This window comes from Euphorbia lathyris, chromosome 1 (genome assembly GCF_963576675.1).
Source record: "Euphorbia lathyris chromosome 1, ddEupLath1.1, whole genome shotgun sequence".
Taxonomy (NCBI): domain Eukaryota; kingdom Viridiplantae; phylum Streptophyta; class Magnoliopsida; order Malpighiales; family Euphorbiaceae; genus Euphorbia; species Euphorbia lathyris.
This window is the reverse complement of record NC_088910.1, coordinates 85646277-85718365: the sequence shown is the minus strand read 5'-3', so window position 1 is coordinate 85718365 and position 72089 is coordinate 85646277.

Here is a 72089-nt window from a genome sequence, read left to right as displayed (position 1 = left end):
AAAAATATATACTAAAATAATTAGTAAATTTTTTTTATGTATAAACAAATAAAGGCATGTAATCATGGACGGATACAGGGGTTCGGCCGCTGGAACCACCATGATCATGAGTAGTTTCGGTCCTCCTGTCTTCAAAAAATTTAGATCGGGTGTTGAATTAGTACCCTCAAAATTGGCTCTGGTTTTGTTAGGCGATCTCTAAATCCAAAATTCTAAATTTTTTGACATGTTAGATCATCTCTAAATCCAAAATTCTAATTTTGTTGGCCTGTTAGCCCTCCTTAAATCTAAATTTCTAATTTTTGTTGGCATATTAGGTCTTTCTTCCTAAATCTGAATTTTTCTATTAGATACAATTTTTTTACATGATAAGAATCTTAAACACAATGTAGCTTAATTTTGAGAAATTTTACATTAGTACTCAAAAACTGGTTCTTGACCTCTCAGATTATAACACGTATATATATAAAAAAAATTGAATAAATTCGATTTAGCATTTTTTTTACGCACGACGTATAAAATCGCCTCCCCAACCAAACAATTATGTATTCGTCATTGCATGTAACAACAACAAAAAAAAAACTAATAAAGACGCTATGTACATAAAAAAATATATTTTTTTTTGAAGAAAAAAAAAATAAAAAAATTTCATAATTCAAAATCTATCTTTTTATATATTTATTTGACTATAATAAGATTGTAAAAATTGTATTCTTAACTTAAAAAAACATATATAATTTCTCATAACTGGTGATGAACTTTCGACCGGATTCCTTCCCTACGGAGGGCGTCGTTGGGTTCGACGGGGGGAAGCTCCGATGCCAAAGTCAGTATAGGTATAGTGAATAAACTGTATTGACAAAGTAGGGTTTAGAGCGAGAATGTGTGTACCTCAATAGCTTGGGATGCAAGCTATTTATAGTCATGTAGTTGTAACTCCTAGGAACTAGAGAGTCCCCATTAATGCCTCATTAATGGCGGTTACTGATCTCATTCAAGTATGACCGTTAGCTTATTAATGGGTTATTAGTTGCCTTTATTGGGAATCGGCTATAACCGTTCGATGGGCGGATCGAGGCATGATGGCGGATCTCCCGTAGGTTTGACTACGGATGGCGTGTGGTGGAATCTAGGTGATTCGCCACTTGGATGGATTGCTCGATACGCCATTGCTTCCCGGATTGTCTGAATACGCAGTCGTTTTGGTAAATATCCTCTTTGATCTCGTAGGAAATATCTTGGTGTTATCAGAAGCCCCCCCAAAGTTCTGTTAAAGTCCTTTAGGGCTTTTGCAATTCCTGGCGCGCCGTCATGATGAGTCGCATTAATTACCGCTCTGTTCGAGGCCATTCACCGTGCGACAGGTGTCCTAGACGCACAGCTCGAGGTAAGTGATGGTACCTTCTTCAACCTCTCTCTTTCTCTTTCTACCTCACTTGCTAATTTCCTCTCCATTTCGCTCGAGTTTTTTCAGAGCTTTTCCAACATCAAGAATTTTCAAAGCTTCCGATTTCCATGTAAGTGAACCTTCTCGTCCTGTTCTTGTTGTCATCTGGGTTTTTATGGGTTCTTCTTCTGGCTCTACCATTGAACTCTTTGATTTGACCACTTCTTCTGAGCCTTTGTTTAGTTGGACCTCTTTTGAGAGTTCTAATTCCTCTGAAAGTACGCCTAGTTGCGATTCATCTGAGTTGCGCAATTTGGTGAGGGAGAATAGGAATCGTTGCCCTCGTTTAACTAGAATCCAGAACCATTCCGCCGCTGTAGCTCATATTGCTCCGACGATAGATCCTAGGACTTTTTCGGGGATAGAAGCTTCCCCTTCAACTCCGATTACGAAAAAGAAGCCTCGTGCAGAGATTACTTCATCACGCATGAGCGCCGCGGATCTTACGGATTTGGCGGATCGCTATCCGTGGATCAAAAATTATGAGACTGAGTTGGCGGCTGCCCATCAGCGATCCGTCTGTCCCCCTAAGGGATTCCTGTCCGTGTATAGCAGTCATGTGGAGAGGGGATTCCGCCTTCCTCTTCGCCGGATGATGGCGAATATTTTGGAGTTCTTTGGGATCACAGTCTGCCAGCTGCATCCAAATGGCTGGTTGGACATAGCTCTAGATTGTTATTTAGCTTCGAATCTGGGGGTAGTCTGCCAGCTGCATTCAAGAATTATTTGCCTTTTTGCGACAAGAAGTCAAACGTCCATCTCTGGGACGAAAAAATTTTCTTTGTTAAGGTGAAAGAGGGCGAACCTTTGGGATTCCCATTGAATTGGAATGCTAATCCTCAACACATGGCTGGGGACTTGCGTATACTGATAGACAGTGATGAGAAAGTGGCAGATCTCCTGAAGAGCATCAAGACGGATGCTTGGACGTACGCCGATGCTCTAGAATTCATGATGAATGACATTCCTTTGGTCCACCGCTTGGGGGATGTGATTACTTATGCAAAGTTTACACAACTTGACGAAGGTAACTTTGTTTCTTCCTTGAACCTTGATTATTATCTTTTGTTCCCTTGTCAGGGGTTTGTCTGAGGCCAGTCGTGCCCTTGTAGAGAAGCGTAAAAAGAGAAGGAGTTGGAGGCCCAGAAAGATGCGCAGGTGGTGGATCCCAGTAGGAGCTCCGGGAAACATCCTGCGGAGGGTGCCACGGATCCGCTTCTTAAGAAGAAGAGATCAACCGCTGCCGGTGGAGAGAAATTACTGGTGGATGCCATGAAGGCTGGGAGGCCTAGGACGGATCTGGTGCAGGTATGTTTACTTTACCATCTTTCTCCCTTCTTCTCTGGATCCTGATTTTGGCCTTTCTTTTCCTTGCGTAGGTGGTTAAGCCCGACTTGGGAGGATATTGGCTCGCCAAATATGGTGATAAAGGGTCACTAGAGAACGAGTCGGTTTTTAATGACCTTGACGAAGCCCTTGGTCAACTCGGTGAAGTACAGGAGAGTCAAAACAAATTCTCCGGATCAGCCCATGTCGAGATGGGTAAAAGGGAGCTTCTTTCGGTAAGCTTTATTTTCATTGTCTTACATTTTTGGATGAAAAAGTGATCTCCTTTGGGGAAATCTTATTTTTTAAATCGTCCTTTGCTTTTCTAGGCGTATACGCACATGCGTGCTATGGAGGCGAATCTACTTCAAGGGGTGGTGGATAAAGCCACCATAAAAAGGCTGGAGAAAGAAGTTGCCGCTGCTAGTGCAAATGCTGCTTCCGCCATTGCCTTTAATGAAAGCAAGGACGCATAGATCCACGACCTGAAGGAGAAGATAGAGGAGGATGCTAAGAACCACAAAGCTGCCCTGTCGAACTTAGAGATTATGGCGAGTAACCGTGCTTATTACTACGGCGAGTGGATCATGGCCTATGTTAGGCTTACCTACCCCGAGATTGATTTTGTGGATCCGGAATACGTCGTTCCTGAGGTTGAGGATTGCATTAGGTATGACAAGATATCGAACGTTAAGGATTTCATCCGTGATCAAATTCGAAAGGAGATGAATGGGTCGGGTGAGGAGAGCAAGCCTGTAGTTGACCTTGAATTGGATGATCATGGCGAAGCCTCCAAAGAGGCGAGTGACAGGGCTAATGATTCGGTGATTGATTGTACGGCTCCTCATGCGGGAACTATTATTATGGAGAATGAGGTTCCTCCAGAGAGTGCATCCTTAGAGAAAGACACTAAGGAGGATACCACTGTGAACGTTTAGTTTCTTTGTGTAACTAAGTACAATTGTTATTTTTGATTTAATCTTTTTTCAACCGTTGTCTTTACTTTATGCTTTATATCTTTCAGCAAGTAAATTTCTAGGTTTTAGGACTTATTTTGTTGGTTCAAGGAAGGTGGTCAGCCATACCTTGAGAGCCTTTTTGAAGGCTTTGAAGCTTTTGTTCCTTTTGAGGAAGTTAAGTTGCCTTAGGCGATCGATTTGCTTCCTATCTTTGAGATGAATCGATCCGCCGCCAGGTCTTGAGACTCTTCTCTGGGAAGAGTATTTGAGAGTGTAAAGTTCTCACGTCTGAGAAATGTTTTAACTCTGTCTCTGACGGTGATCAATTAATTTCCTATCTTTGAGGTAAATTGATCCGCCGCTGAGATTATTGTTCTCATATCTTTGAGGAGAAGGTAGTTATGCCATGATGGCATTATTCTACCGTGGGAATGCATTTGTTGCCTCCCCCTTTTGAATCTGGAATATTTATATTGCTGCAAGAAAATACTTAAGAAAGAATTTGCAAGATAAAAAATTTCTCTTTATTAAATGGTGATTCGCCTTATTACAGCAAATTGGTCTTATGTGTGAGCCTCATTAAAACCTTTAATAAGAAAAACCACATGGGATAAAACCTTACTAAACGAAAAAGAGTACTCAAGACCTTGGTTACATTTTATTCTCTGGCGAAATATTTGCGGAGGTTCTGAATATTTTTACATCCGTGGCATGTGTTCCCCTCCATGTCTTGGATCTTGAAGGTGGCGGGTCCAATTTTAGTGATTATCTTGTATGGCCCCATCCAGGTGATCCCCAACTTTCCTTTGCCCTCCGTGGATTGAATCTTGTCCGCTTTCCGGAGCACTAGATCTCCTGGGTTTAGATCCACGAGCTTGGCGTGTCTATCATGATATGTCGCGATCCTCTGTTTGTAGGCGGCCATTCGTACATACGCTCTCTCTCTTTTTGCTTCTAGTTGGTCGAGGCTTTCCCTCAACCTTTGGTCATTCTTATCTTCTCAATAAAATAAGACTCTGTCGCTAGGGACCTGAATCTCAATGGGGATCACAACTTCTATGCCATAGGAAAGGGCGAATGGTGATTCGCCTGTTGCTGTCCGAGGAGTGGTTCTGTATGCCCATAGGACATTCATTAGCTGATTCACCCACTTTTTGTTATGCTCCCCCAGTCTCTTTTTATGCCCTTGACGATCGTTCGATTTGTAACTTCAGTCATCCCGTTGGATTGGGGGTAGTAAACAGAGGCGAACTTGTTCTGAATGCCTTGACTTTCACAGAATGTTCTGAACTCTCCACAATTGAACTGCGTCCCATTCTCAGTGATAATTGTGTGGGGGACCCCAAATCTTCCAACGATATTGTCCCTGACAAACTCGACCATCCGTTATGTATTTATGGAGGAGACAACTTCGGCCTCTACCCACTTCGTAAAGTGGTCCACAGCTACTACCACATATTTCCTTTGTCTCTTGGTAGGGGGAAAAGGACCAACAATGTCGATCCCCCAGATGGCAAAAGGTCATCCTTCGATAATGGACTTTTGCAGGCGCTTAGCCGTGTGGGACTCGTTTGCATGGACTTGGCAATTATGACACGTCTCTATCAGCTTATGTGCATCGAGTTCCGACGTAGGCCAATAAAATCCAGATAGCCTGGACTTTTTCAGAATGGAGGCGGATGCTTCATGGGCTCCGCAAGCACCTTCATGTAATTCTTTAAGGATCTATTGTCCTTCTTCTGTCGTAACGCACTTCAACCAAGGCTGTCCAAAAGATTTTCTCTACAGACAATCATTTATTATGGAGAAGTATGCTGCCTTTCTTACCGTCTGTCGGGCTTCTTCTTTGTCTTGAGGCAAAGTCCCATTTGTGAGATACTACTGGATTGGCGATCTCTAATCTCCCTCGGCGGGCGTAAGAAGAGCTATGGCCTCGGGGGCGAATGCCGGTCTGGCCTTTACCTCGAATAGGCACTTCACGTCCACCCACTGATCTTTGCTTGAAGCCAGCTTAGCCAAGTGATCCGCTTCTATGTTTGATCCTCGTAACTTGTGAACTAGCTCCCATTTGGTTTCTTTGATCTCCAGATTGTTTAATAGCTTTTTGACCTCCTCTACATACTTGACCAGAGTTTCATCTTTTACATCAAAGTTTTTGATCACCTGATTGACCATTAGCTTAGAGTCGCTATAGATCACAACTCGCTCTGGCGTGATCTCCTTCAACAGGCGTAGCCCCAATACCAAGGCTTCATATTCTGCGGCATTATTCGTTGCAGGGAACTCTAACTTCGCGTCATAATGTAGCTTGATGTAGTGTGGTCCCTTGATTACTACGCCTATTCCTGCACATTCCGCTGAGGAAGCGCCATCCGTGTACATCGTCCATTCCTCTACTTTTGGTTTGGGAAGGTTTATGCCCTCTTCGGTGAATTCTTTTACAAAGTCTGCCAAGACTTGGCTTTTTAAGGCGGATCTACCTTCATAACGAACATCAAACTTGCCTAGGCGGATCGCCCACTCCATCAGCCTCCCTGAAGTTTCTGGCTTCCGTAATACCTTCCTTATAGGTATGTTGGTACGAACGATGACTGCGTGTGCTTGAAAATAAGGTCTCAGGCAGATTGAAGTGGTGACCACAACCAAAGCCATCTTGTCCAATCTTGAATATCGGGTTTCGGCATCTTTTAAGACTTTGCTTACGTAGTAGATCGGATATTGTTGGCCATCTTCTTCCCTTATCATGACTGTGCAAACTGCTTTATTAGTAACAGAAACATACATGTACAGATTCTCACCTTCCAAAGGTCTGCTCATTAGAGGCGGTTCTGAGAGGAAGCGTTTGATCCCTTCGAAGGCCTGCTTGCAATCTTCATTCCACTCGAAGCCTTTCTGCTTTTTGATCACTTCATAAAAAGGTTGGCATCTACGAGCAGAGCATGAGATGAATCGACCAAGTGCTATGATCCGCCCATTAAGACGTTGCACTTCTCTGACATTTTGTGGCGCCTTCATGTCCAGTACCGCTTTGATTTTATCTGGATTGGGACCTACTCCCTTCTAGCTGATCATGTATCCCATGAATTTTCCATAAGTTGCCCCAAAAGTACACTTCTCAGGATTTAGCTTGATGTTGTGATGGCAAAAGACTCCTAAGACTTCCCTTATGTCCTTTGCATGTCTCTCCATGGTGGTGCTTTTGATGATCATGTCATCCACATAAACTGAGAAGTTGTCACCTTTTCTTCCTTCGAATATTTTGTTCATCATCCTCTGGTAGGTAGCTCCAGCGTTCTTAAGCCCAAAAGGCATGACTTTGAAGCAATAAGTCGCCTGGTGAGTTATGAAGGAAGTCTTGATCCTATCTGATGGCTCCATGAGGATCTGGTGATAACTCGACTTCACATCTGTGAAGGAATATACTGCATGTCCTGCGGTTCCGTCAACTAGAATATCAATGCAAGGCAAAGGGTAGTTGTCTTTGGGACAAGCCTTATTAAGGTCCGTGAAATTGATACACATGCGGTATGATCCGCCTTCCTTTTTAACCAGGACTACATTTGCCAGCCATTGCGTGTAGATAACTTCCTCTATGGCGTCCGCCTTTTTCAGTTTAGATATCTCTTCCTCTATCACTTTCTGTCTCTCTAGCCCATGATTCCTTCTCTTCTGAGCCACCGGGACTGCATCTTCGGTGATATTGAGCTTGTGAGTGATCACATCTGGACTGACCCCTGTGAGGATCTCATCCTTCCATGCGAACACGTCTTCCGACTCGCGAAGAACTTTCGTAACATCTTCCTTAATCTTAACTTTTAACTCTTTGGCGATCCGCACCTGTTTACCGTCTGCAATGAGGAACATTTCTGTATCTCCCAGGGCCATCGTGACAAGTTCATCTTCTTCGTCATCTTTGGACTGGGGGCGAATTGATAAGGATGCAGAGTATGTCTCCTGAGCAACCTTCTGGTTCCCCTTGATCATCACGCCTCCCTTGGTAGTAGGGATGTACATCGTCAAATGGCGTATCGATATGAGAGCCGCCACTTCTGAGATGAAAGGCCACCCTAAGATGATGTTGTATGCCAATTGACCGTCCATGATGGAGAACTCCAGATCTCCCATCCATACCTGGTCTTCATCTGCTAACTCGCATTCCAGTGTTACTTGGCCCTTTGTCTGGATTATGTGACCCGTCACTCCCAGAATATCTACGATGGTGGTCTCAATTTGAATAGGGTCAACCTTGAGTTTGGCGAATGCTCACCTAGTGATGACATTACAAGAACTGCCAGTGTCTATCATCACTCTCTTCATTTCCCATCCTTCCATCATCATAGTGATGACGAGAGCGTCTACCTGTGGGGGGATAGCCGGACCAACGTCTGCAAAGGGACGGTTGAGTGATGCTCTATCTAGAGCAATGGTTTTTGCTTTCTTTACCGTAGGCTGATACCCTGGTCCGCCAGCGATAACATTAATGACCCCTTTAGCCTTTTTCTTCGGCTCATCTCTGGGCTTATCGCCATCTCCCTTCTTGTCATTCTGGACGAACCTGTCCAGCTTTCCTCTCTCGATAAGCCTCTCAATCTCCCTAGCCAACTCCCAGCACGCATTTGTTTCATGACCGTTCCTCCTATGGTATTTGTAATAATTCTTGGGGTTTCTCCCCGTGTTGGTGTACTCTCCCCCTTTTGGTTCGGGGTATGAAATGCTCCGCTTGTGCTAGCTGTTCTCTATCCACATTAGCACTTCGCTTTTGGAGGCGTTTAACGGCGTAAACGATGGCGTATATGCTGATTTGTTCCTAGAGCTTCTTCTCCTATTTCGAGAGGATGAGTCAGTGAGCTTTTCTTTTTCCTTATCCCGCCTTCGGGATTCGCCTTTTCCTCTCTTGGGTGGAGATGCCAACTCTCTTCGAATATCATCAACCTCCATGAAATCTTTGCACCTTTCTATCAGCTCCGCCATATTTTTTGTTTTGTTTCTGATTAGATCCTCCTGTAAGCTCTTGCATGTTGTATTTTTTACTAGTGCTTCCACTGCCATAGAGAGATCCACATCAACAATGCAGATACATAACTTATTAAAGTTGTCGATATATTCCCGGAGAGATTCATTTTCTTTTTGCTTCAGCTCGAAGAGCTTTCACGATTTAACCACTGGCGGAATGCTTCCTACGAATTTTGAGCAGAATTCCCTACTTAACTGATCCCAGCTGTTTATCGATCCCGGGCGAAGAGATTAGAACCAGTCGTAGGCTAAATCTTTTAGCGTGGTGATAAACATTCGACATTGCACTGCCTTGCTTGCACGGTTAAGTCCGAGCAACATGTGATACTTCCTTGCATGAGCTTCGGGATTATCCTTGCCTGAGTAGGCTGGTATATTTGGAATCTTAAAATGCATATCTGTTTCCTCGGCTTCAATCCATGTAGTGAAGGGCGATTCTCGATTGGCGAACGAATTGTGCCTGGCATTCTCTTCGTTCTGTCTACGTATCTCTGCCCTGATTTGATCCGCTATGGAACCTTAATCCCTCCTTGGACATCTCCTACTGTATGACCTACTTCGCTGTGAGGAAGAGGAGCTGGATCTTGACGAAGGTTCTGATGGTGACCTTCTTCCGCCGCCGCCACGCCCCCTTGGTGGAGATCGTCCCCCGTTACCTCGATTTGGTGGCAGATGTTGTATGACCTGGCGAGGTGACCCAACTTGGCGTTCATTCTCCCTTCGCTCAGGTGGTGGAGGCGATCTTCCACGCCGGGGGGATCCAGTTCTACGTCTGTGATGAGAACGGGATCTGGATCATCTTTTCCTATGTGATCGGGTTCATCTTTTATGCCTGCGACCATCACGTCTGCCTTCTGGTGGATCCATCACTATCTCATCTTGACCCACCAATGTTCCTGTTGTAGGAGATCGAGATCCGCCAATAGTGATCCTTGGATTTTTCGTGTTCCTCAGGGGAGATTGATCGTTCCTACGACTTCCCTCCGGTATATCATGAAATAGCCTTCGATTTAACGGCAGGCTACTAGCGAGCTCCGGATTAAGAACTGTTGAATCCACAGGTTGAGAGAGAAAAAATGATGAGTCACGGCGGGCATTGGGTCCCACATATGCGTTTTTCCATTGTGATAGGGTCGGTCTTGGCGGTTGACGATGATTTAGTGGGGGAACGGTTCCTGTTGTGGGTCCACCTACATCTTGGTTCACTAGATAGGCTCTTAATCGATCTTCCATAATGGGTCCATGCTCTCTCCCTATGGTACCTGCGTAAATATCCCAAAAGGATTCTAGTGACATGTTCCTTTCATCATGGATGGTGGGTGCATTGGGATCAACGCGACCATCGTTTGTAGTTGGATTAATTGATGGTGGTATGGGCGGTATTGTAGTTCTTGTTGAGGGGTTAGACCCCCCACTTGCCATGTTTGAATCGTGTACTAAAGTCCTTTTTTTATTAGGATTCCACCTTCACCGCACCAATTGATAACTGGTGATGAACTTTCAATCGGATTCCTTCTCTGCGGGGGGGCGTCGTTGGGTTCGACGGGGGGAAGCTCTGATGCCAAAGTCAGTATAGGTATAGTGAATAAACTGTATTGACAAAGTAGGGTTTAGAGCGAGAATGTGTGTACCTCAATAGCTTGGGATGCAAGCTATTTATAGTCATGTAGTTGTAACTCCTAGGAACTAGAGAGTCCCCATTAATGCCTCATTAATGGCGGTTACTGATCTGATTCAAGTATGACCGTTAGCTCATTAATGGGTTATTAGTTTCCTTTATTGGGAATCGGCTATAACCGTTCGACGGGCGGATCGAGGTATGATGGCGGGTCTCCCGTAGGTTTGACTACGGATGGCGTGTGGTGGAATCTAGGTGATTCGCCACTTGGATGGATTGCTCGATACGCCATTGCTTCCCGGATTGTCTGAATACGCGGTCGTTTTGGTAAATATCCTCTTTGATCCCGTAGGAAATATCTTGGTGTTATCAATTTCCAACTTTTTTTATTAAAATTTGATATTTATAATTATTATTTTTACTAATAGATAATTCAATAAATACAATTAAAATTAATTAAAATTTCAACATATATATAATTATAAACAAAAATCTAAAATGTTATTCTTAGAAAAAAGGAAAGAAAGAAAAAACAATACTACTACTACATATTAAAAAAAAAAAAAACCAGTGTCTGTATCCGTATCTCTGGTGCGTTGGGTCAGGCAGTGGCAGCCTCCCAAGGAAAATGGAATAGAACCCATTTCAATTTAAACTAGTCGAAAACCTGTGCGATGCACGGGATATGAAACTTTTATATCAGTCACGCTCGCAGATATGACTTATTTGACTTCATTAATATTTTTTTTAATAATTATATATTCTTGAAATCGTAAACAAGAAAAACAAACAAAAGAATAGAAAACAAAAATGAAGGGACAAAAAAGATAATTAGGAGAGAACTATCTTCCTCTCGTTTTTTTTTCGAAAATAAGAGAGAATGTCAAGATATAAACATATACATAGGATAGTGAAAATACTTTTTGTACATTAATTAAATTTTTTTACTTTTTTCTTAATGAAGTATTAAGTCTATAAATTAATTTTAGTTAAATAGAATTAAATCGCAATTGTAACAACTCAGTACAAAAAAAAAACGTTTTCTAATTAATATGTGAAATTAATTCTATAAATTGGAATCATTATTCTCAACATTTGAGAATTTGAAGAGATTCAAATAATAATATTTTTTAATTAATATTTTCTAACAACTTGTCCTATGATCATGTTTCATTTTCATCTGTTAAAAACTATATAAGCCAAATGTTGTAAAAACAATGATCTCAATATCTCATAATTAATGTACATTTTTAGAATTTTGAGCATCAAAATTTATTTTTATTTACCTTCATTTTGAATTCGTATCTAGCATAATCCAAATTCTTCAAGAATAAACATCTAATCAAGTGTATTAGACGCTTACAATCTCTTTGTCTAGAGAACTGAGAAAAAAATACATTCTTGATAATAATAATAATAATAATAATAATAATATAACATAATTTATAATTGAAATAAACTTTATTGTAACTATAACATTTCAATTCCTCTTTAATATTTTCTTCAATATGTCTCTAACTTCAATAAACAACTATTGTGTGAAACTTTATATCTATTTGCACCAAAAATGCATAAAAATAAAAAATACAATCCATATCAGTTAGATAAACTCAAACTAAAAAATAAGTGGATTTCAACGGGTTCCGAATTAAAAAAATTAATCTAACTTCAATTAAAGCTAACAATTGAGTTCATATAAAGCCGAAAATCTAAATTTTAGTTAGAGTTAACAATCGAAACGATAACACCTAGCAACATATACTAAAAAAGAATACAAATATATAAAATCTTTATTTTAGTCATTTTGAAAAAAAAAGACAAATAAAAAAGAAAAATGGATAAGGTAGCGAGAGGTATGGAACCTAGATAACGGGAGAAATGGAATTTCATCTCTGAAAAATGAAACTATAACATCTATTATTTAATAAAAATAAAACAACACAATTGACAACAAAAATAACTACAACATATGAAAAAATTGAATAATTACATTGAAAAACATAATAATTTCTTGTAATTTTTGACATCTTTGTGTTTCCCGATTTTAGTTGTCCATGCATCTTATATTTCTATCGGATTTCTTCAATTGGAGATATCGGTTTGGAAAAAAAAAGACAAATAAAAAAGAAAACATGGATAAGGCAGTGAGAGATATAGAACTTGGGTAACGACAGAAATGGATCTAAAAGATGAAACTATAACAACTATTGTTTAATAAAAAAATAAAACAACAACACAATTGAGAACAAAATAACTACATATGAAAAAAATCGAATAATTACCTTCAGAAATATAATACTGTCTATAATGGCCAATGAATATAATGGTGGAATACTGTCTATCATACTTTATATAGAAGTTTATTTGTGACTTTTGGATTTCATTTACTTTGTATTTTTTCATCTTCCTGTAACTCTTACTGTCTTTTATTATTTTAATTAATAAGGTAATAATTGTTTAATATTTAATATATTATAAATATAAATTTGTTATTTTTAATTAATTAAATCTTTTTTATTTTGATTTCATACTAAGTTGACAACTCATCAAAAAGGCTTCTAAAACATTTCTCCTCATATCTCTATGCTTCCGTTATTATATATAGTATAGATTCCATCCTTTCTTCTTTTGTTACAACTGGAATCACCGTCACCGTTACTCTAATCAAAATCCTTCCTATTCCTATCTTTTCTAAAGATTGCATCTTTCTACTTCTACTTGTACAATTAAATAACAACATTGTTTCTCTCTATCAGTCTAAAACATCCTGTTTAACCAATCTCAGCTACTTTCCAGCATTTTTTCATAAGCTCAATATGTTTTAATTATTTTATAAATTATATATGTAATAACATTCTAAGAAACATGCAATATATTTTCCGCATTTAACTTACGATTGAGTGATTAATTGATTACATTTTATCCAAGTTCAATGGGCTAACTGAACATTTTATGCAAGTTCAAGAGGTTATCGGGAGACTTTGAAAGTTCAGGGTGTTGAACCACCTTTCCACATGATTTTGATTTGACAAAATTATTTAAGCAATTGATAAAAAAATATTCTAACACATTAAATTTAAATGCTTTGATTTATTTATACTAATGTGTTTGTTCAATGTTGAGTTTATTTATCTATAAGACATTAAGATATAAAGTCCAAAAGCCCATGAGTGGAAGTCAAGCCCAAGTCAACATAATCAAGACCTCACGGCCCAAGAAGACGAAACGAAGTCGTATCAAGCAAAACGACGACTCAGCATGAAGAAGGATCGAGAAGCCTTCTAGCAAAAGCTTCAAGAGGAAGCTGCTGAGTTAAGCGACAAGCAGTCAGGACAGCGGCAGACAAGAATCAACTTGTAGACAAAGTATTTCTACTTTGGGTAAAGTTCAGAAGGCGTAGGAAGCTGTCTGGAAGACTTTGCCAAAAATGTCGAAACATTCTGTTTGCCAGACGAAAAGCTGCCGAGCACTGCCGTGGACAGAAGATGCATGAATCTCATTGGCCAACGACACTGAGCGCGTACTGAGTGACAATGACAGGAAGCCGTTTCCCTCCAACGGTTATTTCGAAATTCGAAATGACCGGTGCCTCAAGTGTCACTATAAATAGGCCTCTCATTTGCTTCATTCGATGCAGATCTTCAATTAACCGAAATGCTGTCCAAATTTATACTTGAAGTTCTATGAGAAAAGCAAAGCAAAATCCTTACACCAATTTCCATATTATTGTGTAAAAGTCTAAAGTGATTTTCAATAATCTAAAGTGTCTTAGCAATTGTTGTTTAGGACAAACACTTTATCATTTCTAGAAGAATAGAAAGGAGAGGTTGAGTACTCGGTTATAGTACCCAGTGGTAGATATAGGAGTGAGTAGAGGTAGAGAGGAAGGTACTCTTGTATACTCAGCTTCTATTGTAAAAGGTTTCGTGCTTTACCTTTAAAGAGCTCAGTAGAGAATTCAAAAAGCTCGGAACGAGTTCCGGGGACTGGACGTAGGCAGAGAGGCCGAACCAGGATAAGTCTGCTGAGTAATATCTTTCTAACCCTTAAACTCCTTTATATATTGCTTGCTATAAAACTGACTAAGTAACGAACTCACGCTGAGTTAAGTATACTAAGAAGCTGAGTTCAGGAATAGACTCTAAGTGCTATTTCCTGACTCAAGGAAAGAAACAGACTTAGTCACAAGTTGACTAAGCTTGTGTCTTCAAACTGCTTAGTCACGCTGTGTAAACCTTTTCATAAGAAAAGAAGTCAGCGTTAACGGACAAAATTTTAAATAGTTCCTATCCCCCCCCCCTTGGAACTAACTTGTCACGTTATAAGGGACCAACAAGTGGCATCAGAGCTTAAAAGCTCACTGTGCAAGGTTTAACTACCTTGAGCTGATCCCCACTATGGCTGAGAACAGCACTCGGTTCCTCCTAGGAAATCAGACAACTCAGATTTTACCTGAGGGGCTGTCCATTACTCGGCCTCCTCTATTCTTCGGGTCTAACTATACCTTTTGGAAGAATAGAATGAAAAATTTCATTCAGGCAACAAATATGAGTGCATGGCTATCTATAGTCCAAGGCCCATTTATTCGTGTTGACTATTGACAGCCAAACGGTTGTCAAAGCTGAGACTAGACGGACAGAAGATGATCTCAAGAAGCTACAAAATCATGCTTCGGCTATAAACATGCTTCACTGTGCGTTAGATGCTGCAGAGTACAATAAAATTTCAGGTTGTGAGTCAGCGCAGGAGATCTGGAAGAAGCTGGAGGTTACCTATGAAGGAACCAACAAGGTGAAGGAATCCAAGGTCAACCAGCATACGAGGTTGTACGAGCTGTTTGAAATGAATGATGATGAAGGAATCTCTGACATGAACTCAAGGTTCACAAACATAATCAACGAGCTCAAGAGACTTGGAAAGATCTTCACTGAGGAAGAGCAAGTCAAGAAGATTCTTAGGATTCTTCCTAAAAGCTGGCAAGCAAAGAAAACTGCTGCTGAGGAAGCTCAAGAATTAACCACCTATAAGTATGATGAACTCATTGGCTTGCTGCTGACCCACGAGATATCAATGAAGAACTTCGAGGTAAAGGAGAAGTCTGAAGACAAGAAGCAAAAGTCTCTTGTCATGAAAGCTGACTCCACTGATGGGAGCTCAACAGACGATGAAGAAATGACTATGTTCACTAGAAAGATGAAAAGGCTGTTCAGAAAGAATGACAAGTATTCTAAGAAGCATTACAAGAAGTTTGATAAGTACAAAGCTGACTCCAGCGACAGCAAGTACAAGAAGGACAACTCAAAGCCCATTACATGCTTTGAATGTCATCAAACTGGCCATATCAAGTCAAGCTGTCCCACGCTGAGGAAAGAAAAGAAGAACGGCAAGAAGGCAATGGTGGCAACCTGGAGTGATAGTGATGAGTGTTCATCATCAGAAGCTGATGCCACTGAGTCAGCAAAGATTTGTTTCATGGCTGACGAACTTATTGAGCCATGTGTTTCTGAGCATGCTGACCCCTCCATCGCATCTGACGATGAGATACACTCAACTGAGGTAATATCACTACCCTTGCTCAGAAATGAAATGGTAAATGCCCTGAGTGACCTCTACACACTTATCAAAAAGTGGAACAAGAAGGTTAGAGCACTCAGCAAGCGATGTGACGAGATTGAGGAGGTCAAGCTGAGTGACCTTCGATATCTTCTCCAGGACAACTCAACTCTGCATAGTAATGTAGAAATTATGCAAAAGTTTGTCTCTGAGGTTCAATCAGATTCTAAGAAACTGAAAAAGGATGTCACATCTATTCAGAACCAACTTAAGGTTCCGAATAAAAGAAATATTCCTCTAAACACTCAGTACCGAAGTACTAGTCAGCAGAGATGGAATCCTCAGCGGAATATCTAGTGTGACTTCTGTGGGAAGAAAGGACACACCACAAAGGTGTGCTGGCACGCTCAGCACTGGGGTGCTGACCAGTCAGTGAGATATCCTAAACGGAAGGTCAGTTGTGACTTCTGGGAAAAATGGACACACTGTCCAAGTGTGTCGTCATAAAATGAAATATGATGCTTTACCTGTTGAACCTAAAAAACAAGGACCCAAAAAGAATTGGGTACCTAAAAGCAACTAGCTATATTGCAGGTAAGCCTGAGGTGTGCTGAGAAGTCAAAGATGTGGTACATTGACAGTGCATGCTCGAGGCATATGACTGGTGATGAAACTCAGTTCATCACATTTGTGCGTAAACGAGGTGGAAGTGTAAGTTTTGGAGACAACAAAAAGGGTAAGATAGTAGGGTCAGGAACCGTTGGTGGTAATCCTACTATTGAGTCAGTCTCCCTAGTCAGCGGACTCAAATATAACTTACTCAGCGTAGCTCAGCTATGTGACAATGGGAGAAAAGTTATATTTGATGACACTGGATGTAAAATATACGAGGGTAAAACAAATGAGTTGATTTTAACTGCCCCTCGTATTGATAATGTCTTTATGCTAAACTTAGAAAAGAAGTTTTCAAAAACTGTATGCTTAGTGTCAAAGGAAGAAAATTCCTGGCTATGGCACAGGAGACTTGGTCATGTAAGCATGGACCTCCTAGCCAAATTAGCAAGAAAGCAATTAGTTGAGGGACTGCCAGAACTTAAGTTTGAAAAAGATCAACTATGCCACGCTTGTCAAGCTGGAAAACAAACCAAACAATCTTTTCATAGTAAAAACATTGTCTCAACTAAGCGTTCATTAGAGTTACTACACTTGGATCTCTTCGGTCCAGTCCAGCCGCTGAGCTTGGGTAGTAGAAGATTTTCATTTGTCATTGTAGATGACTTTTCTCGGTACACTTGGATCATCTTGTTGAGTAGCAAGGATGAAACCTTTGAGACATTTTCAACTTTAGTAAGAAAACTTGAAAATGATAAAGACCTTAAGTTAGCTCACATCCGAAGTGATAATGGTGGAGAATTCAAGAACCAACAGTTTGTTGAATTCAGTGAAGCCAACGGCATTGACCATAATTTTTCTGCTCCTAGAACGCCTCAACAAAATGGGGTTGTTGAAAGGAAGAACAGAACCTTGGTTGAAATAGCCAGAACAATGTTGAGTGAGCATAGGCTTCCAAAGTACTTTTGGGGAGAAGCTGTCAACACATCGTGCTACATACTTAATAGGGCTCTAGTTAGACCCATATTAAAGAATACCCCCTACGAACTTTGGAAAGGACAAAAGCCCAACATTGGATACTTTCGTGCCTTTGGTTGTAAATGTTTTATCTTAAATACCAAAGAAAGCCTAACTAAGTTTGACTCAAAAGCTGATGAAGCTATCTTTTTAGGCTACTCAACAAACAGCAAAGCATACAGAGTTTTAAATAAACGAACTCAGGTCTTAGAAGAGTCAGTACACGTTGAGTTCGATGAAACTAACCTTGCAGGAAGAGACATGCAGCTGACTGAGGATGATCCCCACTCCGCTCCCGCTGACCAAGAAACAGCAGCTGAGTCATTGCCTCAAGGGCTGACCAAAGGTAAAAGCGAAACTCAAATTGTTTTCACTGACCAATCTACACCTGCAGAGATTGTTGAAACACAACCAGCACAAGACATCAATCTACCAAAAGAGATCAGAATACCAAGAGGACACTCAGAGAGTGCCATTCTTGATGCCGCTGAGAACACCCTAATGATAAGGAATCAACTCAGGAGATACCTCAGCAACGTAGCATTCGTCTCAATCCAGGAACCAAAGAATTTCGCTGAAGCTAAGTATGATGAATTCTGGATGAATACAATGCAAGAAGAACTTGATCAGTTCAGAAGAAATGAAGTATGGGACTTAGTGCCAAAACCAAGAAGCCAGAAGACCATAGGAACAAGATGGGTCTTCCGCAACAAGTTAGATGAACAAGGGAACGTGGTCAGAAACAAAGCAAGACTTGTAGCTCAGGGCTACAGTCAGCAAGAAGGTATTGACTACGGTGAGACCTTTGCCCCAGTGGCAAGGCTAGAGGCTATTAGAATTTTGTGTGCATATGCAAGTTATATGAACTTTAAATTGTTTCAAATGGATGTTAAGAGTGCATTCCTTAATGGAGTTATAAACGAGGAAGTTTATGTTAATCAGCCTCCAGGGTTTGAGGATCCTAAATTCCCAAACCACGTTTATAAGCTCAAAAAGGCTCTGTATGGTCTCAAGCAAGCACCACGTGCTTGGTATGAGAGGCTGACCAGTTTCCTGCTGACTAGAAATTATGTGAGAGGTAAAGCTGATACAACCTTATTCATTAAGAGGAAGGGTAAAGATGGCTCAAATATATGTTGATGACATTATTTTTGGTGCCACTAACGAGTCAATGTGCAAGGAATTTAGTAAGCAGATGCAGACTGAGTTTGAAATGTCAATGATGGGAGAACTCAATTTCTTCCTTGGACTTCAAATCAAACAAGGGAAAAATGGCATCTTCATCAGTCAAACTAAGTATGCTAAGGAGATATTGAAGAAGTATGAACTTGAGAATTGCAAGTCAATATCTACCCCAATGGGCACTGACAATGTCCTCTGCGCTGACGAAAGTGGTAAGTCAGTAGACAGTAGATTGTACCGAGGTATGATTGGTTCTCTACTTTACTTGACTGCTAGTAGGCCAGACATTTAGTTCTCAGTATGTTATTGTGCTAGATATCAATCTAACCCTAAGGAATCTCATTACATAGCTGTAAAAAGAATCCTTAGATATTTGCAAGGCTCAGTGAATGCAGGTTTGTGGTATCCCAACACTCATGATTTCACACTCATTGGATACATTGACGCTGACTACGGACGAGACAAGCTTGAACGAAAAAGCACCTCAGGAGGATGCCACTTCCTTCGGAGCTATCTTGTGCCCTGGTTCAGCAAGAAGCAGGCGTCAGTAGCCCTGTCAACCACTGAAGCTGAGTACATTGCTGCTGGAAGCTGTGTTGCTCAAGTCCTATGGATTAAGCAACAGTTTGAAGATTATGGCGTTCGGACTAAAAAAATTGAAGTCAAATGTGACAACAAGAGTGCCATTGACTTATCAAAGAACCCAATCCAGCACAGCAGAATGAAGCATATCAGCATAAGACATCACTTCATCAGAGATCATGTACTCAAGGGAGAGATCAAGCTGACCTATGTCCCAACGGATGAGCAGCTTGCTGATATCTTCACAAAGCCACTGGCTCGTGAGTAATTCAACATACTTAGAGAAGCCATTGGTATGTTTAATCCTCTTCAATAAATTCTAAGTATAGAATGTATGCATGCTGAGTGAATTACCATGCTGAATGATTTATGTGTTGGAAATTAGGTTAAGGTATAGCAGCGGAAATATAAAAATTTTAACCTATTTCCATTTAACCACAAGATTCGTTAACCGTTATTTTATATAAAGAAGGATAAGAAGAAATACCTTTTAGAAGTTCTATCTACCGTTGCAAACGAAGTGCCCACAACTTCAAAAGAGATAGAAACTGTCTACCAATCTGCCCCTATCCGAAACAGACCTTCCAGACCACCGAACGACAATCCCTTCACTGAAAACGTGGAAGAATATGTCTAGAAGCTCCTGTCCAAAAATTGCGACGATCCGACGGTTCAATCTCCGGGAATCCGTAAAATCGTGAACTGACCTGATGTAGGAGTAGTAAAACGAATTTCTCCCTTTTGTTTGTTTTTCTTCTTTGAGTTCCCAAACACGAAATAAAACACGGGAAGATTAATTTAGAATCAACCGTTGAATAGCAACCAAAGTAGATTGCCTCTAATTAATCAACACAAGATCAAGGATAAAAGAAATAGATGAAAATCAATTGATCAAACGAAGCCGTAGAGAAATCTCGTCCTCGAACTAGGGGTATCGAATTTTCTCTCTCTTGGACTAGGTGAATTTCGAAAATCACAAGTAGGGTATGGCTTGCTTGGATTTCGAAAATCTCAAGGGAAGGGGTACTTATAATCTCTTGTATCTAATCCCTAGTTAGATAGAATTAGGTTACTGAATAGGAATTCCATTCGGAATAGAATTCCTAATTATTATCTCACTATATATCTAATATATTAAGGATAATAATAATAACCTTATTGAATAATAATAGGAGTATATTAATCTAATTAAAACTCCTAACTTAATCATCTCTTAATTAATTTAATTCATATTCCTAATCTAATTAGGATTAACAAAATCAAATTAATTATTCATGTATATCACTACATGAATTCCGACCCCCTTATGTCCATGGGCCTTATTGGGCTCAATTGGGCTTCTATCAATTAATTAACATCTATCTCTCTTTTAGGTTTCAAGTCTTATGTGTGATCCATTAGGTTCTTATTGCTTCTAGCCGTATGCAACGTTATTAAATTAATTTTCAAAGAATTATATTTAATCTTTGCATAACGGAATGATGTACAGAGTATGTGATTAGCAAGTCCGTAATCATTCCCCCAGAGCTATAAGAAGACTGTTAAGCCCAAAATATATCTAAAATATCATTAATATTTATATCATTTTTATTACAAATTCGTGTTGTTTATATCTGTTTAGATTACTTTTACTCTCGAATATCTTTCTTTCTTGCAAGGTACTTGAATATTCGGTAAAATCCAAATAGGAACGAAAAAGGATCTAAAACAGAAGAAAAACCCTACAAAAGGAGTCAAAGACGACGTAAATCGAAAGCGCCAAGTCGAGGACACGAGCGAAAGCAAGAAGTAAGAAAACCTGCCGGGCCGCGACAGTGGATCCTCAATCTGCGACCGCGACACGCGTGGTATAACCTTTTCTCCCCTTCGTCCGTCGCTCAGCTCAGTGCTACGTCATTCACGGCCGCGGATTACTATCCTCGGTAAGTGCAGAAAATTCACCAAGAGCATTTAACACATGCTGAAAATCCAAGAAATGCGTTCGTTCAAGTGTATAAAGACGTCCTTTCACAACGGACACGACTCTTAACCAACAGATACATCACTTCAAACACAACCCTTCAACATCTATAAATAAAGAGTTGATGTGGAGAAAAAGTGTAATGAAATGCTATAATATAGATATAGAAATCAGAGCGTAGAACTTATGTCGAAGTTCTAAGTAAAAACATTTCGAGAGTTAGAAATTAGATTCTGTACAAAACAAGATGAGGTACACATATTGTTTATAGTTTAATTACAACTCAGTAGCGTTTAGACATTGTTCCAGTTTTAGTTTGCATCATGGTAGTGGCCGACCGAATCCCTATTACGAAGTTACAGCGAGAAGATTGAGTAAAGTGTTCGCCCCCGAGCCTGACAACCTCCTAGGAAACCCAAGGAAGCGGAACCGATCAAGCCCTTCACTTGCACGCCCTCGAAGAACTCGATGCTCCTTATTCTCTGTAAACTTGTATCAATTTATTTCTCATCTAATAAAGTTCGTTCTATTCGACAAATCGTTATGCAGCACTTATGGTAACCAATCCAATATAAGTGAGGCTGGTGTTTTCATTAATATGCACTTGAATTCAAAATCATTACAAGGAAACTTTGTTGAACACTTAGGCAAATTATCATCTCGAAAGAGTTTTAATTTGAGTAAGGGCAACTATCCCGAAAGGGTTTTGTCGCGTTCAAAGCCAATTAATTAGAGGTTCCGTCATTTATTTCATCATCATAATTGATACAAAGTTTAAGTTGTTTTCTTTGCTTAATGCAAATGAATAAATTCATTCGTTTTTCTAAAAAGTTCTAAATGTTCCTGTTTTGTAAAATTCATCCTTAAAATCAGAAGACCTTTCTAACAATCGATTTATTCTAAATATAAAATCTTATTCCAGCATTTTCAAATACTCAAAGTTCACAAATTCAATTAAACAAATTTCCTAAATTCAATTAAACCAATTTTCACTTTTCATTTACATTTAATAATAAATCTAACTAGTTCGAAATTAATAATTCAAAAATAAGTTTTTCGTTAAAAAACGTATCTCTGTGGGATCGATATTTTTATTACTACAAGCGAAACCGTGCACTTGCGGAAATCGCTCAACAAAGACAGGTTGATTCTGTCGTTAACCTTTCCGTATTAGTTACAGTATAATTCGATCCTTTATCAACTACATCCTTGAACTGAATCTTATGACTATGGGTGATGTCAAGTCACATATAGCGAGACGTTCGTTTTACTTGTACAGGCTGAGTCAACTCAAAAAGATAGGTTAAGTGAAATCTGTATTTCTTACTCTTAAGCTATCACCTTGCAAGGATTTAGAGTCGAGTCTTCCACAAGCGATCCATGGATGCATCTCCCATTTATCGGGAGTGATAAATGCTCAATCCAATATATAACGACTCCGCAATTACTTCCTGTGATACCCAACGTCAACTGTTCACACCCCAGAGTCATCTCTATTAAGGATCGTGTTACACCAGAGTCAAAGCATCACATTCCGTAATCCAGAATACCAATTAATATTCCTTTGAGTCCGAGGTTTAGTTATACCTATTAATACCAATGAGATGAATAGGTGACAAGGATGAATCTACCCATCCTGTTATCTCAAATCGGATCCCCAATCCTAATGAACAGCGTTTCATCGGATCTATGTAACTGTCCAGATATCTGTATATATGAAGCTTGTGAGATCAGCTTTCTGTCGGACAGAAGACATTGTTACATACAAGTCTCAACAGTGATATGTCAATCCCAAACATATCACCTGACTTGGGGTGGTTTTAAGTTTATCATTTTACTATAAAGTTTTGTCTCACTTCATGCTTGTATGAACACTTTATAATCATTTTAAATAAACTTACGGATTTCCTTTTATTAGACTTTATTTAGTGCTTAAAAAGGGATTGCCTTTATATAGTTATAAAACATATATCTCATTAAACAAATGATATAAAGAACAATTCATTTACATTAAGTTTGTATCCTAGAACAATTGTCTATAGGACACTAAACCCCAACATACTCCCACTTGGACTAAAGTCAATTGTTTCTAAAACTTATCCTAGTAGAAGTTAAATGACGATCATGTACTCTCTGGGTTAAAGGCTTTGTCAACGGATCTGCAACATTATCCTCTGTAGGTACTCTTTCTATTCTCACATCTCCTCTAGCCACAATCTCTCTAATGATGTGGTATCGCTTAAGGTAATGCTTGGATGCGTTATGAGACCGTGGTTCCTTTGCTTGCGTAATGGCTCCATTGTTATCACAGTACAGTGTAATAGGATTGACAATGTCAGGCACCACACCTAGTTCTGTAATGAACTTTCTAATCCAAACCGCTTCCTTTGCTGCTTCCGCAGCTGCGATATACTCTGACTCGGTCGTAGAGAAAGCTACGCTTCCCTGCTTGGAACTCTTCCAACTGACCGCGCCCCCATTCAAGATAAACAGGTATCCTGATTGGGATTTATAATCATTCTCATCTGTGAGATGACTTGCGTCTGAAAATCCTTCTATTTTCAGATCACCTTCTCCGTACACTAGGAACATATCTTTAGTTCTTCTCAAGTACTTAAGAATGTTCTTGACGGCAATCCAATGCTCGTCTCCCGGATTCCCTTGGTAATGACTCGTTACAGATAACGCGAACGCTACGTCAGGTCTAGTGCATAGCATAACATACATAATTGAACCGATTGCGCTGGCGTACGGGACTACAGCCATGCGTCGTTTATCATCATCGGTTTTAGGACATTAATGATTGTTTAACTTTACTCCATATAACATGGGTAAGTTACCTCGTTTCGATTCAAGCATGCTAAACCGATTTAGCACCTTTTCAATGTATGTAGCCTGTGAAAGACCAAGCAGTCTTCTTGATCTATCTTTATAGATCTTTATACCAAGTATATAAGCTGCTTCACCACGGTCTTTCATTGAGAAGTTACCAGATAACCATACTTTCACTGACTGTAAGAGATCAACGTCATTTCCCATTAATAATATATCGTCCACATATAGTATGAGAAATGCTATAGAGCTCCCACTTGCTTTCTTGTAAATGCAAGCTTCTTCGCAATTTTGTTCAAAACCAAATTGTTTTATGGTTTCGTCAAAACACTTATTCCAGCTTCTAGATGCTTGCTTGAGTCCATAAATGGATCTCTGAAGTTTGCAAACTTTATTTGCATCCTTCGATATGAAACCTTCAGGCTGCATCATATATACATCCTCAAGCAGGTTTCCGTTTAGGAAAGCTGTTTTCACATCCATTTGCCAAATCTCATAATCGTAGTGAGCGGCAATTGCAAGCATGATTCTGATTGATTTGGACATAGCCACAGGAGAGAAAGTTTCGTCATAATCAATTCCTTGCTTCTGACGATATCCTTTCGCTACTAACCTAGCTTTGTAGGTGCTAACCTTTCCATCCATGTCTGTCTTCTTTTTGAAGATCCACCTGCACCCAATGGGTATTATCCCTTCGGGTGGATCAACCAAAGTCCACACTTGGTTAGTATACATGGAATCCATTTCAGAATCCATGGCCTCAAGCCATGCTTTAGAATCTGGACTAGTAAGAGCCTCTTCGTAGTTTTCGGGTTCATCGTCTAACACGGGAACCTCATTATCATCTCCCACTAGAAAACCATATCTAACTGGGAGTTCACGAACTCTTTGTGATCTAAGAATAGGTGGCACTAGAGTCTCATCTAATAGGACTCCTTCAGGTACCTCAACCTCCTCTGTTGTTTCAGTCGGTGTTTCTTCTTCTTGAACTTCGTCAAGTTCAATCATGCTTCCCTTTTGTGTTTCTTCGAGAAACTCTTTGCAAGCTGACTTGAGCATATTTGCAAGCTCTTCAAGAGAGGTTTGCAAGTCATTCATCTGATAGTTCATAATGAACTGTGAATAAATTTCTGGGAGGGATTGAAGAATTAAGTCTATACTTAATTCGTTATCCATCGCAAATCCAATACTAGAAAGTTTGGTAATGTAGCCAATCATCTTGACACAATGTGTCATGACAGATGTGCCCTCTTGCATCCTACTACGATATAGCAACTTGGATATCTCGTAGCGTTTGCACCTGGTTTGTTTCCCAAACAATTCCTTTAGGTGCATGATGATGGAATAGGCATCCATTTCCTCATGTTGCCTTTGTAATTCCGGTGTCATCGATGCAAGTATGATGCATCCGGCATGATCATCATCAGCCTTATGCTTCTGGTAAGCATCAATTTCCTCAATGGGAGCATCATCAGTAGGGAGAGGGGGTATCGATGTATCAAGTACATACCCTATTTTATCGAACTTCAAAACAATTTTGAGGTTACGAAACCAGTCGGTGAAGTTTGAACCATTCAATTTGTTATCGGTAAGAATGTTTTGCAGATTGGTTTTAGTCATGATTATAAGAGTGGGTTTAATTAAACCTGAGAGTGAGAAAGAGTAAACGTATGTCATTCATTTGCTTAAAGTATATCAATCTAAAATTATAGGCCTTTTAGTTTATTTTAGATTGCTCCCACTATTTTGCCAAATTAATAGCCCTCCATATTAATTCGAAGAATTTCACAAATCCTTTAGTGAGCTAGGATCCTAACTCCTGAGATTTCGTCTTGAGTTTACTCAACAAGCTAGTCTCATTCATTAGGTAGATTCATGTAATCAATCACATCTTTAATGTGATTCCTAGGTTATTGGGTTACTAACCACATTAGTAACTAATATGCTATTCATATTAATCCCAACCGTCTTGCCCATTAGTGTATGACAACATGAGTTTAGTCATCCAATTATCATAATCTAATTTAAGTATTACCCCATATTCATGAAAAATGATTTTCGATAATTCAGGTGTTACCGAAAGGACCCCGAGCTTGAGTTTACTCAACAACCCAAAGGCCCTCAGCACTGCCGGCTGAATTATAATATTAGGGAGGGGCAACCGATTTTAATAACTTGTTTATTTACTTAACTTTTTAATGAGGGATTTTATTTTAGGTCTCATAATCTAACTTAGTCTTGATTTGCTTTAGCATACATCAGACACATACATTCACATACATTGGCGTTATGGACATATCATCTAAATTATTCCGTCGAGCCAGAGACGGAATAAAAGGCCAAAACCTAAGGAAATACTAACTATTACATATTTCTCTTTAGGTCCTCCGTCTTCTCCATGGCGCCTTGAAATTACATATTAATTTCTATACTACTAAAGAAAACTTCAATTGAATTGAAGGGAATTAGATGAGAGGAGAAATTACAATAGATAGTAGAAAGGCAGGACTCGCAGGCCCTATTTCAAAAATACCAAAAGACTAAAAGAGGGTCCCAATATGTCCATAACTCCAAACATGCATAGACTCAATTAAATAAATTTAATTGGTTGATTACATAACTATCTTATGTAATATTTATGTTAATCACATTAACTTATCAAATTAACTTTCATCCAATTTTACTTCTAATAGTTTCGTATCTTTTATATTAATCTTTAGATTAATATAACTATACAAAACTTTAATTATGCACGTCCCAATTATGTTGATTTTAATTCATTTAACATTTTGATTTACAAATTGGTAAAACAATTTTTTAAACAAATTTTCATTCGATAATCAAAACAGAAAACTATCAATTTCTGAAACATATATATTTAAATATAAAAACGATTTTAAATATATATATATCAGTTCTAAAACGGTTTTAAAACGATTTTCAGAAAATAGGAAAAACTACTATAGATTTTCGTTTTATCTTTAGAATTAATAAAACTGATTTTATCAATCTAACTATAAAACTAATAGATTTCGTTATCATGATTATCAACCAAAATAATTAGGAACATATGCATAATCTATTTTAATTAACAATTAATTAAAACTTATTTATCCTTAGAATTAATTAATCAAAACAATTTGTTAATTAATCCTAACTATAAATATTTATTCAATCCTATTGAAAAACTTCTAAATTTCATATATGAAATAACGGATTTAAAATTAGGCTAAGGTATAGCAGCGGAAATATAAAAAATTTAACCTATTTCCATTTAACCACAAGATCCGTTAACCGTTATTTCATATAAAGAAGGATAAGAAGAAATACCTTTTAGAAGTTCTATCTACCGTTGCAAACGAAGTGCCCACAACTTCAAAAGAGATAGAAACTATCTACCAATCTGCCCCTATCCGGAACAGACCTTCCAGACCTCCGAACGACAATCCCTTCAGTGGAAACGTGGAAGAATATGTCTAGAAGCTCCTGTCCAAAAATCGCGACGATCCGACGGTTCAATCTCCGGAAATCCGCGAAATCGTGAACTGACCTGATGTAGGAGTAGTAAAACGAATTTTTCCCTTTTGTTTGTTTTTCTTCTTTGAGTTTCCAAACACGAAATAAAATACGGGAAGATTAATTTAGAATCAACCGTTGAATAGAAACCAAATTAGATTGCCTCTAATTAATCAACACAAGATCAAGGATAAAAGAAATAGATGAAAATCAATTGATCAAACGAAGCCGTAGAGAAATCTCGTCCTCGAACTAGGGGTGTCGAATTTTCTCTCTCTTGGACTAGGTGAATTTCGAAAATCACAAGTAGGGTATGGCTTGCTTGGATTTCGAAAATCTCAAGGGAAGGGGTATTTATAATCTATTGTATCTAATCCCTAGTTAGATAGAATTAGGTTACTGAATAGGAATTCCATTCGGAATATAATTCCTAATTATTATCTCACTATATATCTAATATATTAAGGATAATAATAATAACCTTATTGGATAATAATAGGAGTATATTAATCTAATTAAAACTCCTAACTTAATTATCTCTTAATTAATTTAATTCATATTCCTAATCTAATTAGGATTAACAAAATCAAATTAATTATTCATGTATATCACTACATGAATTTCGACCCCCTTATGTCCATGGGCCTTATTGGGCTCAATTGGGCTTCTATCAATTAATTAACATCTATCTCTCTTTTAGGTTCCAAGTCTTATGTGTGATCCATTAGGTTCTTATTGCTTCTAGCCGTATGCAACGTTATTAAATTAATTTTCAAAGAATTATATTTAATCTTTGCATAACGGAATGATGTACAGAGTATGTGATTAGCAAGTCCGTAATCATTCCCCCAGAGCTATAAGAAGACAGGTTGATTCTGTCGTTAACCTTTCCGTATTAGTTACAGTATAATTCGATCCTTTATCAACTACATCCTTAAACTGAATCTTATGACTATGGGTGATGTCAAGTCACATATAGCGAGACGTTCGTTTTACTTGTACAGGCAGAGTCAACTCAAAAAGATAGGTTAAGTGAAATCTGTATTTCTTACTCTTAAGCTATCACCTTGCAAGGATTTAGAGTCGAGTCTTCCACAAGCGATCCGTGGATGTATCTCCCATTTATCGGGAGTGATAAATGCTCAATCCAATATATAACGACTCCGCAATTACTTCCTGTGATACCCAACGTCTACTGTTCACACCCCAGAGTCATCTCTGTTAAGGATCGTGTTACACCAGAGTCAAAGCATCACATTCCGTAATCCAGAATACCAATTAATATTCCTTTGAGTCTGAGGATTAGTTATACCTATTAATACCAATGAGATGAACAGGTGACAAAGATGAATCTACCCATCCTGTTATCTCAAATCGGATCCCCAATCCTAATGAACAACGTTTCATCGGATCTATGTAACTGTCCAGATATCTGTATATATGAAGCTTGTGAGATCAGCTTTCTGTCGGACAGAAGACATTGTTACATACAAGTCTCAACAGTGATATGTCAATCCCAAACATATCACTTGACTTGGGGTGGTTTTAAGTTTATCAGTTTACTATAAAGTTTTGTCTCACTTCATGCTTGTATGAACACTTTACAATCACTTTAAATAAACTTACGGATTTCCTTTTATTAGACTTTATTTAGTGCTTAAAAAGGGATTGCCTTTATATAGTTATAAAACATATATCTCATTAAACAAATGATATAAAGAACAATTCATTTACATTAAGTTTGTATCCTAGAACAATTGTCTATAGGACACTAAACCCCAACATTATGCTGAGTAGATTTACATGCTAAGTGTTTATCTTAAGCTGAGCAACTAAGCATAAGAATTATTCCTTTGCGTAACAATTGACTACTCAGAATTTCAAACGTTTGAGATCCTTAACACTGAGTAAAGATCCGTTGAAAAACTTAATGCAAAACACGCGAATTGAATAGCCACCTAGGATGATGTAAGCGCAATAATTAGAAAATACACGCGCCGAATATGTCATAAATGCCAAAATATTTGTCGATTGAGTATCTCGAGGTCAAACGGCCACCTCAACGCGTAGGATCAATTCGAGACCTCTATAAATAGTGGATGATTTCCCACTTTTATCTCTTTACGTTAAGAAATTTCTGGTATTCTCATATTCTCTCTAAAATCTCCCAAACTTCTCAAACTTCTCTAAGAATCATGACGAAAGATTCTCAGAATGTCTCCGGTGCCATTAATCGCTCCGATGAAAATCCTTCATCTCCTGCCCAGCGTGACCACTCTAAGGTCACTACGCCGAGCAAGCAAACCAAAGCTGACCAAGCTGGCTCCTCAAATGGAAAACAACAGAAGGATAAGGCAAAGAAGCCTGTGGAACGCACCTACACTCAAGTTTACGAGAGTGTGAGGGGGTATAAGGTTGACCACTCTCGATGGTTTTCAAGGGGTTTTGTGGACGCTGAGCAACCCTTTTGTGAGTGGATCAAAAAGAACGGCTGGACCGAGCTGTTCTCAGTACGCGAGGCTACTTATCCCGAGCTAGTTAAAGAATTTTACGCTAACCTAAAAGCCGCGGATGATAACCGGGACTATATGGTCACCAAGGTTTCGGGGAAGGATATCTTCATCAACCCCGCTTACCTTGCCTCACTACTCAAGCTGAAAAACGCAGGAGCCATACTTCGTAAATCTGGTGACCAAGATAAGACCAAATACAAAGCTGAATTCTGTAAACCTCTTGGTCATGTAGGATAAATCTCAAGTACCTCCATGGGTCGTAATCAGAAGATGGCCCATTACATACTGACCAATTTCCTTTTCCCCAAAATCAACTGCACCAACTCAGCGACAAACTTCGAGCAGTGTTTCATATGGCATATGCTGACCTACACACCGATCAACATGCCCGTCTTCATAATAGGTGGATTTCAAAGAAGCGCTGGAACCCTTAGGCTAGGCTCCATTATCACCAAAAGCCTCAAAGATCAAGGGGTGAGCCTGGTTGAGGAAATCCACACTTGGGGAACCGAGATTACGGCTGCTGCCCTGTTCGGCCTGGCAAATGACCAACCAATTGTGCCCAAGAAAGGGAAAGGGGCCGCTGACCAGGAAACTGAGGGGATGGTGACTCGAAAGGGAAGGACACAAAGAAAGAGCAAAGTTGTGAAAAGCACCTCTAAAGAAGTTGTATCTGCACCAAAGAAGCTTAAGTTTGTATCCAGAGGAATTAAGCCTCAACCTGAACAAGGTCAGGATGGACCTAGGTCAGCTGAGAAAAGACCAAAGCAAGTTGAGCTTGAGGTAGAAGAAAGAGAGGATGTTGATGAGCAACCTCTGAGAAAGAAAAAGAAACTCTCTTTTGAGTTAAGACCCATCGATGCACTTCCAACTGACGTAGTCGTTCCTCCTAACTCACATTATGTACAAAGTCAAGACATTGACACTGAACAACAGTCAGAAGAAGAGGAAGAACAAGACCAATTGGGTGGTCAGTTTGAAGAAGAGGAAGAACTGGGTGGTCAGTTCGATGATTAGGAAACTGTGGAAGATGAGCATGATGAGCCATCAGACATTGACCAACATGGCACAATCCACACTGAGTAGATTGAAGAAGAAGACGCTGAGCCAACGGCAAATCATCCCGCTGTCCAAAGGGAAACTTCACCTATTGACTCTATTGAGTCCATTCCTGCTGACCCTACTCCTCCAAAGCTAAAGAGACTAAGAAGACTCAAGAAGAAGAAGGCATATCGAGCCCCAGTCATTGACCTCATGGGTGACTCAGCGCTGAGGGATGAGATCACTGACCTAATAGAAGTACACCTTAAGTTCTTCTCTAATCCTCCTGAGTCTCAACCAGAGCAACAAGAAAATCAACCCTTTGTTTCTCATCCGAAGGAACATGCCAACTTAACTGCTTCCCCCAGCCAAAATGATGCCGAGTAAGTGCTCGAAGATCCTGCTACTCAACATATTGAGCAAGCTAAGGAATTACCTGCTCAGGTGAACACTGAACTTCCTCAACTTCCAACACCTAGTCAGCTTCAGCCTGACCCTGAACAAGTAACACATTTTGCCGATCCTCCTCTTCCACAAATCCAAGTGCAGAATCTAATCTAGCCAGCTTCTATTGGAAATCTTAGTTCAAGACCAGCCGCTGATAATGCTAGCACTTCTAATGTTGAGCAGAACCAAACACCGCCTCTATTCGGTTCTATTCCTCCTCCGGCATCTGGGCCAACAAATGATGGATCCTTCAGTTATCTTACTGCCTCTGAGTCTGGTCGAAGAATTGTTGACTTAGCTCACACTCTGCTCCAGGACCTCCATCAAACAAGTACCAATGCCGCTGGGTCAGTTACTGTTGAGCCGACTCAGCTTTCGTCTGTCACTTAGCTTCTTACAGAGATCAAAGGTCTGAAGGATCTTCTGAGTGTCATGACTTCATTACAGTCTCAACAGCCCAGGCATGAATCTATAACGAAGCTGGCCGAACTCCAGCTGACCATGGTTGATCACATGAACTCTCTACAGGGTCAACTTCATCAATTGTCAGCTGCGAACACAACGTATGCAACTTCTGCCGAAGTTCATCAACTATTCAACCAGCTTCATACTAAGCAAGAGAAAACCAATCACCAACTCTCTTCCTCCTCCCAATGCTCCATTGAGCAAATTAGTGAGGCTGTGCGTCTGCTAAACTTAAGCAAGGAAGAGATGGAAACTGACCAGCTCAAAACAAACGAAATCCTGAAGTACTCTCGAGTTACTTTCAACAACGTGAGACACGCCAATGCTCAACGTCAGTATTTTGATTCATCTTTGATGAAGATGTTTCATCAAGCCTTTGCAATGCTCACTGACAGCATACACTGGGTTGGAAAGGCTCAAGCATACGTTCTGAGTATGCTGAGTGCTGCAGATGTCAGGATTCCACGAGCTATTTTGGATGATGGTGTTCTCATCTTTGATGGCATAAATACCAGCACACGAAAGCTGAAGGCATTCTCTAAACGCCTAACTCTAGCTGCCATTGAAGACACTTTCATTCCTCCTCCTGCTGATGGTGGCAAAACGGGGGAGAAAGTACAAGCTCAAAGAACCCCACATTCAGAAGTAGCTTCAGGTAGTCAGCAAAAAGAAAAGGGAAAGGGCAAAGCTAAAGAGCATGAAGCCCAACTCAACTACAAAAAGAAATAGCTTGACTAGGATTGACTAGATTCAGTTTTATTTTGTTCAAATTTGTAGTCTTTCCCTTATGCATTTTTGTGTGCTGACCTAAATACAAAACTATGCATGCATCTATCTTTTCAACACTGATCAAATCTTATGTGATGCTTACTTATGTTTTGTATTGAATAGTTAAACGCATCTTCACTAAATCAACTGTGTTATTTGTATACATTGCTTTATGAATGTATGCTGTGTTGATCAAGATGTTGACCTCTTTTACATGTCTTCTTAAACACATTGAACAAAGAAATACTCAATGCTCTCTGATATCTAAACCTTCCGCATAAACTGAGTTAAAAAGAATATGACTTATAAGCTGACCTATTTCTGAAAACTGACCTTAGACTTACTCGATTAAACCTTTAAATGTTTAAAGTAAAACTAAGTCAGTGGCTCAACCCTTACGGGGGAGTATACTGAGTAATATAAGGGTCAACTATCATGGGGGAGCTCAACACTGAGTTCTTCAACTGAATATTTTTGCCAACATCAAAATGGGGGAGTTTGTTGAAACACCTTTCCACATGATTTTGATTTGACAAAATTATTTAAGCAATTGATAAAAAATATTCTAACACGTTAAATTTAAATACTTTGATTTATTTATACTAATGTGTTTGTTCAATGTTGAGTTTATTTATCTATAAGACATTAAGATATAAAGTCCAAAAGCCCATGAGTGGAAGTCAAGTCCAAGTCAACATAATCAAGACCTCACGGCCCAAGAAGACGAAACGAAGTCGTATCAAGCAAAACGACGACTCAGCATGAAGAAGGATCGAGAAGCCTTCTAGAAAAAGCTTCAAGAGGAAGCTGCTGAGTTAAGCGACAAGCAGTCAGGACAGCGGCAGACAAGAATCAACTTGTAGACAAAGTATTTCTACTTTGGGTAAAGTTCAGAAGGCGCAGGAAGCTGTCTGGAAGACTTTGCCAAAAATATCGAAACATTCTGTTTGCCAGACGAAAAGCTGCCGAGCACTGCCGTGGACAGAAGATGCATGAATCTCATTGGCCAACGACACTAAGCGCGTACTGAGTGACACCGACAGGAAGTCGTTTCCCTCCAACGGTTATTTCGAAATTCGAAATGACCGGTGCCTCAAGTGTCACTATAAATAGGCCTCTCATTTGCTTCATTCGATGCAGATCTTCAATTAGCCGAAACGCTGTCCAAATTCATACTTGAAGTTCTGTGAGAAAAGCAAAGCAAAATCCTTACACCAATTTCCATATTATTGTGTAAAAGTCTAGAGTGATTTTCAATCATCTAAAGTGTCTTAGCAATTGTTGTTTAGGACAAACACTTTATCATTTCTAGAAGAATAGAAAGGAGAGGCTGAGTAATCGGTTATAGTACTCAGCGGTAGATATAAGAGTGAGTAGAGGTAGAGAGGAAGGTACTCTTGTATACTCAGCTTCTATTGTAAAAGGTTTCATGCTCTACCTTTAAAGAGCTCAGTAGAGAATTCAAAAAGCTCGGAACGAGTTCCGGGGACTGGACGTAGGCGGAAAGGCCGAACCAGGATAAGTCTGCTGAGTAATATCTTTCTAACCCTTAAACTCCTTTATATATTGCTTGCTATAAAACTGACTAAGTAATGAACTCACGCTGAGTTAAGTATACTAAGAAGCTGAGTTCAGGAATAGACTCTAAGTGCTATTTTCTGACTCAAGGAAAGAAACAGACTTAGTCACAAGTTGACTAAGCTTGTGTCTTCAAACTGCTTAGTCACGCTGTGTGAACCTTTTCATAAGAAAAGAAGTCAGCCTTAACGGACAAAATTTTAAATAGTTCCTATCCCCCCCCCCTTGGAACTAACTTATCACGTTATAAGGGACCAACACAGGGGACCAATAAAATTTTTTGGACAAGTTCAGATAGCAAATGATGTATTAAGTCTAGTTTTTTTTCTTTATGCCAATTGCTTAATTAAACTTTCATATTTAATTTTTTTAAGAAGTCATTTTTTCTTATAGGTGTTGTACCCTTACAAACTCTAACAACTATAAAAAAGAAGTCGAAGAGGCTAGTATTATTGCTGCAGCAACAACAACAAAGTCTTAGTCCCGAAATGATTCGGGTCGGTTAACATGAACCATCATATAAAACCGTGAAATCAAACCGTGTCGGCGGCATAAATTCTCTCCCTCCACTTTCTCCTATCTACTACCATATTTTCCTCGATCCCCAATAAACTTATATCACTTTCGATCACCCCCTTCCAAGTTTGCTTAGGTCATTCCCTACCCCTCACCATTACATCCCTTTGCCACTTCCATGTGATAGCCTGTGACCTTGCCATCCCCGGATTCTTTTCTACAATCTATCCACAATATACCAGAAAATAGCCATTCTATTTCGTCCAACCGCCGATGGAAATCCCAAATAGTTGTCTTGACTGTCAGCTTGGGGGACCTGCATAAACTCGGCCAGTTCTACTCTTCTCGCATCCGGAACCTTTGAGCTGAACGAAATTTTAGATTTGGAGAAGTTTATTTTCTGCCCTGAAGCATGTTCGTACCTTTGGTAGATATCCTTAACCGACCCACATTCCTTTAGAGAGGCTCTAAAGAAGAAGTAGTTATCGCCGCCAAAAAGTAGATGAGATATTGTGGGAGCACCCTGACTAATTCGACAACTATGGATATGACTTGCGTCTTCAGCTTGCCGTAATAGTGTCGTGAGTCCCTCCGTGCAGATAATAAACAGATACGGTGATAGAGGGTCACATTTCCTTAGACCCTAGGATGGTTTGAACACAGGAAATTCTGAGTTCCTATTCACAATCTGATACTCAACAGAAGAGACACAACTCAATCAACTCAATAAACTGCCTTAGGAAATCTAAACGAGTCAAGATAGCTCTTAGAAATTCTCATTATACCCGATCGTATGCCTTTGTCATATCAACCGTAAGAGCTGCATATGCTTTTCGCCCGCCCTTACCCAAACGTAGAGCATGCCCAACCTTGTATGCTATCATTATGTTATCCGCTATTACCCATTTTGGTACAAATGCGCTATGGGGGTGGCGATATGATAGTATCAAGCACCTTTTTTTAGTCGATTGGCAATGGTTTTCATCATGATTTTTACTAAGACGTTGCATAAAGCAATAGGATGCAAATCCGATATACCAATAGGCGGTTGCTTCTTAGGTATTAGAACCAAGTTAGTCTGATTTAAGCAAGGTGGGATAATACCTGAGTTTAGGTAGGACACACAATAAGCTAATATCTCTGACCCAAAAATCTACCAATGCTGCTGGTAGAACCCAGTTGAGACCGTTAGGCCTCGGGGACTTGTCCGGATGCATAGCCGAAACCACTTTTTCAATTTCCCCTGTCGTGTAGGTTCTAGTGAGCATCTGTTTCAAATCCGCCGGCACGCGAGTGTGAACCTGCTCGAGGATGTCCAGACCTGCCACACCATGTGACTGAAATAAGCTCATCGACTAACCCCCCAAAGTCATTCTTTCTTTTTCTTGCCCGAACTGATGAATGAAAAAACCTTGAGTTTCGATCCCCCTCTCGTAACTATTTCAGTTTGGTGCATTGTTTCCAATAGATCTCCTGCTTCAAGTGCACTTTCTCAAGTTCTGCGCTGACCCGACGGGATTCCTCCGTATCTGATCTTCTACGAAGTTCTTCAAGTTGCTACTGTAACTGTTTTACACGACCACTGAATCTTGCTCGAAATTGACTACCCCACCTCCGAATCTTCCCACGATAATCCATCAGTTTGTTCAGGGTAGTTAGATTTTTGCTTACCTCCTAGGTTGTAGAAATCAACTCCTTACAATCCTCCTCCAACCCCCATGAGTTCTCGTAACAAAACGGTATAGGCGTAGAGCTGGTTGCTTCTAGTGTCTTTAGGATAAGTGTCGAGTGGTCGGATTATGTCGTTGCAATTGTCAGAACTATTGTCGTTGGGTATCTATCATGCCAAGCAAAACTCACGAATCCTCAGTCCAACTTTTCTTCAATCGACCTCTCCCCTTGTCTGTTTCTGAACCATATGAATGAGTGACCAAACATATAAATTTCTGATAGATGACAGTGTTCTAGAACATCTTGAAAACCATTTAAGAGTTGCGGTGGATGCCTTCGACCTCCTTTTTTTCAGATGCAAGAAGCACATCGTTGAAATCGTCAATTATCACCCAAGCTAGGTCAAAGATCATGTAAAGATCTTTTAGGCATTGCCATGATAGGGCCCATCGTCCCCTTTTCAGAAAGCCGTAATACCTAGTTATTCACTAATTCTCCTCGCAATCTAATGAGATTAACACATCAATGAAGTTACTCCCCTATTTTAGCAACCTGACCATAACTTCCTGCTTCCAAATCATTGCCACACCACCGCCCCCTCTGATGTTGCTAATGGCAAAGTGTCTGTCAAAGCCAATAAAATTTTGTAAATTTTAGATATTCCTTAAGAAAATAATGACAGGTTTATGGACGCGAATGAGCTCTCGGACTGTCTCGAGGTTGCCCACTCCTTGGCAGTTCTAGCTTAGATAATTCATTGCTTCCGGCTGGTCCGTTTCGAGGAGCCTGCCGATATCTCTATTTCATTGGTGATCCCATCCATTGTCGAATGTTGTGTCGTAGGGTTTTCCCTCCTCTTACGTTTCGGGTCTGAAGTTAGCTGACCCTCTTCCTCAGATTGCAGTATTTTCTCGCTTTGACTCTTAGCCTGTTGTCGAATAGCTTCCAATTCCTCGTTGGATGGCCCTTGAATCTGAGAGTTGATAAGATCTGGTGAGGAATGTAACCAAGTTGAGGTGTTTTGTAGGAATCGACGGGGAGCTACTCGCAGAAAAGCTCCATAAAGTGTAGGGTGCTCGGGGGTCCTGAAGAGCTCTAAATGCCGCACAGTCGCGTTCACTATGGCCTAGCAATCCACAGTAAAATCAAAAGTGGGGAAGTCTTTCGTATTTGAAGATGACCCATACCCACTTTGAATCTGCTATGCCGAGTTTCATCCTTCTCTTTAGAGGCTTCCTTGCATCCAATAACACATGGACTCGGAGATATCCAATAAAAGCTTCCGCGTAGTCTCGAGGATCGGTTCGAAGCACAGTTTCTACATACTGACCGCAGATTACTATAATTTTCTCAGCTCGAAACCCTGCTGGCAGGTCGTGAAGTTGGACCCATAATGTGTTTTTGTTTAGTTGTACCGTATAAAGCTCTTCACGGCTATTAACTCGTTTCAGAACTAGCAGCTTATTTTCAAAGGACCAAGGCCCTTCGTTCATTACAGCATTCATGTCGAAAATATGGTTAAATTGAAATAGGAACCGATCGACCTCCAACTCAACAATAGCTATACTCCCAACCGGCTTCCAGAGTTTTGATAATGTTACCTTCATCCCCTTTACGTTTATCGGCTTTTCAGTGACAAAGCAGCCTACACAACTCCATCTGAGATCGTACAGAGGCGTCGTCTCCTTCTCCGGAACCACCACGGGCATCGATTCTTGCTCCTCCAGGGATAGCTGCAGATAATTGTGTTTCAAGGTATCTATCGGTTTTATCGTTGGAGAGAGTTTAAAACACAGAAAGGTTACGATGGATACGTTAGAGATGGGAGAATAACGTACTGGGATGGTGATAATTGAACCAGGGGGCATATTACTTTGATAATAATGATGGAATCACAACCTTCAACCCCACGTTAGGGTAAGTTTTGAAGAAACCCTAGCCGCAGGGTAAAGGGAGTTTTTTGGAGAACACTCAAGCACTTATTTGAACTTATTTAGTTAACTGTTTCGGCTTAGTGATTTTTTTTGTTAATATTAATTTTTTACTGGCTATTGTTGCTTATAGATAACATATGTTAATTGATTTTTCTTTTTTGTTAAAAACATTCTTTTTTTCAAATTCTTATAAAAAAATTTATTTCTTATTTCAAATTGAAAGGCAAAATATATAGCTCAGAAAAAATCAAACTAAAACAGTCCCTTATCCCGAAATTCTTTAATCTTACATAATGAAGAAAATAGCTTACTTTAATCACTAACATGCTAACCAATTATAATAGCTAAAAAATTTAGGATAATGTGTTTGAAAAACTCAAAAATTAGGTAATTGACCAAAACTTTTGAATAGATTGGTTAAGCCACCTTTTGACGCCCTACAATACAATTTCATTCCAATTTCCAAATGTATCATCAAAAGAATTTGATGCACATGCATGCTGCAACTCACTCTCATCACTTCACTTATTTCAAATATATAAAACGGTAAGAAATTGAAAGATAATAGGATTTCCATATCTTTGAAAAAAAAAAATGAATGATATATGGAGAAACCGAACCTTAACAGTGTGTTTTTACATAAAAAATAATAATTTAATTATCAACAATTTATATTAGTAAACTAAATAATAGTGAAATAAATGTTTTTCTCTTAAAAAATAGAAAATTATGTTTCTTCAACTATTTTATTAAACTGCATAAAATTTGAATTTATCGATATATATCTCAAAATCTACTGTTGCTTTTATATCATGAATAACAATATATCAATATATGAAGTATCAATTCCATTCATTGTCGATAAGTGAATGGTATTTCATAGAAGATCGTTCATCTGTACTTTTTTTTTCTAATTCTTGATTCCATTAAAAAATTCTTAATTTTACATATTTTTCCCACTAAAAACTAAAAAATGTTGATTTCTTTGTACAATTATCTTAAGTGTTTGATTGAGTTAAAAAAAAAAACATTAAGGAATATACTCGTATTTCTAATATTTTCTTAACTAAATCTGATTTCGATTTTGGATTAAGTCAAATAAATTAAATAAATAGTTATTTTGATTGCGATTCCATCGCATTTCGATTCTGATTCCAAAGTTTGAACTAAACACCCTTAATGATGATATTTGATAAATATTAAAAATAAATATAAAATATAAAATATTAATCGATAACATTCAATTAAAAAATTAAATCGCATTAGGAGTTTCATGTGGCTTGGTGCGAAAGACAGGTTGCTCACGAACGTCGAAAGGAAAAGGCGACACTTAGTAGAGGATGATACTTGTAGTAAATGCAGAGGTCAAGCTGAAACTATCTGCCATTCTCTTAGAGACTGTGAGAAGAGCAAAAAGGTGTGGAAGGAAATTCTCCCGGACCATTTGCTTCCTAAATTCTTGGCCTATCCGGGTCATGATTGGCTTGTAGATGGTGTTAAGGGTTTGTTATTACCTGAGCTGGAACATGGTAATATTCTCTTTGCTGTTGTCTGTCACCAGCTTTGGCAATGGAGGAATGTTGATATTTTTGGAGAAGGAGCAACCATCTTTCCTAATTTACTTGCTTTTTTCTCTAAAAAAATTAATGCTAGGTTTTAAAAGTCTTCTCGTGGAAACTGACAACCTAGAAGCAGTTAGAATTATCTCTGATGATAAGGCTTTATGTTTGAGTAGCGAAAATTTAGTAAAAGGCATTAAAAGATTATGTTCATCCTTCGACACCATCAACTTTGCACATGTCTTCAGGGAACATAACAGGATTGCTGATCGCCTGGCGGCTGAGGGCCATTTGAATTTACTTGGAGTCTCTACTTTCCCGTCTCCTCCGGACTTCCTTTTCTCTCTGCTTTCTGATGATCGTATTGGGGTTAGCTTTCCCAGGCTAATCCCGTGGTAGTGTTTTGGTTTCTTTGTTTGTTTTTGTTTTTGTTTTTGTTTTTTCTTTCTTTTGCCTACCAAAAAAAATAAAAAATTAAAATTAAAATTTTTAACTTATTTTTTTATTTTTAATTTAATTAAATGTTTAAGTGGTTAAAAAATTATAATCAAACATACTTAAATAAATTAAGGGCTCGTTTGGCTACTTGCTGTTGCTGTTCCTATTTGTTGGTTGTTGTTCCTGTTTGCTGTTTGCCTTTGGAAAAAGTTGCTTTTTCCAAAAAGCATGGATTCAATACTTTTATAAAAAAAACTACTTTTCAGCTGTAAAAGGCAAATAACAGATGTCTAACCAAATACTTAAAATTCTACTTTTTTAAGTGAAAAGGCAAATAGGAGATGAAAAATAGGTGACCAAACACCCCTTAAGTGATGAAACTATAAAACAAGGCCTAAAAAAGGAGGAAATAATTAATTAAAGGAAAGAAAGAAATAAAAAAGTAAAATGAAAATGATAATTCCATTTAAAGACATCTCAGAGAAAGAAAACATCTTAGCTAAAACTAGTCAACATGGATATTCATAAAACTCAGTGATGTCATTAAGTTTTGTTTTATATTCTTGGTCTGCAACAATGACATTGAAAAATGAAATTAAATATATGAATATGGTTATTCAACAAAATAATGATCACTAATATTCCTCCTATCTGTATTTAAATATATTGCTGAGGAAGTAGTTATAGACCGTCTAATCCAACAATATATTTCAAATAATAATACTTACTGCATGCATTGCATTGCATGTCATGGTATGGGAGAGTGACCCCAATTTCTAAATATTCAGTTCAAAAGAAAAATCAGTAGTTGTACCCTTTTCTCTGAATACGAATCACGTGAACACACTAAATCCAAATTCTACAATTTATTTCTAATACATAATTATATCACCACCTCATGCATAGGAAATATATATATAAATCCCTACACGTATCAATTCAATCCCAACAAGTAAGGTTTGGGTTGTAACGTAGCTATAAAACTTTAATTAGGAGAAGATTTATTTAAAGAGTGTTTCATGAATTTTGAAACGGGAAATCGTATAAACTATTATTACTGATTCCATTTCTTGCACTCGGCCTAGGCACACTTCCTCACATTAGGAATGATAATGGATACTGTACTTACATGTATCTGATAGTATCCGATCTATGTACCTATATAAAAGGGTATGAAATCAAAATCATTATCTGTGACGGGTATGAAACGACCCTCAGGGTACCTGGTACCCGTAATAAATCTTTTATATATTAAAAATATTATTGTTTTTTAGATGTAAGATATGGTTTTAAACTCAACCTTTTGTTCTTCAACCATTGAGCGATATCATTAAGCTATTTTATTCTTATTAATTAAGGTTCAATTTGTTCAATTTTTAGATGGATGATTTAGTGAATTTATACTTTGTTAAATTTGTAATATTTTTTATTTTATGTATTGATTCTTAACGGATAAAGGTACCCGCGGGTACCCGTAAATTGAATAGGATGTGTATGGGACACAAAAAGTATATCCGTTAGGGGTAATGGGACGGGTACGGGTAACTAAAAAATAAATGAGTAAGGGTTTAGGATTGGCACTACCCGCGAATACCCTACTCGTTGCCATCCACACCTCACACGGCCCACTTTCTCATTTTCTTTTATTATGACCGTTATTTATTTTTGCTATTTGCTTTCTCTTTGTAACATAGTATAAATCTATTGTTTTGTTTCCTCTTTCTGTAATTTGTGTTCAACAATTATTTTGAATACACTTCGTTATTCTAGATGGTATCAGAGCTATTATGAAAATGGTCGGACAACACGATGGAAGAAGCGACCAAGGTGCTAATCGATTTGTGATGACTGATGGCGATCCTTACTTTGAAGAAGTAGTTAATGACTATACAAAATTGGGAACGATAATGTGAACCAGAGGATTATAAGTTCTGGATCAACGTTTCTCTTACGAGCTCGAATTATCTCTCCTGAAATAATGCGATGGTTCGAGTTTTTACTACTAAAGAGAAGTTGAGTTACATTCTTGACAATGAAGAAATTCCTTCAGTTGATTCGAGGGAATATAGAAAGTGAAAGAAGAACGATTGTCTCATTTCTCATACATCATCAATACGATTTTGAAAGATGTTGTGGAAGCATTTTTGCACATTGAATCTTCACAAAAGCTTTGGAAGGAAATTAAAAATCGATTCGGTGATAGCAACAGTCCTATGTTATATAGAATTAAACGCGAGATTAGCCTTTTCAATCAAGGTAACCTCTCTGTTTTGATCTATTTTAAAAAGTTAAAGATTTTTTTGGACGATTGTTTCTGTTGCGTACACCCCTAAAATGTCATTGTAATGGAGCTAGGAGCTGTTCTTGTAGTGATTTTCACAAAATTGCAAGACAAGCATATGGGGACAAGCTTATTTAGTTTTTAATGGGACTCAATAATCAATTTGATCATGTTAGAAGTCAGATCTTCTTATGGAGCCATTACCTGACATTAACGAAGCTTATTTAATGATTTTGCACATTGAAAAACAACATGAGATTTTTTGTTAATAACACTGTTGAGGCTGCGAGTTTTAGCAAGACATCTAGCCCTAAGCATTTTGATCACATAAATAAAGGAAATAAGGAGAATGAGGATAAATTTTGCGATCATTATAACAACCCTGGTCATTCTAGGGATTCATGTTTCAAACTTATTGGTTATCCGGACTGAGGATCTAAAGTCGCGAAGTAACAAAAACTCGATATCTCAAGCACATAATGATGTGTCTATAAGTCTAATGTTCCAATTAGGAACAAGTTGAGATTAATTATATGAAGGTTATGATTCAAATGATGCAAGAGATGCAGCGAATGCTATAAGGAAAGAACACATCTACAATATTTTGGTGGATTCTCCTCTTCATAACTTAGAGTTTACTGCTTTTGTAGGTACTACCTTATTTCCTATTACAAATGCATTTTATGCTATAGATATATCTTATTGGAGCATCGATAGTGGAACATCTTCTCATATGTGTTCGAGGAAAGAATGGTTTTCTAATTTGCAAACCATCACTAGTAGTCATGTTATATCACTACCATATGGACCAGTTGCAAGCCCCTTCTAAACTATTTAAAACCTTGAGGTTGCATCGCTTTCGCGCACGACACCTCAAGTAAGTTTGGAAAACTAGGCCCGAGGGATAAGAAATGCATCTTTATAAGATACCCAGAACATTCAAAGGGATATGATCTAGTGGGAGAAAATAAAGATGAAAGAGTTACAGAATTTGAATCACGAGATGTTTGTTGAAACACCTTTCCACATGATTTTGATTTGACAAAATTATTTAAGTAAAATTAAATATATTCTAAACACACTAAGTTTAAATGCTTTGATTTATTACACTAATGTGTTTGTTCAATGTTGAGTTAAATTGTTTATAAGACATAAAGACTAAATGGCTTAAAGCCCAATACGGAAGTCAAAGCCCAAGTCAAACAGATCAAGACCACTCGGCCCGCGTGTGCAAAACGCTGTTGTTATGAACAAGACAGCAGCTGAGCAAGAACAACTTCCAGACAAAGTGTTTCCACTTTGGGTAAAGTTCAGAAGACACAGAACGCTGTCTAGTTGACCTTACCATAAATGGAGAGACATTCTGCCAAACTGACTAAAAGCTGACCGAGGACAGAAGATACTCAAATCTGATTGGCCGAGAGCTCTGAGCAAGACTGAGTGACAACAACAGGAAGCCGTTTCCCTCCAACTGTTATTTCGAAATTCGAAATGACTGATGCCTCAGACGTCTCTATAAATAGAGCCTTTCAGTTGCTTCATAACATCAAGAACTTCTATCAAGCCATTATGCTGACCAAAATTCTACTCAAAGTTCTGTGAGAAAAAGCAAAGCAAATACTTACACCAAATTCTATATCTTTCGTGTAAAAGTCTAGAGTGATTATTCAATCATCTAAGGTGTCTTATCAATTATTATTTAGGACAAATCTTTATCATTTCTAGAGATTAGAAAGGAGAGGCTGAGTACTCGGTTATAGTACTCAGCGAGAGATTAGGAGTGAGTAGAGGTATAGAGGAAGGTACTCTTGTTATACTCAGCTTCTAAGTTGTAAAAGGTTTGATGCTCTACCGTTAAAGAGCTCAGTAGAGAATTCGAAAGTTCAGAACGTGTTTCGGGGACAAGACGTAGGCTTAGAGGCCGAACCTGGATAAATCTGCTGAGTAACATCTTTCTAACCTTAAACTCCTTAACTTATATATTGCTTGCTTAAACAAAACTGACCAAGTAAAGAGGTCACGCTGAGTTGTACACATTGAGTATCTGAGTTCAGGAATAGACTCAAGTGCTATCTCCTAACTCAAAGAAAGAAGCTGACTTAGTCACCAGTTGACTAAGCTAGTGTCTTAATTTACTCAGCGCGCTGTGTAATCCTTTTTTAAAGAAAAAGAAGCCAGCCTTAACGTACTAAAATTTTAAATAGTTCCTATCCCCCCCTCTTGGAACTAACTTGTTACGTTATAAGGGACCAACAAGTGGTATCAGAGCTTAAAAGCTCACTGTGAAAGGTTTAACTACCTTGAGCTGATCCTCACTATGGCTGAAAACAGCACTCGGTTTCTCCCAGGAAACCAGACAACTCAGATCTTACCTGAGGGGTTGTCCATTACTCGGCCTCCCCTATTCTTCGGGTCTAACTACACCTTCTGGAAGAATAGGATGAAAAACTTTATTCAGTCAACAAACATGAGTGCATGGCTTTCAATAGTCCAAGGCCCGTTTGTTCCTGTTGAAGTTGTGGCTGGCCAAATAGTTGTCAAAGCTGAGGCCAAATGGACAGAGGATGATCTCAAGAAGCTACAAAATCACGCTTCGGCTATAAATATGCTTCACTGTGCGCTTGATGCTGCAGAATATAATAAGATATCAGGTTGTGAGTCAGCGCAAGAGATCTGGAAGAAGCTGGAGGTCACCTACGAAGGAACCAACAAAGTAAAGGAGTCCAAGGTGAACCAGCAGATGAGACTATACGAGCTGTTCGAGATGAACGATGATGAGGGAATCTCTGGCATTAATGCAAGGTTTACAAACATCATCAATGAGCTCAAGAGACTTGGGAAGATCTTCACTGAGGAAGAACAAGTCAAGAAGATTCTTAGGAGTCTTCCTAAAAACTGGCAAGCAAAGAAGACTGCTGTTGAGGAAGCTCAAGACTTAACCACCTATAAATATGATGAACTCATCGGCTCACTGCTGACCCATGAGATCTCAATGAAGAATTTCGAGGTGAAAGAAAAGTCTGAAGACAAGAAGCAAAAATCTCTTGTCATGAAAGCTGACTCCACTGATGGGAGCTCAACAGATGATGAGGAGATGGCTATGTTCACCAGGAAGATGAAAAGGCTGTTCAGAAAGAATGACAAATATTCTAAGAAGCCTTACAGAAAGTTTGATAAGTATAAAGTTGAGTCCAGCGACAGCAAATACAAGAAGGACAACTCAAAGCCCATTACATGCTTTGAATGTCATCAAACTGGCCATATCAAGTCAAGCTGCCCCATGCTGAGGAAAGAAAGGAAGAACGGCAAAAAGGCAATGGTGGCAACGTGGAGCGACAGTGATGAGTCTTCATCATCAGAAGCTGATGCCACTGAGTCAGCAAAGATCTGTTTTATGGCTGACGAACTTGCTGAGCCGTACATCTCTGAGCATGCTGACCCCTCCATTGCATCTGATGACGAGGAGCAATCAAATGAGGTAATATCACTACCCCAGCTCAGAAATGAAATGGTTAATGCCCTGAGTGATCTCTACACACTTGTCAAAAAGTGTAATAAGAAAGTTAGAGCACTCAGCAGACGCTGTGACGAGGTTGAAGAGGTCAAGCTGAGTGACCTCAGATTCCTTCTTCAGGACAACTCAACTTTGTTTGATAATATGGAGATCATACATAAGTCTGTCTCTGAAGTCCAATCAGATTCTAAGAAACTGAGAAAGGACGTCACAACTATCCAGAACCAACTAAAGGTTCCAAACAAAAGAAATATTCCTCTGAATACTTAGTACCGAGGTACTGGTCAGCAGAGATGGAATCCTCAGTGGAAAGTCCAGTGTGACTTTTGTGGGAAGAAAGGACACACCACAAAGGTGTGCTGGCACGCTCAGCACTGGGGTGCTAACCAGTCAGTGAGAAATCCTAAACGGAAGGTCAGCTGTGACTTCTGTGGAAAGAATGGCCATACTGTTCAAGTATGTCGCCATAAAATAAAATATTATGCTTTACCTGTTGAACCTAACAAGCAAGGACCCAAAAGAATTGGGTACCTAAGAGTAACTAGTTACATTGCAGGTAAGCCTGAGATGTGCTGAGAAGCCAAAGATGTGGTATATTGACAGCGCATGCTCGAGGCATATGACTAGTGATGAAACTCAGTTCATCACATTTGAGCGTAAACGAGGAGGAAGCGTAAGTTTTGGAGACAACAAAAAGGGTAAGATAGTAGGGTCAGGAACCGTTGGAGGTAATCCTACTATTGAGTCAGTCTCCCTAGTCAGCGGACTCAAATATAACTTACTCAGTGTAGCTCAGCTATGTGACAATGGGAGAAAAGTTATATTTGATGACACTAGATGTAAAATATACGAGGGTAAAACTAATGAGTTAATTTTAACTGCCCCTCGCATTGATAATGTCTTCATGCTGAACTTGGAGAAAAAGTTTTCAAAAACTGTATGCTTAGTTTCAAAGAAAGAAAATTCCTGGCTATGGCACAGGAGACTTGGTCATGTAAGCATGGACCTCCTGGCCAAATTAGCAAGAAAGCAATTGGTTGAGGGACTGCCGGAACTTAAATTTGAAAAAGATCAACTATGCCACGCTTGCCAAGCTGGAAAACAAACCAAACAATCTTTTCATAGCAAAAATATTGTCTCAACTAAGCGTCCGTTAGAGTTACTACACTTGGATCTCTTTGGTCCAGTCCAGCCGCTGAGTCTGGGTGGAAGAAGATTTTCCTTGGTCATTGTGGATGACTTCTCTCGGTACACTTGGGTCATCTTGCTGAGTAGCAAGGATGAGACCTTTGAGACATTTTAAAATTTGGTTAGAAAACTTGAAAATGATAAAGACTTAAAATTGGCTCACATCCGAAGTGATAATGGTGGAGAATTCAAAAACTAACAGTTTGTTGAATTCTGTGAAGCCAGCGACATTGACCATAATTTTTCTGCTCCTAGGACGCCTCAACAAAATGGGGTTGTTGAAAGGAAGAACAGAACCTTGGTTGAAATAGCCAGGACAATGCTGAGTGAGCATAGGCTTCCAAAGTACTTTTGGGGAGAAGCTGTTAACACAGCGTGCTATATTCTTAATAGGGCTCTTGTTAGACCTATACTAAAGAAAACCCCCTACGAACTTTGGAAAGGACGAAAGCCCAACATTGGATACTTTCGTGCCTTTGGCTGTAAATGTTTTATTTTAAACACCAAAGATAGCCTAGCTAAGTTTGACTCAAAAGCTGATGAAGCTATTTTTTTAGGCTACTCAACAAACAACAAAGCATACAGAGTTTTCAATAAACGAACTCAAGTTTTAGAAGAGTCAGTACATGTTGAGTTCGACGAAACTAACCCTGCAGGAAGATATCTGCCGATGACCGAGGATGATCCACACTCAGTACCCACTGATCAACATACAGCCGCTGATTCATTCCCTCAAGGGCTGACCAAAGGTAAAAGTGAACCTCAAATTGTTTTTACTGACCAGTCTACACCTGCAGAGATTGTTGAAACACAGACAGCACAAGACATCAATCTACCAAAGGAGATAAGGATACCAAGAGGACACTCAGAGAGTGCTATTCTTGATGCCGCTGAGAATACCCTGATGACAAGAAACCAACTCAGGAGATACCTCAGCAACGTAGCCTTCATCTCAGTTCAGGAACCAAAGAACTTGGCTGATACTGAGGAAGATGAATTCTGGATGAGTGCAATGCAAGAGGAACTTGACCAATTCAGAAGAAACGATGTATGGGAGTTAGTACCACATCCAAGGAGTCAGAAGACCATTGGAACAAGATGGGTCTTCCGCAATAAGCTGGATGAGCAAGGAAATGTATTCAGGAACAAAGCAAGGCTTGTAGCTCAGAGCTACAGTCAGTAAGAAGGTATTGACTACGGTGAGACCTTTGCCCCAGTGGCAAGGCTAGAGGCTATTAGAATTTTATGCGCTTATGCAAGTTATATGAATTTTAAACTGTTTCAAATGGATGTTAAGAGTGCATTCCTTAATGGAGTTATAAACGAGGAAGTTTATGTCAATCAACCTCCAGGGTTGAGGATCCTAAATTCCCAAACCACGTTTATAAACTCAAAAAGGCTCTGTACGGCCTCAAGCAAGCACCACGTGCTTGGTATGAGAGGCTGACCAGTTTCCTGCTGACTAGAAACTATGTCAGAGGCAAAGCTGATACAACCTTATTCATTAAGAGAAAGGGTAAAGACACCCTGCTGGCTCAAATATATGTGGATGATATTATTTTCGGTGCTACTAATGAGTCAATGTGCAAGGAATTTAGCAAACAAATGCAGACTGAATTTGAAATGTCAATGATGGGAGAACTCAACTTCTTCCTTGGACTTCAAATCAAACAAGGGAAAAATGGCATCTTCATCAGTCAAGCTAAATATGCCAAGGAGATATTGAAGAAATATGATCTTGAAAATTGCAAGCCAATATCTACTCCTATAGGCACTGACACTGTCCTTTGTGCTGACGAGAATGGTAAGTCAGTAGATAGCAAATTGTATCGAGGTATGATAGGCTCTCTACTTTACTTAACAGCAAGTAGACCGGACATTCAGTTCTCAGTATGCTACTGTGCTAGATATCAATCTAACCCTAAGGAATCTCATTACATAGCTGTAAAAAGAATCCTTAGATATTTGCAAAGCTCAGTGAACGCAGGTTTATGGTATCCCAACACTCATGGTTTCACACTCGTTGGATACGCTGACGATGACTATGGACGAGACAAGCTTGAATGAAAAAGCACCTCTGGAGGATGTCACTTCTTAGGAAGCTATCTTGTATCCTGGTTCAGTAAGAAGCAGGCATCAGTAGCCTTGTCTACCACTGAAGCTGAGTACATTACTGCTGGACACTGTGTTGCTCAAGTCCTATGGATTAAGCAACAGCTTGAAGACTACGGTGTTCAAACAAAGACAATTGAGGTCAAATGTGACAACAAAAGTGCCATTGATCTATCAAAGAACCCAATTCAGCACAGCAGGATGAAGCATGTCAGCATCAAACATCACTTCATTAGAGACCATGTACTCAAGGGTGAGATAAAGCTGACCTATGTCCCAATGGACGAGCAACTTGCTGATATCTTCACAAAGCCACTGGCTCGTGAGCAGTTCAGCATACTGAGAGAAGCCATTGGTATGTTTAATCCTCTTCAGTAAATTCCAGCTCTTAATATAGATTCATGCTGAGTGAATTACCATGCTGAATGACTTATGCTATTACTTGCTGAGTGAATAGATGTATGCTGAGTGTTTAATGCTAAATGAATGAATATTACATATTGAGCAAATCTGCGCACTGAGTAGTTATCTCAAACTGAGCAACCAACTACTTAATCCATCCGTTTGTATAAAACTGACTACTCAGAATATAGAACGTTTAGAATTCTAAACGCTGAGTACAAGATCTGTTGCATTTAATGCTAAAGCACGCGAATAGCCACCTAGGATGACGTATGCGCCGAATGTGTCATAAAAGCCTGAATCATTGTCGGTTGACAATCCCAAGGAAAAACTGACACATGGATTCGATAAGACCCACCTTTCACATCTATAAATAATGGGTAAATCCCCATTGTTATCTCTTTACACTTACCGAATTCTCTGGCATAAGCTCTCTCTCTCTCTAAAACTCTTAAAACTTCCAAATCCCTCTCTAAAACTATGACTAAGATTTCAGTGAACATCTCCGGTGCCGGTCACCCTAAGACCAGTTCCGATGAACCTTCCAAGCATACTACTCCGCTTGAAACGACTAAGGCCACTACACCGAGCAAAGGAAAAACTGGCCAAGCCACCTCCTCTAAAGGAAAACCGACCAAAGTAAGAACCTATACTAAGGTTTTCGAAGACGTTAGAGAGTGGAAGATAGACTTCTCAAGATGGTTCTCTGAGGCTTTCGTAGAAACTGAGCAACCATTCTGTGAATGGATATCGAAGAATGGATGGACGGAGCTGTTCTCAATCAGAGATCCAACCTACCCTGACTTAGTAAGGGAATTCTACCACAATCTGCGGGTTGCTGACGATAACCAGGACTACCTAGTAACCGTGGTAAAAGAGAAAACAATCTTCGTCAACCCTACCTACCTTGCCAACTTGCTCAAACTGAAAAATGAAGGAACAAAACTGAGAAGGAAGGGTGATCATGAAGGAACTGGGTACGTAGCCACCTTTTGCAAGCCCGCTGGCCACTCTGGAGAAATCTCCAGTTCTTCAATGGGTCAGCACCAAAAGATGGCACACTATCTGCTGACCAATTACATCTACCCTAAGATTAACTGCACCAGCTCAGCGACAAACTTCGAGCAGTGCTTTATATGGCACATGCTGACCTATAAGCCTATCAATATGCCAGTTTTCTTAATCGCTGGCTTCTAGAGGAGCACATGAACTCTTAGGCTGGGCTCACTCATAACCAGAATCCTCAAAGACCATCAGATTGACCTATTCGAGGAAACTCAGGCCCAAGGCTCTAAGATAACAGCTGTTGCGCTGCGTGCCTTGAAGTTTGACCAACCGGTTAAGAAAGCCAAAGGTGGTGATTAGTCTGCTGAGGAGACTGTCCTAAAGAAGGGCAAAAGAACAAAGGCTCCAGCTGCCTGCAAAAGAAAAGCTGTTGGGACTCCTTCGAAAGATGCTGAGTCGCCGGCCAAAAAGCTAAAGTCAGCTGCTCAAAAAGGTCAGGAGAGACCTAAGTCAGCTTAGAAAAGAAGCAGGCAAGATGAGCCTGATATAGAAGAAAGAGTGGATGCTGCTGAGCAACCTCTGAAGAAGAAGAAGTCTTCAGAGCTGACCCCAATTGATGCTATCCCCACTGACATCATTGTTCCTGGTGATTCTCACTTCACACAATGTCTGGGAACTGAAGCTGAGCATCAAGAAGATGATGTGGAACTGGATGATCACTTCATCACTCAGGTGGAAGAAGAATTAGATAACAAAGATCAAGATGATGAGGAAGCAGAAGAAGAAGAAGAAGAAAGCGATCAGGATGACGCTGAGGAGACAGCGAGTGAAGAGGAAGCTGCTGACCCAACTAATACTGAGTTGGCTGCAGATGAAGTACAAGAACAAGCTGACCAGCCCAATGCTGATCAAGAAGAAACTTCTCCTTCTCACTCAGGAGAATCTATCCAATCTGACCCTACTCCTCCTCGCAGAAGAAGATTGGTAAAGGCAAGTCAAACAACTGTCATTGACCTTCCTGTACAAAAGTCGACCAAAGATCCTTCTTCACTTAAGTTAAAGTTTTTTAGTAAGCAAACCCCTTCTTCTCAACAAGCTTCTCTTGAAAAGCAAGACTCTGTTTCTTCACAAAAGGAACAAGCCGACTTGAATGCTTCCGCCAACTCTACTAGCCAAACCGAGCAAGTTCTCGTCAATACTATTGCTCCAAGCATTGTGCTGACGCAGAACATTTCGGCCCCTGTCAGTACTGACAGCATTAGGATTACTACTTCATCGACCATCACTCCTGTCGATCAATCATCTCTTCCAGAAAACCAAGTGCAGCTCGAAAACCCTCTTCCAGTCACTGACCCTGTCATCACTCTGACTCCTCCACCAACTGGTCATACTAAGGAAACTAGGCAACCTGATGAAGGATCACTCAGCTATCTGATACCACCGAGTCTGGTAGACAACTCATCAACTCGGTGCAGTCATTAATCAAGGATCTTCATCAAACTGCTGAACCTACTGCTGGGTCTACTAACAATGCATCAACTCAGCTGTCCCAAGTCACTCACCTCTTAAATGAGGTTAAAGGACTGAAGGATCTGCTAAGTGATATGATCTCAATTCAATCACATCAGCCCAAGCAGGACTCAATAACGAAGCTGGCTGAGCTCCAACTGTCAACAGTTCAATATCTTAACACTCTTCAATGCCAATTCCAGACCTTGTCAGCTGCGAACACTCACTATGCAACTTCTGATGAAGTTAAGATGCTCTTTGCCCAGCTCCACACTGAGCAAACCAAGACCAACCATCAGCTGGCTTCCTACTCTCAATGCTCGGTGGAGCAAATTAGTGAAGCAGTTCGTCTGCTGAACTTAAATAAACAAGAGATGGACACTGACCAGATGAAGTAGAATGAGATTCTGGTCACTACCCAAAAGACCTTCACACATGTGCGTCATAACAATATCCAGCGTCAATACTATGACTCAGCCCTGCTGAAGACATTTCATCAAGTGTTTGATGCGCTGTCAGATACCATTACTTGGGTAGGTAAGTCTCAAGCCTACATCCTGAGCTTGCTCAGTGCCGCTGAATTGGGTATACCTAAGGAGGTCTTGGATGAAGGCGTTATTGTTTTCGACGGCATCAATGAAAGTGCCGATAAACTTAAGGAGCTGTCCGGCGTACTGACAACCGCAGTCTTAACCGACTCCTTTAGAATTCCTCCTCCACCCGATGCTGACAAAACGGGGGAGAAAGAACAAGCTAGAACTCAGCAGGAGGCTCCTAGAAGTAGTCAGTCCAAGCAAAAGAAAAAGAAATAGACATAGGCTAGCACAGTCTTATCTTTATGTCCATGTTTCTACGTTTTTTTTATGTATACGCTGACTACTTTAATTCAATTCAATACTTGCATCTTTTATCCAAACCTGAGTATTTTATATATGATGCTGAGTATTTGATAACATCGGGATATTATCGCAAGGACCAAAAGAGATAATCGCCTCAAGTATGCCACGTGGCATAGGAAGCCGCCCAGTGGATCCCCCTGGGTTAGCTCTAAGAGATCCGCTGGCGGATCTCTATGGCGAATCTCTCCATTTACCTAAGTAACGGCTAACCGTCAACTCGGCCATAATGATCATTAAATGAATCATTAATAGTCTTAACCCGCCAGGTTAAGAGTAACTTGTAACCGCCATTAAATGAGCATTAATGGAGACTCTCTAGTTACCTAGAAGTTACAAATCCATCAAACTATAAATAGCCTACGTCTAGGCTATCGAGGTATATATATTCTTACTCTTCGCTAAGCTTTGTCCATACAGTTTATTCTCCATATTTGTTACTGACTTTGGCATCGGAGTGTCCCCGGCCGATCCCAACGGCGCCTCACAGGGACGTGATCCGATCAGAAATTTCTCCAGTGTTATCAATTGGTGCGGTGAACGTGGAATCCTTGGTCAAATAAAGGATTTTTTGTTCACACTGAAACATCATGACGAAGGAAAGACGAAATTCCTCCTCTGAGATTAAATCACTGATAATTACACCGCCAAGTGCTGGTCGCACAGATACGACCACTCCTGAGAAGTGTTATAAATGTCACAAGGAAAACGGCTATGCGGATGCTCGCTGGAAGTTGACTCGAAAAACCAAACGACTTAGTGGACAAGGTAAATTGGATCGATTTATCCAAATAGAAGGAAGAGAAGATGATAGACTCAAGGAGGACTCGACGAAAAGGAAGAGAAAAAACATAATTAACGTCATAGCTGGCGGACCTGGTTATCAGCCAATGGCAAAGAAGGCAAGGATGACCACCCTTGAGAGAATGTCATTAAACCGCCCTTTTTCAGATACAGGTCAGAAGATTGCACCCCATGCGGACGCACTGGTTGTCACCATGAGGGTTGAAGGTTGGGAAATAAGGCGAGTAATGATTGATACGGGAAGTTCATGTAACATCATTACGCGAGGAGCATTCGCTAAACTCAAAATTGATCCTGTCCGGGTAGAACCAACTGTGGTCGATATTTTAGGAGTAACTGGTCATACCATTCAGACGAAAGGTCAGGTTACTTTGGACTGCGAGCTTACTGGGGATGATCAAGTTTGGAGAGAAGATTTGGAGTTTTCAATCTTAGATGGACAATTAGCTTACAATGTTATCCTTGGACGACCTTTTATCTCCGAAGTTGCAGCTCTTATCTCCATTCGCCATTTAACACTCTACATTCCCACGGTCAAAGGATGCATGATGGTCAAAGTTTGTCAAAAAGTGGCCCAAGAGACATATTCTGCATCCTTAATGATTCGCCCTCAATCTAAGGAGGAGGATGAGGAGGAACGCGTCACAATGGCTTTGGGGGAAACCGAAATGTACCCTGTGGCGGATGGGAAGCAGGTGCGGATAGCTAAAAGTCTACAAGGTGAGATCAGAGACTTAATCACCAAAGTACTTGGCGAAACTGAAGATGTTTTCGCGTGGAAGGATGAAGTACTCCCCGGGATTAGCCCAGACGTGATCACCCATAAACTCAATATTGACAAAAACGCGGTTCCTGTGGCTCAGAAGAGGAGAAACCATGGTCAGGAAAGGCAAAAAGTGATTGAGGATGAAATCGCCAAGCTCCAAAAGGCGGATGCCATTGAGGAGCTGCTGTATACCCAGTGGTTGGCGAACGTCGTACTAGTCAAGAAAGCTGGCGGGTCTTATCGTATGTGCATCGATTTCACAGATCTTAATAAAGCTTGCCCCAAAGATAATTATCCTCTACCGTCCATAGACATGCTTGTAGATGGAACTGCCGGTCACGCAATGTATTCCTTTACTGATGTAAAGTCTAGTTATCATCAAATCCCTATGGAGCCCTCGGATAGAATCAAGACCTCGTTCGTAACACATCAGGCCACTTATTGTTTCAAAGTTATGCCCTTCGGGCTCAAGAATGCGGGAGCTACCCATCAGAGGATGATGAACAAGATATTCGCGGACAATAAAAGTGGTAATTATTCCGTCTACATAGATGACATGATCATTAAAAGCACGACGGCAGAAAGGCATGCAGAAGATATAAAGGAAGTACTGGGCGTACTGCGACACCACAACATCAAGTTAAATCCCGAGAAATGCACTTTTGGAGCTACATATGGAAAATTTTTAGGATTCATGATCAGTGAAAAAGGAGTTAGCCCAAACCCTGACAAAGTCAAAGCAGTTCTTGAGATGCAAGCGCCTCGGAACATCAAGGAGGTACAACGCCTTAACGGGCGTATCATAGCCTTGGGCAGGTTTATTTCTTGCTCAGCCCGTAGATGTCAGCCTTTTTTCGAAGTTATCAAACAGCAAAAAGCATTCGAGTGGAATGAAGATTGTCAGAATGCCTTTGAAGGAATCAAGCGGTTCCTCACAGAACCACCTATGATGAGTCGACCTGTGAAGGGAGAAGATTTATACATGTATGTATCGGTCACGGATAAAGCCGTATGCACGGTCATGATATGGGAGGAGGATGGCCAAGAGTTCCCAATTTATTACGTGAGCAAGGTTTTGAAAGATGCTGAAACCAGATATTCAAGACTAGATAAAATGGCACTGGCTGTTGTAACCACGGCATTACGCCTTAGGCCATATTTTCAGGCGCATACAGTAATAGTTCGTACCAATATACCAATGAGAAAAGTATTGCAGAAGCCGGACACTTCGGGAAGGTTGATGGAATGGGCGATCCGCCTAGGCGAATTTGATGTAAGATATGAAAGCAGGTCATCATTGAAAAGTCAAGTCCTGGCGGACTTCGTGAATGAATTCACTGATGAGGGGATATCTCATCCCAAACCTCCGTTAGAAGAATGGTCGATGTATACCGTCGGGGCTTCATCGGCGGAGGGAGCAGGGGTGGGAGTTGTGATCAAGGGTCCCCATTACATAAAATTGCGGTACGCAGCAAAATTAAATTTCCATGCCACTAATAATGCTGCTGAGTACGAGGCCCTGATATTGGGTCTACGTATACTTCAAGAGATCACCCCGGAGCGGATCGTGATCTACAGCGATTCAAAACTAATGGTCAACCAAGTCATCAAGAATTACGAGGTAAAAGACGAGATCCTGGCCAAATATGTAGCAGAAGTCAAAAAATTGCTAGATAACCTTGAAGCTAAAGAAGCCAGATGGGAATTGGTTCACATACCAAGAGAATCCAACACAGAGGCGGATCAATTGGCCAAAATGGCTTCTTGTGAGGCAAACTGGGTGGATCCGGACTGTCCCTTCGAGGTAAAAATAGCCCCGGCATTTGTATCTGCAGAAGTAACCCTACTCACAACAGTGGAAGATGATTGGAGGACGGTTATCCGCCAATACTTGCTAAATGGAACATTACCTGAAGATAAAGAAGAGTCGCGAAGGATAATCAGAAGGGCAGCTTATTTCTCCTTGATCAATGATGGTCTTTATAGAAAATCCTTTAGCCATCCTTGGCTGAAGTGCATTCTACCTGAGGAGGGACAGCAAATCCTTAAGGACCTACATGAGGGATCTTGTGGATCACACGAGGCATCCGCCATGATTTTGAAAAAATCCAGGTTAGCAGGTTTCTACTGGCCCACGGCCGAGTTAGACGCCCAGAGTTTGGTAGAATCTTATCACAGTTGCCAGATTCATGCAAATGAGTCACACACCACCAAGCACATCCAAAAACCAATCATAGAAGGCCGTCCGTTCGCCCTCTAGGGAATAGACATTGTTGGCCCATTTCCTCCAACTCGCCGGCAAAAGAGATATGTTATAGTGGCGGTGGACCATTTCACCAAATGGGTGGAAGCCGAGGCTGTTTCCTCCATTACAGCGGAGCGGATAGTGGAGTTTGTTAGGGACAACATCGTGGGAAGATACGGAATTCCACATACTATTATCACCGACAACGGGACACAATTTAACTGTGGCAAATTCAAGGCTTTTTGTGAGGGATTGGGCATCCTGAACAGATTCGCTTCCGTTTATTATCCTCAGTCCAATGGAATGACCGAAGTAACCAACCGAACGATTGTAAAAGGGATAAAAAAGAGACTAGGAGAACACGACAAAAAAATGGGCAGATCAGCTTACGAGTGTTTTGTGGGCCTATCGTACAACTCCTAGAACTGCTACAGGAGAAACGCCATTCGCCCTTTCTCATGGAGTGGAGGCCGTAATCCCAGTTGAAATACAAGTCCCCAGTGATAAACGGTTAAGGGACCGCCTAGATCGGGTTGAAGACCGTACAAACCAATCCTATGTGCGCATGGCAGCGTATAAGCAGTGGATTGCCTCTTATCATGACAAAAATGTCAAGCTTATGGATTTGAAGATGGGGGATCTAGTGCTTCGTAAAGCTGATAAAATCCAATCTCGAGAAGGCAAAGGCAAGTTAGGGATCAATTGGGTAGGTCCATACCAGATAGTGGAGAAGGTTGGACCAGCCACATTCAAAATACAAGATACGGAGGGCAATACGCTACCATGCACATGGAATCTCCAAAATCTCCGCAAATACTTCGTCAGAAAATGAAGCACGCTCACGGTCTTGAGTACTCTTTTTTCCTTTAGCAAGCTTTTTTTTCCCATGTGGGTTTTCTTGTTAAACGGTTATCAAATGAAGCTCCTTTATAAAAGACCTATTCGCTGTAAAAGGTGTCTTTTCCATTAATAAACATGGTTGATCAACTTTATATCCTTTACTGTTGCAATTTCAGTATGTTACAAAGAGAACATCCCGAGTTCTTTACATTCACAATAGATCCGCCACTAGGCGGATCATGGTCACCGATAGAGTTAAAACGATCCTTGGACGCAAGGTCTCTACACTCTCATATCCTTCCCAGAGAAGGATTTATAAGTCCTGCGGGCGGATCATTTCACCTCAAAGATAGGTAACAAATTGAACCCCTGGGCAGCTTTACTTCCTCCAAGAAGGAATAGAACAGCTTCAAAACCTTCACAAAGGTTCATATAATGGAGTATGGCTGGCCACCTACTCCAATCTTTAAGTAAAAACGGAAAAATAGGGTTATCCCCTTTCTTCTTCGCCCTCACTACATGATACCACCTAAGGGACAAAATCTAACGAACAGATGAAATCAAATCATCCGTCACAACTATGATGTCACTATACGTGTCGGCCATAAAAGAGTATCGAACAAAATGCTCACCGAAGCATAGAACGGCGCGCAGAAGTCCAAAAGCCCTGAAGGACTTTAAAAGCCTTTTGAGGGGGCTTCTGATAACATCGGGATATTATCGCAAGGACCAAAAGAGATCCGCTCAAAGAGATCCGCTGGCGAACCTATAAGGCGAATCTCCTCATCTACTTAGTTCGTCACTGTAACAGCTAAAGCCGACTCAGCCATAAAGGCCATTAATGAGCTATCAAATAGCTAAACCGTCAGTTTAAGGATAACTTGTAACCGCCATTAATGGAACATTAATGGCGACTTTCTGGTTGCCCAAGGTTACAACTTCCTAGCTATATATAGCCTACATCCTTAGGCTATCAGGGTACACACACACACACTCATTTCCTTTACCCCTTTGTCATTTCAGTTTACCTTTCTATTCATCCTTACTGACTTTGGCATCGGAGCTTCCCCCCGTCGAACCCAACGATGCCCCCACATGGACGGAAGTTGATCGGAATTTCTCTACTTGTCATCAATTGGTGCGGTGATCGTGGAGTCCTTAAACAAATAAAGGGTTTTCATTCACGGTTAGAAGAAAAATGACAAATGGAGATCATAACCCCTCCTCAGGGGTTGAAACACCACTAATAACTAGTGCTGGTCGCACTGATTCTAATGCTCCCTCAACGCAAGCTGAAAGTAGTATGCCCCCGAACGCATTCATTAACATGTGTGCAGAAGCTATGGGGGAAAGGTTTGGCCCTGAAACAGGTGATCGCCTACGGTCATTCATGACCATTCCCCCGTTTTGGAGTTTGCCGCCTTCATCGACAATATCTTGCTGGCCCCAGATGACTCTAGGACCAAACTCCCACAATTCTTCATTTCTCCAAGCCCATAATACGGAATCCATGGTAACCACCACGACGGCGTTAGGAGAACGACCAATCAATCGAGAGTTATTTCCTGCTGGCGCAGGAGGGAGTCAAAGAACCACTCAAACTCTGGTGGGCGGATCCACTGGCCAGAGGATTGATCTGGGCGGATCAGATATCCCAAGGCGGCCGCGGCCAAACCTCTCCTTGGGTGGATCGGAAGGGCGAAAACATAAGAAGCGTAGAAAGGAGAAAAGTAGGCGGTCTGAATCACCTTCGCCCCGAGAACCGAGATCTTCCCGTAGAGGAAGGTCACCCCCATCTACTGGACGTAGGCAGAGTAAAAGGCCAGTAGTCACACCACATCTAAGTGGGCTGCCACCACCGCCACCACACCAGAGAAATGATGAGCATATTCCTTCAAGAGGCGCTGGAGGAGATAACGGTCAGGCTCCCCCTGGCGGAGGAGGTGATGGTGGAGGTGGAGGCGGGCATGGAGACGCAGGCGGACATGGCGGACGATCACCCTCGGATCCGTCTTCAGGATCCAGTTCGTCATCTTCTCCAAGCAGATCTCCACGGAGGGGTCGCCCAAGGGCGGATCCGGAGAATTTTGACGACAGAGTTCGAGCAGCGGTGCTCCGCATGAATGAGGAGAATGCCAGGCATAACCCATTCGCCAATCGGGATTCGCCCTTCACGGCTTGGATTGAAGAAGAGGAGACAGATAGGCATTTTAAAATACCTAATCTTGCTATATACACAGGTGCTGACAACCCGGAGGCACATGTCAGAAAATACCGAATATTGCTTTGCCTCAATCGTGCAACTGAGCCAGTGCTATGCAAAATGTTTGTCACCACGTTAGGGGGTCCCGCTTATGGCTGGTTCCAATCACTGCCTCCCGGCTTGATTGATAGTTGGGACCAACTAAGCAGAGAGTTTTGCGCTAAATTCGCTGGCTGTATCCCTCCAGTGGTCAAATCCAGGAAGCTCTTTGAATTAAAGCAGAAGGCGAATGAATCCCTTCGAGATTATATAAACTCCTTCAACAAATTGTGTATACAAATTGTGGATGTAGATATCTCCATGGCAGTGGAATCTCTGGTAAAAAATACCACTTGTAAAAGTTTACAAGAGCATCTAATTCGCAAGAAACCTACCAGCATGGCAGAACTAATAGAGCGATGCAAGGACTTTATGGAGGTGGATGACATTCGCCGCGAATCCCTATCTCCACCTAGAAGGGACAAAGGCGATTCTCGCCATCGAGATAGAGAAAAGGACAAGTACCAGGATTCCTCCTCTAGAGGTCGGTGAAAAGGTTCTAAGAACAAATCGGCATTTGTCACCTCTTTCACGCCTCTCAATGCTTCTAAAAGTGAAGTGCTTATGTGGATCGAGAACAGTCAACACAAACGGAGCATTTCATACCCCAAACCAAAAGGGGGGGAATACACCAATACTGGTAAAAATCCTAAAAATTATTGTAAATATCACAGGAAAAATGGCCATGACACCGATGCGTGTTGGGAGTTAGCTCGGGAAATCGAGCGTCTTATTGAGAGAGGCAAATTGGATCGGTTCATCCAAAATGATGGCAAGAAGGGAGATGGCGATAGATCCAGAGAAGACCCAAAGAAGAAGGGAAAGGGTACCATTAATGTCATAGCAGGCGGACCTGGATATCAACCAATGCTGAAAAAGGCAAAAACCACTTGACAGGGCATCGTTAAATCGCCCCTTTGCCGATGTAGGTCCTGAAATCTCTCCCCATGCGGATGCATTGGTCGTTACTATGATGGTAGAAGGATGGGAGATGAAAAGAGTGATGATTGATACTGGGAGTTCGTGCAATGTCATCACCAGAGGAGCTTTCGCCAAACTCATGATTGATCCGATCCAAGTGGAGCCAACCGTGGTAGATATTCTAGGAGTGACAGGACACACCATCCAAATAAAAGGCCAAGTCACTCTGGATTGCGAGTTAGCCGACGATGATCAGGTTTGGAAAGGGGATCTGGAATTTTCTGTCTTGGATGGTCAGTTAGCTTATAATATCATCCTCGGTCGGCCCTTTATCTCCGAAGCTGCAGCCCTTATCTCCATACGCCACTTAACACTTTACATCCCCACGGCCAAGGGAGGTGTAATGATCAGAGGGAGCCAAAAAGTGGCTCAGGAGACGTATTCGGCATCACTAATGATTCGCCCACAATCTAAAGAAGAGGATGAGGAGGAGCTCATCACAATGGCCTTGGGCGAGACAGAAATGTATCTCATGACAGATGAAAAACAGGTGCGAATGGCTAAAGGGCTCAAGGGTGAAATTAAAGACGCAATCACCAAGGTACTCCATGAAGCGGAGGATGTCTTTGCATGGAGGGATGAGATCCTTCCCGGGATCAGTCCAGACGTGATCACTCACAAGCTCAACATTGACAAAGATGCAATTCCCGTAGCTCAGAAGCGAAGAAACCATGGGCCTGAAAGACAGAAGGTGATAGAAGAAGAGATCACCAAGCTCCAACGGGCGGACGCCATTGAGGAGGTACTATATACTCAATGGTTGGCGAACGTCGTTCTGGTGAAGAAAGCAGGCGGATCCTACCGCATGTGTATCGACTTTACAGATCTTAACAAGGCTTGTCCCAAAGACAATTACCCTTTTCCATGTATTGACATACTCGTGGACGGAACTGCTGGGCATGCTATGTACGCCTTTACAGACGTGAAGTCAAGTTATCATCAAATTCCCATGGAGCCTTCAGATAGAATCAAAACCTCGTTCGTGACTCACCAAGCCACTTATTGCTTCAAAGTCATGCCCTTTGGGCTTAAGAATGCAGGAGCCACTTATCAGCGGATGATGAACAAAATATTCACGGAAAGCAAGGGTGATAACTACTCAGTCTATGTGGATGACATGATCATTAAAAGCACAACCGTAGAAAGGCATGCAGATGATGTGAAGGAGGTACTAGACGTACTCCGACGCCACAATATTAAGCTGAACCCGGAGAAGTGTACTTTTGGTGCAACATATGGAAAATTCTTAGGGTTCATGATCAGCGAGAAAGGAGTTAGCCCAAATCCTGACAAGGTTAAGGCTGTCCTAGAAATGCAAGCACCACGGAACATCAGGGAATTGCAAAAGTCAGCCCTTTTATAAAGTCATCAAGAAGCAAAAGTCGTTCAAGATGTCAGCCCTTTTATGAAGTCATCAAGAAGCAAAAGTCGTTCGAATGGAACGAGGATTGTGAAAAGGCCTTTGAAGGGATCAAACGGTTTCTCACGGAGCCACCCATGATGAGTCGGCCGATGAAAGGTGAGGACCTTTACATGTACGTATCGGTTACGGATAAAGCTGTGTGCACGATTATGATACAAGAGGAAGATGGCCAACAGTTTCCGATTTATTATGTGAGCAAGGTTTTAAAAGATGCCGAAACCCGGTATTCTAAGCTTGATAAAATGGCGCTGGCTGTTGTCACCACAGCAATCCGCCTTAGGCCATATTTTCAGGCTCATACTGTTGTAGTTCGAACGAATATACCAATGAGAAAGGTGTTGCAGAAGCCGGACACTTCTGGAAGGTTGATGGAATGGGCAATTCGCCTTGGTGAATTCGATGTGAGATATGAAAGTAGGTCAGCTTTGAAGAGTCAGGTCTTGGCAGACTTTGTGAATGAATTCACCGAAGAAGGGATAGATCATCTGAAATCTCAAGTGGAAGAGTGGACAATGTACACCGATGGTGCCTCCTCGGCGGATGGAGCTGGCATAGGCGTTGTGATCAAGGGTCCCCAATACATAAAGTTACGATACGCAGCAAAATTGAATTTTCATGCAACTAATAATGCCGCTGAGTATGAAGCTCTAGTATTGGGATTGCGCCTACTAAAAGAAATCACCCCCGAGCGGATTGTGATCTACAGTGACTCTAAGCTAATGGTCAATCAGGTGATCAAGAATTACGAGGTAAAAGATGATGTTTTGGCCAAATACGTAGCAGAAGTCAAAAAATTGCTAGATCACTGATAACTTGTGGAAAAATCCTTGATCGGAGCACTTCCCTGTGAGGCGCCGTTGGGATCGGCCGGTGACACTCCGATGCCAAAGTCAGTAATATTTCTGAGAATAAACTGTAAGCACAAAAGTAGAGAATCAGTAAGTGTACCTTTGATCCTAGGAAGCTGGGGTATTTATATAGGTTTCTGTAACCTTCAGCATTAATGGGGAAGCAGGTGAAGAGTCATGTCATTACTCATCTTTTATTGCTATCAATTCTCCATTAATCCCAGCATTTAGCATTGAAACCCTCAGAGTTGAGGTATTCGAACAGTCAAGTCTTTATTCCCCTTTAATGGCTATTAATTGCCATTTAATTGTATTTATTCTCATTCATGGATGGTAATAAAGGCGCCTTTTGGTATTCTTGGATCCGTCAATGCGTATGTACGCTCTCCTTGAGAACAATGGCGGGTCTCTATTACTCGCTCTCATCGGGCGTATCTCATAATGGCGTATCTCGCCATGGTCCACGTGGTGTGGCATAATGCTAGAAACTCCTTCCTTTTCCTCATTATTTGCATAGAAAGGTGGACTATATCATCAACTTATTCCATTTGTCTAGGAAAGCTAGCCATGCTTTATGGTGACTTTCTCAATTCAGTGAGAGAGAAAGCCTCTTTAATTATTCACCCCTCCATTAATTATCATTAATTCCACATTAATCATGCATAAATATCTCTTTTAGAAGAAATAATGGTTAGTCATTATCTATATTAATTTTTCCTTATTCCTTATTCAAGAATAATTTGGGTTGTTATCAATCACCTTGAGGCTAAAGAAACTAAATGGGAACTAATTCATGTCCCCCGGGGATCCAACACTGAGGCGGATCATTTAGCCAAAATGGCCTCTAGTGAGGAGAACTGGACGGACCCATAATGTCCCTTCGAAGTTAAAATAGCTCCAGCCTTCGCCTCGGAGGAAGTATCCCTGCTCACAACAGTAGAAGATGATTGGAGATCGGCCATTCGCCAATATCTGCTGGGTGGAACTCTACTTGAGGATAAGGAAGAGGCACGGCGGATCGTCAGAAAAGCGGCTTATTTCTCCATAATCAACGATGGCCTCTATAGAAAATCTTTTAGTCATCCTTGGTTAAAATGCATCCTGCCAGAAGAAGGACGACAAGTCCTCAAGGAGCTGCACGAGGGATCGTGTGGAGCCCATGAAGCATCCGCCTCAATCTTGAAGAAATCCAGGTTGGCAGGATTTTATTGGCCAACGGCCGAACTTGATGCACAAAAGTTGGTGGAAACTTGCCATAATTGTCAGATTCATGCGAATGAATCACATACTGCCAAAAATCTCCAGAGACCCATCATAGAAGGGTGGCCGTTCGCCCTCTGGGGGATTGACATTATAGGGCCATTCCCTCCTACCCGCCGGCATAGGAAGTACGTGGTAGTAGCAGTAGATCACTTCACCAAGTGGGTAGAAGCCGAAGCTGTTTCTTCTATCACTGCTGAATGAATGGTGGAATTTGTCAAGGACAACATCGTGGGAAGATATGGCGTCCCCCACACCATCATCACCGATAATGGAACACAGTTCAACTGTGGTGAGTTCAAAACTTTCTGTGAGAAATTGGGCATTCTAAACAGATTCGCCTCCGTTTACTATCCCCAATCCAACGGAATGACTGAAGTTACGAATCGGACGATCGTAAAAGGCATAAAGAAGAGATAAGGGGAGCATGATAAAAAATGGGCGGATCAGCTAACAAGCGTCTTATGGGCCTATCGCACAACTCCTAGAACAACCACAGGAGAAACACCGTTCGCCCTCTCTCATGGTGTAGAGGCCGTGATCCCGATTGAGATACAGGTTCCAAGTGACAGAGTTGCTTTCTATTGTGAGGAGGACAACGGTGACAGGTTAAGGGAGAGTCTTGATTAAGTGGAAGATCGAAGAGATGAGGCCTACGTACGTATGGCGGCATACAAGCAGCGGATCACCGCTTACCATGACAAAAATGCCAAGCTTGTGGACCTAAATGTTGGTGATCTCGTGCTCCGCAAAGCTGACAAAATCCAGTCTCGAGAGGGGAAGGGCAAGCTAGGGCTCACCTGGACGGGTCCGTATCAAATAGTGGACAAGATTGGATTCGCCACATTTAAAATCCAAGACACGGAGGGGAACACATTGCCACGCACCTGGAACCTCCAAAATCTCCGCAAATATCTGGTCAGGAAATAAAGTGTACATACGGTCTTGAGTACTCTTTTTCCTTTAGTAAGCTTTTTCCCATGTGGTTTTTCTTATTAAAGGTTTTAACGAGGCTCACATATAAGGCCTGTTTACTGTAATAAAGCATTTCTCCTATCAATAAACAAATATTATTCCATTCTCTATGTTCTTTTTACGGTTTTTCTTGCAGCAATATTAATATTCCAGTCTTAAAAAGAAGGGGGGCATCCAACGCTCCGCATTAAAAAGTATTGCTATCTCATAGCTACTTTTTTCTCCTCAGACATAGGAGAATCGATCTCATGAGCGGATCCATCTCTGAGATGATCCCCATTTTAGATAGAGTTAAAACGATCCTTGGATGCAAGGTCTTTACACTCACTTACATCCTTCCTAAAAAAGGATTCACAAGTCCTACGGGCGGATCACATCACCTCAAAGACAGGTAGAAAATTGATCCGCTAGGCAGCTTTACTTCCTTCGATGGAATAAAACAGCTTCTAACCTTCACAAAGGGCAATGGAGTATGGCTGGCCACCTACTCTAAAATAAATCCTAAATGCCTATATATTTACTTACGCAAACGTAACAGTAAAATAAATAGCTGCCATAAAGGATTAAACAGATTGTACATAAAGATTTTTTACAAGTCAAAAGTAAAACAACTAAGTAATAATGGGAGCATCCTCCTTTGTACTCTTCTCGCTTGCGCCACTTGCTTGAGAAGCCTCCTTCTCCACAGCCTCAGATACGCCTACCAAGGGTACCTCCTTTTCCACGGAAGATGTGGGCCCAAGAGGAAGGGCGTTATCGTCGATTGGCTCTTCACCCGCCTTGGGGGGCACTTCCTCAAGCTCCACTAGTTCGACATTAGTGGGGGGTTTGCTTTCTTCCATGGGTCCCTTCATCCATCTCCGAACATAGTCACGGAGGTAGTCCTTAGCGTCTGGCATTTTGTTATATTTAGCTACATCATCTGGGTCTGGGACGGCGAACTGCGGGTCTGTGAAATCAATCTCGGGATGTGCTAGGGAGATGTACGCCATGAGCAATTCGCCATAATAGAAAGCTTGCTCACTAGCCGTATACTCTGCCTCTCCTATAGCCACCTCATAGTTCTTAGCGTCTGTCACAATCTTGTCCTTTAGCTTCTTGATCTCTGCATCTTTAAGAGCCAAGGCGGACACGGCCGAAGCAATGTTTGCATTGGCAGAGGCGAGGTTCGTATTGGCATCTGCTACCTCTTTCTCCAACTTTTCAATGGTAGCTTTATCCGCCACACCTTAAAGGAGCTCCGCCTCCATAGCACATATGCGAGTATGCATCTATCATAGACAAACAGTTTCGTCAAAAGAAAAGAGCAAAGGAACAACGTTGTCTATAAAAAGAAATCCTTTTTAGTCGGGGGGCTTACCGTGAGGAGCTCCGTTTTCCCCTTTTGCGCGTGAGTGGAACCGGGGATCTGGTTCTGATTCCTTTGCACTTCGCCCAACTGGTCCAGAGCCTCATCTAGGTCGTTTATAACGGACTCATTCTCCAAAGATCCTTGGGCGCCATACTTGGCGGACCAATATCCGCCCAGATCAGGCTTCGCCCTCTGCACAAATATTCAAGGATCAAAACTCAGATCCAACACTTGATGAACGGATAAAAGTAAAAGGCAACTAACCTGTTCCATCTCCCCTACATGCATTGCGGACCTCATGGCATCCGCCATAAGCTTAGGGCCTCCGGTAACTATAGGCTTCCTCCTTTTTAGTGGCGGCTCAATCACTACTCCAGCGGGACGCTTCCCGTCATCCTTTTGAGGATTCACCGCTTGATCTTTCCTACGCGCCTCAGCCTCTAGAAACTTCCTACGCTTCTCTGCAATAGCGTGATTGGCCTTAGATAAACCCCTGCCAAAGAAAACAATAAAGTAATTAAAGTTCAAGAAGAAATAAAAGTTACCTTGGTCAAATTGCGCAACCTTGGAGTAAATGAACTGCTCCCCCTCTCGGCGAATCAACGGAATATCACTCATCATGAAGGCTAAAGCGTCCGCGTATGTCCATGCATCCGCCTTGACCTTCTTCATGAGCTCCGCCACCACTTCATTGCTATCGGTCAATATTCGCATATCGCCTGTCATGTGTAAAGGTTTGGGATTCCAAAACGAGGGAAAACCCAGTGATTCGCCCTCTTTTATCTTCACGTAGAAGGATTTCTCATCCCAGCAATGGACATTGGACATTTTGTCACTGAATGGCGAATACACTCCGAATTTGGCGAAAGTGAGATAAGACTCGGACTTCCGTTTTGAGGGTTTATGGAAAGCTCTAAAGACACGACCCGTATATACCACTCCTAAATTTGAGGCGAGGTAGCAGTCTAAAGCGATATCCAACCAACCGTTGGGGTGTAGTTGGCTGGCAGTAATATCAAAGTAAGAGAGGATGTCCGCCATCATCTTTGGGAGAGGAAGTCGGAACCCTCTCTCTACATGACTACAATATACGGTCAGAAAACCATTAGGCGGACAGGAGGGTCGTTGATGGGTTGCGGCTAACTGAGTCTCATAATTATCGATCCAATGGAAGCGATTCGCCAGATCCGCTAGATCCGCGGCACTCATACGAGACGGAGTAGACTCCGCTCGAGGGTTCTTTTTCTTAGGTTGAATTGAAGAAGAGGCCATTGTCCCCAGAAAACACCTAGACTTAACGACCGAAGTAGCACCGGAGACAGAAGTAGAAAGAACTTGACTTCTGGTTAAACGAGTCTGATAGCGATTACGCGCCGAGTTATACAAGCCAGCTAACTCAGAGCTAATAGAATCCTCAGAAGAAAATGAGTTCTCCGATGACGAAGTGGTCCAACTAAAATTAACTACTATTTCGGGAGGAGGGATCGAATTAAAAAGCTCAGAAGTTGATCTAGAAGATGATGAAGAACTCCTAAACATTCAGAACAATTCGAGTAAAGAAAGATGAACTTACATGAAATCGAAAAGCTTTGAAACTCTGAAAATTCCCAGGGAAAAGCTTCGCGCAGATGAAAATGAAGATGGAATGAGGAAGAGAGAGAGAAGGAAGAAGAAGGCGTCTTTTCTTTCATTGAACAGAGCGCCCCTTACACGTGTCACTCTACGATTGGCATCGAATAGAGTGTTCATTAATGCAAGTCATCATGACGGCGCCTAGAAGCTCAAAAGCCCTAAAGGACTTTAAGGGAACTTTGGGGGGGCTTCTGATAATATTGAGATATTATCCTGAGGACCGAAAGGGATATTCACCTAGAGAACGCCGCGTATTAATCCCCAAAGGAGATTCGGCTGGCGGATCTCCACGATCCCGCTCAAAGAGATCCGCTGGCGAACCTATAAGGCGAATCTCCTCATCTACTTGGTTCGTCACTGTAACAACTAAAGCCGACTCGGCCATAAAGGCCATTAATGAGCTATCAAATAGCTAAACCGCTAGTTTAAGGATAACTTGTAACCGCCATTAATGGAACATTAATGGCGACTTTGTGGTTGCCGAAGGTTACAACTTCCTAGCTATATATAGCCTACATCCTTAGGCTATCAGGGTACACACACACGCATTTCCTTTACCCCTTTGTCATTTCAGTTTACCTTTCTATTCATCCTTACTGACTTTGGCATCAGAGCTTCCCCCCGTCGAACCCAACGACGCCCCCACAGGGACGGAAGTTGATCGGAATTTCTCTACTTGTCATCAGAGACGGATAGGCATTTTAAAATTCCAAATATACCAGCCTATTCTGGCGAGGATAACCCTGAAGCCCATGCAAGGAAGTACCGCATGTTGCTCGGGCTTAACCATGCAAGCGAAGCAGTGCAATGCCGAATGTTCATCGCCACACTAAAAGGTCCAGCCTACGATTGGTTCCAATCTCTCCGCCCCGGATCGATAAACAGCTGGGATCAATTGAGCAGAGAATTCTATTCAAAATTCGCAGGAAGCATCCTTCCAGTGGTTAAATCGCGAAAACTCTTCGAGTTAAAGCAAAAAAAAAAGAACCTCTCCGGGAGTATGTCGACAAGTTCAATAAATTGTGTATTCGCATTGTTGATGTGGATCTCTCTATGGCAGTGGAAGCGCTCATAAAAAACACAACATGCAAGAGCTTGCAGGAGGATCTGATCAGAAACAAATCGCAGGATATGGCGGAGCTGATAGACAGGTGCAAAGACTTTATGGAAGTCGATGACATTCGTAGAGAGTCGGCATCTCCACCCAAGAAAGGAAGGGGCGAATCTCGGAGACGGGATAAGGAAAAAGAAAGGCTCCCTGACTCATCCTCCCGGAACAGACGAAGAGGATCTAGGAACAAATCAGCATATACGCCATTGTTCACGCCGTTGAACGCTTCCAAAAGCGAAGTGCTAATGTGGATAGAGAACAGCCAGCATAAGCGGAGCATTTCATACCCCGAACCAAAAGGGGGGGAGTACACCAACACGGGGAAACCCCCCAAGAATTATTGCAAATACCACAGGAGGAATGGCCATGATACAGATGCATGCTGGGAGTTGGCTAGGGAAATCGAGAGGCTTATCGAGAGAGGAAAGCTAGACAGGTTCGTCCAAAATGATAGAAAGGGAGATGGTGATAAACCCAGAGATGATCCAAAGAAAAAGGCTAAGGGGGTTATTAATGTTATTGCTAGCGGACCAGGATATCAGCCTACGATAAAGAAAGCAAAGACCACTTCTTTAGATAGAGCTTCACTCAACCGTCCCTTTGCAGACATTGGTCCGGCTATCTCTCCACATGCAGACGCCCTTGTCATTACTATGATGGTGGAGGGATGGGAAATGAAGAGAGTGATGGTAGACACTGACAGTTCTTGTAATGTTATCACCAGGGGTGCGTTCGCCAAGCTCAAAGTTGACCATATTCAAATTGAGACCACCATTGTGGATATTCTGGGAGTGACGGGTCACACAATCCAGACAAAGGGCCAAGTAACACTGGAATGCAAATTAGCGGATAACGACCAAGTATGGATGGGAGATCTGGAGTTCTCCATCATGGATGGTCAATTGGCATACAATATCATCTTAGGGTGGCCTTTCATCTCAGAAGTGGAGGCTCTCATATCAATTCGCCATTTGACGATGTACATCCCTACTGCCAAGGGAGGTGTAATGATCAAAGGGAACCAGAAAGTTGCCCAGGAGACATATTCGGCATCCCTGTCGATTCGCCCGTAGTCTAATGATGATGATGAGGAAGAACTCATTACGATGGCCCTTGGAGATATGGAAATGTTTCTTATGGCGAAGGGCAAGCATGTACGAGTCACTGGAGGGTTAAAAGAAGAGGTCAAGAAGGACATCACAAAGGTTCTTCTCGAGTTCGAGGGTGTGTTCGCATGGAAAGATGAGATCCTCACGGGAATCAGTCCGGATGTGATCACCCATAAACTCAATATCGCCGAAGATGCGGTCCCTGTAGCACAAAAGCGAAGGAATCATGGTCCAGAGAGACAGAAAGTAATTGAGGAAGAGGTCTCTAAACTGAGGAAGGCGGACGCCATTGAAGAAGTTATTTATACGCAGTGGCTGGCGAATGTGGTCCTAGTCAAGAAGGTATGCGGATCATACCACATGTGTATCGACTTCACGGATCTTAATGAGGCTTGTCCCAAAGACAACTACCCTCTGCCTTGTATTGATATCCTAGTTGATGGAACTGCTAGGCACGCAATGTATTCCTTCACAGATGTGAAATCTAGCTATCACCAAATCCTGATGGAACCGTCTGACAGGATCAAGACCTCCTTCGTAACACAGCAAGCGACCTATTGCTTTAAGGTCATGCCCTTCGGGCTCAAGAACGCCGGAGCTACTTACCAACGGATGATGAATAAAATATTCGAATGAAGAAAAGGTGACAACTTCTCAGTCTATGTGGATGACATGATCATTAAAAGCACCACCATAGAGAAACAGGTAGAGGACATAAGGGAGGTCTTAGGAGTCCTTCGTCACCATAACATCAAGCTTAATCCTGAGAAGTGTACTTTCGGGGCAACTTATGGAAAATTCCTGGGATACATGATCAGCCAGAAGGGAGTGGGTCCCAACCCAGATAAAATCAAGGCGGTGCTAGAAATGAAGGCGCCATAAAATGTCAGGGAAGTGCAACGCCTTAACGGGCAGATTATAGCGCTTGGTCGATTCATCTCCTTCTCTGCTCGTAGATGCCAACCTTTTTATGAAGTAATCAAAAAGC